General features: G+C 31.7%; 1 protein-coding gene and 1 long non-coding RNA gene across 2 annotated transcripts; both read left to right on the top strand.

Moving 5' to 3' along the window:
• Positions 1-24,035: 24,035 nt before the first annotated feature.
• On the top strand, positions 24,036-28,080 carry LOC112734764 (pyruvate dehydrogenase E1 component subunit beta-3, chloroplastic). Its single transcript, XM_025784212.3, has 4 exons — positions 24,036-25,550; positions 25,698-25,792; positions 25,905-25,939; positions 26,998-28,080. The coding sequence occupies exons 1-4, from the start codon at positions 25,442-25,444 to the stop codon at positions 27,968-27,970; spliced, it is 1,212 nt and encodes a 403-aa protein (XP_025639997.1). The 5' UTR covers positions 24,036-25,441; the 3' UTR covers positions 27,971-28,080.
• Positions 28,081-36,790: 8,710 nt separating this feature from the next.
• On the top strand, positions 36,791-51,536 carry LOC112734763 (uncharacterized). Its single transcript, XR_011880473.1, has 3 exons — positions 36,791-37,195; positions 37,271-37,429; positions 51,120-51,536. It is a non-coding gene; the product is annotated as an uncharacterized lncRNA (long non-coding RNA).
• The last annotated feature ends 20,553 nt before the right edge of the window (positions 51,537-72,089 follow it).

Raw genomic sequence — 72,089 nt, 5'->3', positions numbered from 1 at the left:
ACCAGACTTGGTGGATAAAAGTACCTTAATTCCAAATTAAATGGTTGGAAATTTATATAAATTAGTTTAATAGAAAAGTGTGATACTTAATTAATAATATATATAGAAAAATGGTTTAGGGTAATTAAAATAAAATAATTATGCTAAATATATACTAAAATTAATTATTAGTATAAAATATATATTAAAAATATGAAAAGATATAATAATAAAAAATTAATTAAAAATAATTAAAATTTATTTTATTTAATATTTATTAATTATTATTAAAATTAATAATTATTAAATAAAATAAATTTAATATTATTATTTAAAATAAATTAAATTATTTATATTTATATAAAATATATAATAATTAATTTTACTAATTAATTTTAATATTTAAATAGTATTTTTAAGAGTGAAATGGCACGCAGCACCTTAGGTTGCCGACTTGCATTGACTGTGGAAGCGGCATTCGCAGCCAAGAGAAGAGAGGTGCATGTAAAATGTAGAGCCGCAAAGCTATTTTATTGGCGTGGCTGCATTTACGCACAATGCACACGTGCTTCGTCCCACAACCATTAAATTATTCACGTGATTCGTAACAATACCATTAAATTGCTATTTTCTTGCTCCCTGCCAAACTGCCGTTGAACATACCACATTTTGAACTAAACTGCCCTCTTTTACCTTTTTTTTTTCCCTCTACGAAAAAGTACAGGGAATCAACAATAATATAAATCAATTTAATTATTTTTTTATTTTTAATTTTAAAATTTAAAAAATTAGAATAATAAAAGATTATTTTTTATTTTTTAACTAATTAACTTTAGTTAACTATACTCTTAAATTGACTTTTTAATATGATTATTTTTTTGTTCATAAAAAAAAAGGACACACAACAAAATAACCAAAAAAGAACGGATTTAGCCTGTATAAACAGGATAAGAATATTTATACATTGTTTGGATTAAAGGGGTTTGAAGGAAAAGAAAATGTAGCCAATGAGTTATAGCTCAAATGGCATAGTCTCCCCATACTCAATTAAGAGGTTGCAGATTCGAATCTCTTATTTTTAGTAAAAAAAAATGTAAAAAAAGAAAATAAAAAAAATTATTTGAATGAGAAAAAAATTGAATAGAAAAGAAAAAAATAATGTGAAACCCACATATAACTTTTCTCTTCCAAGATGAGAAAAAAACGATGAAAAAGATGTAAATAAAGATAAAATTATAAATTTATTCTTTACAATTATGTTAATCAATTATAATTTATAGTCGATGAGTTATAGCTCAAATGACATGGTCTCTCCATACTCATTTAAGAAGTTGCGAGTTCGAGTCTCATATCTTTGGTAAAAAAAATCAATTATAATTTATATATAATATAGATAAAAGTATTAATGTAATTTTATTCTGTTATAATTTTTTCTTTTCTTACTTTTTCTTTCATTCAAATAAAAGAATATTTTTTCTTCGTCCAACAACACAAATTTTATTTATTTATTTTTTTTTCTCTTATTTTCTTTTTTTTTTAATTTCCTTTTCTCTCATTTTTTATCTTATATTCAAACAATGCATATAGTGAATATACGGTTAAATAATACAATATATAAATTCAATATTTTTAAAACGATATTAAATTTTTGAATAAAGAAATATCATGATGAAATATAGTTTCCAAGTGGAATTAGTTGAATTTTTCATTTATGTATCAATAACTATCCAGAAAATAAAAAAAGTTACGTAATTAAATATATAAGTCTCTAAATTTGTTTACTAAGATTTTTTTGTAATCAAACGTTATGCTCATTATTTTTCAAATAATGATGTGAAACTCAAAACTATTAAACAACTATATAAAAGAAAAAAAAAAATCAAACTTGACATGCTTCAATCCGCTTCAATTCTCTCTTTCCATTATCCAATACATCTCTTTCCCCTGTTTTATCAAAAGCATGTATTTCGTTTTTGTTATATGTAGCATATGTCTATCAAAAAAGAAGAAGCTATTCTTCCAAGTCAATAATTTGTTAATAAAATAATAGCATTAACTAAAAACGAATGATAATTTGACGTGCCCATTAGAGTTTGAGTCTACTCCGCTAGAATTTTTGTGGAGTGAATACACATTCGTTCCTGACAATTACTTCGAAAGGATAACGAGCTTCTCAAGAAAAAAAACATCCAATTCAGTCCTTGATATTTTTTTAGGACTTATTAACCTCTGTGCCAAAAAAAATAACGTTGACTTTTTTTGGCACAGAAGCTTCGTTGTCTTTTCGAAGTAATTGTCAGGGGCTGAATTGGATATTTTTTTATCAAGAGCCTTGTTGTCTTTCGAAGTAATTGTCAGGGGTTATTTTGGATTTTTTTTTTCAATTTTTGTGTGTTTCATTGGAACATGAGCAAACTGTTCCATTCGTGATTCTAGCCATGCATTTCTCTCTCTTTCACTTAATTCTATCTGTAATGGTATCCGGAGGTGAGGTTGATCATGAGGATCGGAATAATGCAGATAGAGACAAGGAAGCTGAACATTTAGGCTGTTTTTGTTTTTGGAGACAAGACACAAACACATGAATAATAAATGTTTAAAAAGTATTTAAAAGTAGATATTGGACAAATTTTCTTTATTTTTGTGTCCACTTTTTAATAAAGGACAATGATAGATACGAAATTTAAAAAGGGAGTAATTCTCCACATCCAAGTTCATCCAAGTGATTTGAGTTAGACGTTTCTTTTTCCCATTTTCTTCCCCTGTGCTGCTTCACTCCGGATGCTACGAGTCTTCTTCTTCTCCTCTTTTTCTTATTATTTTTTCAATTTCGTTACTGTCGTCACCAACAACACCTCTTCCTCTTCTTCCTCCTCCTCCTATTGGAATTTCCTCTCCTTCTTTCTTTTTCATCATTCTCCTCCTCCATCATCATCATCATCATCATCATCATAATCATCATCGTTATTATCATTATTTTCTTCTAATATGTATCGTCGTTATCGTTATCATCGAATTCGAATTTATGTAATGGACAATTTTCGGTTCATTTGGTATTATACAATGGTTACGTTTTGAGCTAATTTTTAGTTCATTCGAGACGCAAGTGTTTCTGAATTCGAATTTATATAATGGACAATTTTTGGTTTATTTGGTATTATACAATGGTTTAGTTTTGATAATATTTTTGGTCCATTTGAGACGCAGGTGTTTCTGAATTCAAATTTATATAATGGACCATTTTTGCTTCATTTGGTATTATACAATGGTTTCGTTTTGATAATATTTTTTGTTCATTCGATCACCATAGAGAATCAGAATCAATAAAGATGTTAGGAAAATGTTAGTATTGTTGGTGATGACAATAAGGATGATGGAGGAGGAAGAAGAAAAGAAATGAGGCAATCAAATAAATTCAAATAAAAAAGAAACAGGAGGAGGAGGAGGAGATGGATGTGGTGGTATGGTGGTGGTGATCATGATGATAATGAAAAAAAGATGAAGAAAAAGGAGAAGAAGAAGAAGAAGAAGAAGAAGAAGAAGAAGCAGGAGGAGAAAGAGAAAGAAGAAGAAGAAGACAAAGCCCCGCAGCATAAACTAAATGACTTAAATGAACTTAGATGTAAAATTACTTGGATGTGTAGCGGGACTCAACAAGTGGGCACGGATTTTTTTTTTTATGAAATTTTTTTTCCTTTTTATTTTCCCTAGTTTAAGCTTTTTCTACGCATCGTTGTTCCCAGCAAGGTACTCTCTTCTCCCTGTCCTTTCAATTCTCTATCTCTCCGTTCTTTTTTCTCTCTGTTTGTCTAGGTACTCTCTTGTTCTTGCAGAATTTTTTATTTAACTTGATAATTTCTTCCTTTTCATTGTTAATTCTTTTTTCTATGACATGCTGCAGGTTACAAAATGAAAACTTAATTCACTCTTCTACTTACGTTATTTTTTTTATTCTTAATTGTTACTTTAATACCATTTTTACCTTGTTGGTTCATAGACCAATTCTTCTTATAATCTCCCTGTGTTTTCCACGTATTCTCATCTTCTATTAAATTAGTTCATATACCAATTCTTCTTATGACCCCCCCCCCCCGTGATTTCTTACCAGCTTTGCTTAGATAGAAATGAAAAGCTCGACGAGAGCTTCACGTGGTCGCAAACGGCTCGTCAATCAGAGCTCCGTAGCTCAAGTTATGGCTAGAACAAGGAGAAGGTGAATAGTGTCATCCCCCTTCTCTCTTCACCATCAGCGCCCCCCACTCTCTCTTAGGTAAAAAATGAGCTGAATGCTCATTAAATGGCTTTATATATGTTGGGCCTTGGGTTCGGTTTGGGCCTGGTCCAACCCGTTAGCGTTTTAGATCCGTTTGCACCACTTTGAGTCAAAACCTTTAAGATTAGTGCCCGGTTTTTATTCTAAATTATTTTTTGTCCTTTTAAAATAATAAATCAAGTTTCAAAATCTTATTTTTCTCAAAACACGGTACCGGACAGTTTAGAGCCGGTACTGCCGGCTTAAGCACCGATGCACATTTTTACAAAAAAATCTTTCACAGAAGATACATTTTCCAACTCATAAAAATTCATTGAAATCAAATTTCACTTTTATATTTTCAAATTAAAACTTCTAAATTTTGAATCTACTCCGGACACTTAAAAATTATTATTTTATTAAAGCGGTTAAGCCGGTTCTTACAAGCATCATTTGGCTGGAAAAGGTGGAGATATTGAGGCATGTCGAAAGGTGCCAGCTGTAGTGAGACACCAATTCAATCAAAACATTAAAGATCTTTGAACCAAGAAAAGAAAAACTCAAGAAGAATATGCAAAAAGTTATAATGCTTGTGATGAAGTTGAAATAGAATTTGATGAGATTGAACGTAATGAGATGTGACAACAACAAAATCAAGGCTTCCAGCACCTAGCTCTAGAAAAGAAAAACAACTCAAGGAATTACAATCTTTTTTTTCCATTAGCAGCAACACCTGTGAGCTCAACCAAGAACCAATTATCAAAAGTGTTCTTCAAAGCAAAAAAATTGTGGAGAAGTGTGATATTGCTATTGCGAGATGGATGATGAATGCCTCTGTGCCATTTAATGTGGTTATTTTAGCTTATTATCAGTCAATGATTGATGCTATTGCAAACATGGGTATAGGGTATAAAGGGTCAAATTATGGAAGAGTTCGTGGATATTTGTTGAGTAAATTGGTTGAAGATGTAAAGAAAATGATTGAAAATTATCGTGAGATTTGGAAACAAACTGGATGTACTATCATGGCCGATAGATGGACTAATCATTGTAGGCGTACTTTAATTAATTTTTTGGTTTATTGCCCTAAAGGAACTGTTTTTCTAAAGTCAGCTGATGCTTCTCGTGTCTCAAAAACTGATGACTCTTTGTTTAAATTACTTAGGGATGTTATATTATTTGTTGGTCCTGAGAATGTTGTACATGTAGTGATAGATAATACTGCAAATTACGTTGCTACTAGAAGGCTGTTGGAATCGGAGTTTCCTAGATTATATTGGTCTTCTTGTGCAGCACATTATGTTAATTTGATGTTTTAGGATATTAGAAAGTTAGAGGAAGTGAGTGAAACTATGTCACAAGCTTCAATGATTACGAAGTATATCTATAATCATTTCCATCCTTTGTACTTGATGATAAAGTTCACAGGTGAATAAGAAATACTTCGTCCAGCTCCAACTCGGTTTGCCACTAATTTTATTATTTTACAAAATATTTTAGCTTAAAATGATGCATTGAGAGTTATGGTGATATCCAGAGAATGGACAATCTCAGCTTACTCTAAAGAAGCCAAAGCTAAAAAGTTTGTGAATCAAGTCTTAGATTCTAAATTTTGTAATCAATGCACTGATATTGTTAAGCTTACTGAGCCACTTGTTTGTGTATTGTGTATTGTGGATAGTAAAGATAGAGCCGCAATGAGTTTCCTTTATCAAGCTATTTATAAGGTTAGGAAAGAGATAGTGAAGATGTTTCAAAAAAGAAAGAGGGTTGTTGATCCTTATTTGAAGATTTTAGATACACGTTGGGATTCACAACTTCGAAAAAATCTTCATACTGCTGGTTATTGGTTAAATCCAGATTTTCGATTTAATGTTGGAGAATTTGAAAAGAACAAGCAAACAAATTCTAGCCTACTAGATTTCATTGAGAGATATGCTTACAGATTTGAATTCTAAATTGACAAGTGAGATGAGAATCTTTAAGAATGCTGAACAAGACTTTGGAAGACAGTTTGCAATACGTGAGTGAAGCACAGTGATGCCTGGTAAATTTCTTATTAAAATTAGTCTTTTATGATTGTGATATGTTTATGATTTGATTTTTATGATTATATATATTATTTTCTTTTTATGTTAAGATCAATGGTGAGAATCTTATGGATGTGGAGCACTACACTTGCAAAATTTAGCGATTCGTGTTTTGAGTCAAATTTGTAGTTCTTTAGGTTGTGAGCGTAACTCAAGTATTTTTGAACACATTCACTCAAAGAAAAGGAATCGGTTAGAGTATCAGAAACTTAATGATCTTGTTTCTGTTCATTACAACTTAAGGCTACAACAAAGGTACTTTTTTATTATTCTTTCTTGAAGGCATTATTTTAAATTTTAGTTATAATAAGAATAATCAAGTTAATTGATAATATAGAAATCGAATGAAAATACAAAGTTATGATCCAATTTGTCTTGATGCATTTTTGGATCATTCGAAATGGATTATGGAAGATTCACCACCATTTTTAACTCTTGAAAAAGTTGATGCTTTACGGAATGATCTTGCAAATATGTCTCTTCAATCAACTTTAAATGATATGGGTATGTTTTTGTTAAGGATGATTTTGTAATGCTTTAACCAAATATTTTGCCTTATTATTGATTATGATTTGTGAAACATTATTGAAATGCTAGATCAATTGAATCTGGAAAATGATCGAGATGATGATGAAGCTAATAATAATTTTGTGAAAAATACAAATCAGAATGAAACCAATCAAGATGTAGCTCCAGATTTGTCAGATGAAGAAAGATATCCAGACTTTGAAATTACTTCTTGGATATAATCCATGGATTGTTATTTTTATTGTGTTAAATTGAGATACTAATGTAATAGTACTAACAAATTTTATATTTATTTTTGTATTACTTATTTTTAGAATTTGAGACTTAATGTTTATTAAAATGTTATTGAAGATATGTATTTTAAATTTTAATTTTTAAGTTTTTGGCTATTTTATATGCTTTACTTATGTGGGACCGGGTTAATCGATTGAACCAGTGATCCACCAGTTGAACCAGTGACCCAGTAGCCTGACCGATTCGATCATCGGTTCGGTTCTGATAACTATGAATGGGTCTGCTAGCATATACTCTGTTTTTATATGTTCTATAGAAATCTATTTTTCTTGAACTTTCTCCTTAACAACTAAGAACTTGATGTCTATATGTTTCGATTTTATCAAACTCTTATTGTTGTTGAAGTATAGTACTGCTGACTTATTGTCACAAAATATCTTTAATGGCCTTTCAATATTATCTACTATATGAAGCTTAATGACAAAATTTTCACAACCATATGCCATGTTTGGATGCCTCAAAGCAAGCAACATACTCTGCCTCCATTGTTGAGGAAGCTACAAGAGTCTGTTTGTTAGACTTTCATGTAATAGCTTCTCCAGCCAATATGAAGACATAGCCTGAAGTAGAGTGTCTACTATATTGGCATCCTGCAAAATCGGAATCAAAGTACCCAATGATCTCCAAATTTTTTTATCTCCGATAAATAAGCATGTAATCATTTGTTCTCTTCAGATAACGCATTACGCGTTTAACAACTATCCAATGATCCATGCCCGAATTGCTCAAGTATCTTCCCAACACTCCCATTATGAATGATATATCAGGACGTGTGTAGACTTAAGCATACATTAAATTCCCTAATGTTTATGCATAAGGTTTATCATGCATTGCTGTCCTTTCAAGATCATTTTTAGGAAATTGCTTGAGACTGAACTTGTCTCCTTTAGCTACCGGTGTGTCCATTGGTCTATAAAATTTCATGCCATATCTACTTAAAATCTTTTCGATATAGTTCTTTTGTGATAATCCAAGAATACCTTAAGAGCGATCTCTTAGTATCTCGATTCCTAATACAAAAGAGGCATCACCAAGATCTTTCATTTTGAATTTGTTTGATAAAATTTTTTTAGTTTCATGCAACAAACCTATGTCATTACTGGCAAGTAGAATGTCATCAACATATAAGACCAAAAATATGTATTTATTCCCATTGAACTTGCGGTATACACATTCATCTATGATATTTACCTTAAAACCATATGAGGTAATGACTTGATGAAACTTGTGATACCATTGACGGGAAGCTTTTTTAAGACCATAGATGGATTTCTTTAACTTACAAACCATAGATTTTGAATCTCCTGATATAAAATTTTCTGGTTGGACCATATACATCATTTTATCAATCTCACCATTGAAAAACACTGTCTTTATATTCATCTGATGTAGCTCTAAGTCAAAATGAGCTACTAGTGCCATTATGGTTCTAAAAGAGTCTTACTGGAGAGAAAGTCTCTTTAGCGACTAGGCGAGCTTTATATCTCTCGACATTACCCTTAGAATCCCTTTTGGTTTTAAATATCCATTTACAACGAATTGGTTTCACACCTTTAGGTAATTTTACTAGATCCCAAATGTCATTGTCTTTCATAGACTTCATCTTTTCTTTCATGGCATCGATCCACTTTTCAGAGTTAGAACTTTACATAGCTTGAAGAAAATTGATTGGGTCATTTCTGTCAAACCAATGCCATCCTCATATTCTTGGAGATAGACTATATATTCATCTGAAATTGTACTTTTCCTTTCTCTGTTGGATCTCCTTAATGGCACTTTTTGAGGTTGTTGAGCTTACTGTATGGGTTGAAATTGAAGAGGATTCTCATTATTCTCCTGTACTATAGTGGTATCTTGAGTAACAATAATATTCTCATTGTGCTCTTGTACTATAACTACATCTTGAACAATAATAGGTACAAAGACCTGATCATTATTAGTTACAGAATCCTCATCAAAAGTAACATTCCTAATATTTTCTTCCTCTAAAACTCAACATCATCAAAAAATCTCGCATTTTTCGTTTCAAAAGTAGACCTTGATGCAAGATTGTAAAACTTGTACCCCATGAATGCTCAGCGTAACCAACAAAGTAGCAACTAATTGTTCTAGAGTCCAATTTTCTTTCATGCGGCCTATAAGGTCGCGCCTCAGCTGGACATCTCCAAATGTGTAAATGCTTTATACTGGGCCTTTTTCCAGTCCAAATTTCATATGGGATTTGTTAACTATTTTTCTTGGCATCCTATTAAGGATGTACACTGCGGTCTTTAAGACTTTTTTCCAGAGTGATTCAGGTAAGGAAGAATGACTAATCATACTTCTCACAATGTCCTTAAGAATTCGATTCCTTCGCTCTGCAATACCATTCATGCTAGGTTTTCCTGACATGGTGTATTGGGGAACAATACCGTACTCCTCTAGGAAAAGAGCAAAAGGCTCGGGACATTGCTCACATGAACCGTCATATCTTATGTAGTATTCACCACCACAATTAAATTTGATAGCTTTAATTTTCTTTCCAAGTTGAAGTTCAATTTCAGCTTTGAAAGACTTGAAAACATCCAAGGTTTGTGACTTTTCATGAATTAAATATAGATACCTATAACAAGAGTAATCATCTATGAACGTAATAAAATACCGTTGTCCATTCCAAGAGACAGTAGAGAATGGGCCACTATATCAGTATGTATCAATTCTAAGACATCTTTAGCTCTCTCGGCACTTAATTTCTTTTTGTTTGACCTTTTTCCCTTTATGCTCTCAATGCAGACTTCAAAGTCCACCAAATTTAGAGGTCTAAGAATCTCATCTGACATGAGCCTCTGAATTCTCTATTTAGAGATATGACCTAGGCGTTTGTACCATAATGATGCCGAATTCTCATTTAGTTTTTGTTTTGTACATGTTTGCAGTATTTCATTATTATAAGAATTCAAATCAAGCCTATATAGATTATTCATCAAACGACCAGAGCATATATTATTCGAATTATAAAAAAAACTGACTTTATTATTTTTGAACGAATAAAAATAACCCAATTTGTCTAAACGAAAAACAAAAACTAAATTTTGCCTAAACGACAGTACATAAAATATCTCAAATAAATCCAAGTAAAATCCACTCATGAAACATAATTTAAAGATTCTTATAGCTTCGATTGCAACTATATTACTGTCTGCCACATAGATGTATCTTTCAGCATCACTTAATAGTCGGTTCCACAAGCAACCCTGCATAGTAACACTTAGATGAGTAGTAGCAGCAGAATCTACCCACCAAGTATTAACAGGTGCATAACTTAAACTAGCTTCAGAATAAATGAAAGTAAGAATCATACCCTTCTTTGTACGCCAAGTGGCATATTTGGTACAATCATTCTTCATGTATCTCACCTTCTTACAGAAAAATAAGTTGAAGCTTGGTCCTGTTTCTTAGCCTTTTTCTGCTGAGAAGGCACATCCGTAGTAGTATCACGCTTTCTTTTATACTGAGAAGATGAAACCATGTAAGCACTTTCAGTCCTATCTTGCTGTAGCATCTCTTCTTCTTACACACAGTGAGATATAAGCTCATTTAGAGACCAAGTGTCCTTTAGAATGTTATAACTCACTTTGAATTGTCGAAAATGTGCGAGAAGAGAGATCAAAATGAAATGCACGAATAAATCTTTAGACAACTCTAACTTTAGTGCTTTCAATTTAGAAGTAAGATGAGACATTTCCATAATGTACTCTATTATGTTCCTTTTACCTTTATAACTCATGGAGACAAGTTTGCTCAAAAGGTTACTTGCTTCCGCCTTTTCATTCTTAGCAAAGCATTTTTCAACTTCTTTCAATAACTGTTTGGCATCTTTATCCTCAGTAATTGAGCCCCGAAACGCCTCAGAAATTGAGCATTTCATGATCATAATGCTCATTCGATTGGATCTCTCTCAGTTCTCTATTTTAACCTCATTGGGATTTTTTGGAGTGGAAGTGGGTTTTTCCTCTCGAAGATATATATCCAGATCCATACAACTGATGACAATCTCCATGGTATCCTTCTAAAACTTAAAGTTTGAACCATTCAACATAGGAATACTGCCAATTTGTGCAGAAACATTGGTAGTTGAAGTCATAGTTTCTGGATTAGAACAAAAAAATATGCAGTAAATATTAGTTAAATAATGAAAAAAAAATCATATTGAGATATCTAGAACATTAATTTTCAATCTTTGGATAGAAAAATTAACGATAAGTGATAATCTCATTGCAATAATCAAATCTTGTAAAAAAATTTTGTCATACATTAAGCCTTTCTTTGGACCAACTAAATGTGCACATGGAAACTTAAACTTCGCAACCTATTTATTACTGCATATATTTTCTATTAATTGGCCAAACAATAATCTTCTTTTGGACTGATTAGTGACCGTATAATTAATAGAAAATAAACAAAAGTGTGTAACACTACAAGAAACGAGAGCTATTTTAACATGATTTTTTTTTACAGCCATAGTTAAGTGTAAAAATTAATATATATTTTTTACAAATATTACAAATGTCAAATTTTCTATTTTTTTTATTTATAATTTGATTGTAGAAAATTATTCCTCAATTTTGACACTTATTTGTTTTCAACATACTCCATTATTCCTTTTTTTCGTTGAGCTCCGTCAATTTTGGCATTACACTGTTCTCAATTTGGGATCATACTACTCATTCTTCATCTTCAAAATCTCAGTTTATTCTTCAGTTTCAAGATCTCATCTCATTCCTTGTTAAAAACTTTTTGTTGAGAATTTTTTATGGTCAATAGATGTAAAAATAAATAGTATTTTTGACTGTTAATAAGTATCACAAAAAATATATTCTCAAATTTTTCTAATAAATTATTTTTTTATGGCCAATATTTATCAAAATAAGATTTAAACTTTTTTTTTACAATTACTTATATGTTAAAAATACTATTTTTGACAAAATTTTTATTAACATATTTTCATAATTAAAATAGTGCCAAAATTTATTTTTTTGACAAATTTTAATTTTTTTTGACACATAATAATTCTTAAAAATAGTCTATATTATTGTAATGTAATGCTTATTATTTGGCCAAATAATAAATTTTTTTGGGCCAATTATTATTCCTATAAATAATAAACATTATTTTCTATTACTCAAATATTATTAATATGTACACATATGAAGAAGAAAAAGTAGCAGCAACTCCTTGGTATATACGAAAGTAAAGAAGTGTACAATAACTTAATTAAAAATTTGGTTTAAAAAATATTTGGACGCATAATTTATTGAGAAGTTTAAGAAAAATATTAAGTGTTATTAGAATTTATTATTTTTTGCTATTACTTAGTCATCAATTCAATTTTTTAAGTTTAGTAATTTAATAACATATTTTATCTCATACTTTTAAATATCAGTGACAAAAAATAATAAATATCGATGGTTTTTTAGTATTTTTTAAAATTTAAATTATGTGTTTTTTTAAAAAGTTATTGGTTAACTTTAATATATATTTAAAAACACATTTTAATTAAAAAATTACAACTATTAGATATTATTTAGCAAATAAAAAATGTGTATACTATATATGATGTGAGCAATGAGTTATAACTCAAATGACATAATCTCCCTATACTTAATTAAGAGGTTGCGGGTTTAAATCTCCTATCTTTGATAAAAAAAAAAAAAAACGAATGCTCAACACCTAGCCAAACGCGAGTATCTTTATTTATTTATTTATTTTTCTGATGCAACGGAGTAACAACCAGATTTTCATTTGATGTGATGCGCTTTTTTGTTCAAACCGAATCAATGGAAGGGTTTATGATGTACCTTGTTCACATGGTCTAGTCATGATCATCTTTCTTTCTACCTTTAATGGCAGTTCAAGAATCAATAATAATTTAATCCAACAGTGAGAAGAAGAAGGACCATCAGTTGTGTTTCCATGCAAAGAACACCTTAAAAACAACACGTTCACTGTTCATTTTGATGATCCTGATCCATTTCACGTGAACAACCCGATCACGATCATTGATCATTGATCACTGATCCCATCCAATTCCATGAGGATAGTGTGATGTGTAATTGTGCAATAATTAAATGGCGAAAGAATTGAAGAGAGAGAATCAAATATTGAGAACATACATACGGATAATTAAGAATATCGAGATTCGAGAAGGTAGGGTACCCTGAGTTCTACCAATTCGGTATAAATGTTTTTCAATGTACAACAAGCCTCACGTTTATTTCACATAAAAATATAAGAAAGAAACAAACTGTATACGTGTACGATACTTTCCTTTTTCTCCGCTTTAATTTTCTTTCATCTACTGTGCGCAAAGGGACTGCGAAATGCTCAAAGAGGATGTTTTAGTGAAAAAGAATAATCAGGTCTAACGGTAGGATTTGGTGTAGAGATAATGTAGACGGAAATAAATTTTAATATTCTGTTTGATATAAAGTGAAAGACAGAAATTAAAACAAGAATAAAATTCTAATTTAGTTTATACAAAGAATAATAATAAAATAATTAATTAAAATGAGGATATTTTAGGTATAAAATATTATTAAAGTTTCAGTTTTCATCTCTAAAAATTTCAGTTTCTTGTGTCTCTGTTTTTTGGAGGTACTGAAATACTGAAATTTTAAGAACAAAGTGAGAAATTTTAGTACTAGAAACAACAAACATAATTCTGAGTCTACCTAAAAAATTCAGTCTTTTCGTCTCTGTCCCAGTATCTCAAAACAAACACTCCCTAAAAGACTATATAATAAAATGCTAAATAAATGATTTAGATGGTTGTTATATTGAATTTATTAGAAATATTAGATTTGACATAAAATTAAATGTATTTGTGAATTGGTTTCAACATGATTTGGTTGAACCAACTTTGTACGTATTGATTTTTTTTGGAGGAATTGGTTCTCATTTTTTTTTGGAAGAATTGGTTTTTGTTTTTTTTTTCTTTGGACTTTGCTACATAAATTCAAATCCACAACCTATCCAAATACAACTTATAAAAATTTATACCCCAAAAATAAGGTTTAATTACTATCCAGTATCCAATAACATACATTATCCATTTTCACTCGTACTCCATCTTCTATATTGTCATATGTATGAATTCTGAGAAAGCTTTAAAACCATAAAAATATTAATAACAAAAGAGATTGATTTTTAAAGTCATTAGTTTGTGTAATTGCAAACCAATTCGATTTGATAAAGGAAAATGGAAATGGTTAAACCCAAAAAAATAAGATAGTAAAAAAAATTAGAGAAAATTCCACTTCCCTTCCCTGCGAGATGTTAAAATGACATTTTCTTTCTCTCTATTTTATAAATGTACATTCTCCTCCTTTCTAATTTTTAAAAAATCTCTTTTTTAATCTATTTTAAACTTTTTTGTGTTAACTAATGTTAACTTTATCCACTTTTTAAGAAAAAATACGCATTAGCAAAAATTTTATTTTTTATCATTAAATTTGCTTACCAAAATACCTTTTAATAAATTATTCTTTTATTGATTAAATTATATTTTTAAAAAAATTTAATAATTATATTATTTTTTTTTAAAATATCATTCAATAATTTTTTAATTATTAAATTATAATTTTACCAAAATTTTTATTAACAATTTTTTTATATTTTACTATTAATTTTTTGATATCTATATATATTATTTTAATATTAAATAAAAAAATTTAGTAAGATTATTTTTCAATATCAATATATATTAATTGTTATACATATTAACAGTAGTAAGATTTTTTATTTAATGTTAAAATAATATATATTGATATCGAAAAATTAATAGTAAAATATAAAAATAATTGTTAACAAAAGTTTTGGTAAAATCAGAATTTAATAATTAAAAAATTGTTGAAGGTAGGTATCTTAAAAAAAAATAATTTAATTATTAATTTTTTTAAAAATATTTTGGTAAAAATACAATTTAATCAATAAAAAAATTATTAAAAAATATTTTGGTAAGTAAAATTTAATGATAAAAAATAAAATTTTTGCTAATGAGTATTTTTTTCAAAAAATAATTTATTTTTTTTAAAAAATGAATAAAGTTAATATTAGTTAAATTAACACAAAAAAATTTAAAATGGATTAAAGATGATATTTTTTAAAAGTTAGAAAGAAGAAAAATGTACATTTACAAAATAGAGGAGAGAAAAGTGTCGTTTTAGCTCGCAAGAGAGAGGATTAAAATTTTCTCAAAAAATTATTTGGATCTGGAGGAGATTCGTACAGAGATCTTTGAGAAGATGGACACGGATATCACCACCGTCTATAGCAAGTTCGAGAGAGAGTGCAAGAACGAGAGGAAGAGAGGGAGCTGCAACAGGGATAGATCCAGTTTGTCGGGTCGGAACTGGGACGGGTTATAATCGGAGAAGGCAACTCTGTTGGTCCTTCAATGGCTGTTACAATTCGACGAAGGGATAAAGATAGAGCAAGTTCTTAGATTTCGGGTCGGGTTAGAATACTGGTTGTCGTCCCAAAATGTTATTTGAGATAGTTAACAAATAAATTATTATATGTTATTTTTTGGTTAAATAATAATAATAATAATAATAATAATAATAATAATAATAATAATAATAATAATAGCGACAATACTACTATTACAGTATTACTACTTATCACAAACCCGACCATTCTACTTTCAATAATTTCAATTTTCTAACTTAAGAATATTTATGAACCGACAACTCAAATATTCATTAATATCAAATGTTTTATGAATCTTAAAAATTCTAAAAATATTTTTCCTATATAAAAAACGTCCCACAAATTATTAATATTATACTCATTTGTCGAAGTTTGAATTATGGAATCTATAACATCTTTATCATTAAAATATTACACTTCTGACTGTGCTATTCTAATAACGAGAATATTATGACCACATAAATATATATAACTATAATAAATAAAAGTCTTTGTCTAAAAATTTTATTGACTTTTCTTTTAAATTTTGTATATATTTTTTTATATATTTTATTTCCTTCTAAAAACAAATCATATATATATATATATATATATATATATATATATATATATATATACATCATCATAGCATTCTTTATTTATAACCACGGTCTATACAAATAATATAAAAACTTACAAGTATATAATTTAAATTCCTATCGCTCTTTACAAAAATTTATAATAATAACAAAGACGAGAAAATATCTAAGAAAATAAATAAAGTATGTCCATTATTTGTCTTTTTTGTTTGTTCTCCTAAAAATATTAGATGTAGGAGGTGAGAACCTAATCTAAAAGTCTTCCGTAGGCGAAGAAAATGTCACAAACTTAATAGAAATAAATGCATATGGTCAACGCACATCTAAAAAAAGTTTATCTTTATAAAAGCTTGCGATCTTTATTCTTTTTATTTTAAAAACATTTTCACTTATATACAATTGCATATCTTAATATTTGGGTTAAGTACTTTTTTCATCCCTAAGATTTGGGGTTTAAAATTGTCCTCGACTTTTTTTTTGTATTAAAATCATCCTGAACGTCACAAAACGTTATAAAATCATCATTTTCACCCTAAAAAGACAAATTTACCCTTACAACAAAATAAATTTTAAAATTAAAAAACCATTTCCTAACAAAACTCTTCATTCCAGTTACATTATTGGCGACAAATCCATTGCAAAAGATGTTGGGATAAATGGAATACAAGATGTGAAAGCTTTGCCACCACCTCCAGAAATTAAAGACAATATTACATCACAAAAGTTCAAGGGGGATGTTAATTACTTCATATGCACTAGACTGGTGGCGGATTTTAAGAATATCCACAACTGAACCAGCAAGTGTATCGAGTCGTCCAAGTCATACCTCAGGTAAGTGAGAGTCGATCCCACGAGAACTGATGGATTGAGCAACAATAGTAGGCTTATTGGTTTAGTTAGGTAGACAAAAAGAATTGTTAGTGATTTCTAAAAGCATTAAACAATAATTTAAGAGTAAAGAAGGCAAATATGAGAATTAGTGAGAAATCAATGGGAGAAAATAGTTAAGGTATCATAAATGTTTACTTTTCTAGATTAAGTTTTCTTACCAACTATTTTAATCATGCAAGATTCATTTTATAGCAAATTGTAATTGACTAAACCCTTATCTCTTAGTGATTTAGTCTCCTCTAATCTTCATCAACCACCAATCTCTTGGTCACTTGACTCCGATTAGAGGGTTAAGTTCAGATCTAGTTTATGGTCACAAAAATTCTAATTACCCAAAGCTAAACGGATTGTATGTCACGTATCCAGATTTGTTCAAGCAATTAACAATTTATGAGGAATTTACTTTCAAGCTGTGTTCAAGTGAGAGACCTCTCCCAAGGGTCACAAGAATGCATCTAGAATAAGGGTCATACTCCCGTTCCACCCAGATTTATAAAATTAAGAACAAAAGTAATCATTGAAATTGAATCAGTACATTAATTAAAATAGAAAAATAATAGCCTTAATCCATTGAAATAAACAGAGCTCCTATCCTTAACCAATGAGGTTTGGTGGCTCATGACTTACAGAAAAAACAAGGGTTCTGAAAAGTATGAAAGTGTGGAAGTGCGAAGATCTCCCTAAAGGTGAATCTTTTTCCTTTTATATATAACCTAATTTGATTTGAAAATAAAATAAAAAATAAATCCTAAAACTAAAAGATATTGTTTGTAAATAAAAATTACAAAAATAAAAGATAAGATAACTAATAAAAGTTAAATCCACTTGAAGATGCTCTCTTAATGGGCTTTTACTTCAGACTGCCTAGCGCTAAACGTTGGGCGTTTCGCGCCCAGAGTGGACAGCAACAATCCTGGTTTGGAGGTTTGCTGGCGCTGAACGCCAGTTGGGCATTTAGCGCCCAGAGAGGCAGCCTCAAATCTTCTCCTTTTAACACAAAATTCTGCCAACATGCTCTGAATTTCACCTAAAATCAATAAAAATACTAAAACACTCAAAATAGCATCTAAAGAGGATTTTTGCACTAAAATAATATAAGACTTAATAAATTCTAACTAAAAATGACTAGAAAACAAGGGGAAATAGGTACAAAATGCTCACACATCACAGACCTAGGAAGGGATCCATCTTGCTTTCTGATAAAAGTCAAGCTCTTCTCACCTACCTACCATCGTTCAACCTCATCCAATACCAGTGACCCATTGAACCTCACCCACCCACTACCATACGCACCCAGTCACCCACACCTCTACCTTCATCTCTTACCACCAGACGCAACTCACAGACTCCTCACAATCCTCCATCACTACCAACAATAACAATAGAAGAAAAGATAGAAAGGAATAACAATAACTTTTTTCCTACCTACTACCATATCTCTTCTGCTAACAACAACATCACTAACAATAATTAATTTATTCATATTCGTTCTTTTCAATTAATGGTTAAAAAAAAGGAAAACAACAAACATAACACAAACAGGGGGCTCAGGGCTGATGGAGGCTGTGGTTGGGCACGAGGAAGAGATGGGATACCTTTGCGTGGTTGTTGACATCGTCTTCTACGGTGAGGAGACGCCGTCAATTGCTTCGTCGGGAGGAACGGACGACATGGGGTCGGGGGTTAAGAGCTTTGGTTGCGCAGGGTAACGACAGCGCTTGAAACTCCGTTCGTGAGGCCATGGTCGTCATCGCCAACGAAGAGGTCTGGAGAACGTGCAGCACTTGGTTGACGGCGCACGAGACTCCCTTCGTAGTGGCTGTGGTCGTCGTCGCCAGTGAGTTGACAGGCGGCAGTTTGTCGTGGATGGAAGCTCGTCGGCACCGGTTAGGAGGCTAGTGGTGCAGCTGTGTGGGTGTCTTTTTAGGGATACATGTGAGAGATGAGAGGATGTTGATGAGGGAGGGGGTAGGCTGAAGATGATGGTGGGATCTGGAATGGAGGAGGAGAATGGAGTTTATTTTTTTATTTTATAATTTTTTATTTTATAATTTATTTTTTGTATTTTTTAATTTTAAAATTTATTTGTTGTAAGGGTAAATTTGTCTTTTAAGGGTGAAAAGGACGATTTTATAACGTTTTGTGACGTCGAGGATGATTTTAATACGAAAAAAAGGTTGGGGTCGATTTTGATTTTGACCTTAAACCTTAGGGACGAAAAAAGTACTTAACCCTTAATATTTCTTAGTCATATATATATATATATATATATATATATATATATATATATATATATATTGGAAAAACTTAAAGTAAATCTTTAAACTTTTTCTTTAGGGACTAAAAATATACATAAGGGCTTTCTGCCCAACAAGCTATCATCACTCATTCTTATTCATCCAACACATAAACTAGAGTCTCATGACAATACCGAGTTCAATCCGCCTCAACCTCCATTACTTCCATGCACCAGCGAACACAATCAAATCAAACAATTCAATCACACAAAAGTAAACACATATGAAGCACATATCACATAGCACATAATCAAATAAATCACATAAACACAACACAATAATAAAATGCACACTCAAATAAATCAAACAAATGCATATGATGCATATCTGTTCTACTGGTTGTGAACTCACATGTCGGTTAAACTTCTAGACCCGACACATCTGGTAGCTATCCCAGATATCATCTCTCTGTCGTGCATTCCCAGGAGGAACATCCTAAACATATCATAAGCTGATCTTAGAGAGAGAGAGTGCCCTGTCACCTTCTCACTAAAGGAAGTGCTATCTGAAATATAGTGTCCACCACACTTTTAGAATATAGTGCCCGCCACACTTCACAATCTGAGAGAGACTATGATACAACAATAGTGAATTCTCAACCTAACTCGTTCACACCACAATCAGAAATTGAATCAAAGATAATCCTCAACCTTCTATCCAATCTCCCGATGTCAAGAGAGGGAATCCTTAACCTTAACTTGTCTACCGTGAGCAGGACAAAGCCACCATCCTCGCCGTGGGTGGGATAAAACTACCATCCCCACATTCACACCGCAACATTGAACAAGCAGGACAAAACCACCATCCTCACCAGGCACAGATGCCTCATCGATACTGCAAGCGAGACAAAACCCACATCCTTGCCAAACAATAATCACCATTAACCAAAACCATCATCATCATCATCATTATCAAATTCATCATTAACATAATCATAATCATCACGAATCATATAATCGATAACATAATCATCAACCTCAATCATAGCCTCCTGCACATTTCTCAATTTAATCATTTTCAATCTGTGAGCGGGACTATGCCACCATCCTCATCGTGACGGAACGAACCACTATCCCCACAACATCAACAATGCAAGTGGGACAGAATTCACATTCTTACCAATCAATAATCACATTAACCAAAACCATCATAATCAAATTCATCATGATCCTCATCACCAAAACTATCGTCTTAATCAAAAACATATTTCATAATCATACAAGCAGGACAAATCATCCGTCCTTACAACCAGTAATCATCATCAATCTAAACTATTATCATCATCAAATTCATTATTAATAATAATTGCTAGCATAAATCTAAATCATAATTTTCATCAATAACCTCATAAATTCTCACTTTTGTCATAAACCTCAAATAAATTCTCATTTTCTCATTAATGATCTCATAACAACATAATCTTCATTATAGCCATCCACTCAACTCCACTTTCTACTCTGCACACTTTAATATTCACTGGGTTTAATTTAGGTCGTTACATATAGCTTACGGGTACGAAGCATCTAACATAATATCCTATACTAGAAGTCAAAGTTACAAATAAACTAAATCAAATACAATAATCAATCTCAATCTTTTTCTCATTCAACTTCGTTATATCTTTCTTTAATTTATCACATTATAAGCTAGTAAACCCAACTTTCATCATCCTCAAACTCACATTTAGAACATCGCTAAATGTACTTAACACTTATCTCATGATTATTGAAAATTCTAAATTTGACTCCATATTCTTTAAATATATCATTTTTTCTCAACTATTATATTTAGTTCCATTAAAATCTCATACTCATACCTCCTAGACCCAAACCTTTGCGTTAATAATTAATTAATTTTTTAAAACTTTAATTATTCATTTTCTCTTTTTGTTATTAATCAAATGAAGTTCCCAAAATTAATTCCAACTTTATTTTTAAGTTTAAGACTTTTTCGAAAAGACTTAAAAATAATTTCAATTTAACTAAGCAAATTCAAATACTATAAATTCACTAAAACTTCTTAAAATATAATTCTTTAATCAAAATTAACTAAATAAAACTTCAAAACAAAGTCTCTAGTTTTTATTGAAAATAACACCAATTTTTTCATTATTTTTATTATTCAATTTCACTTAAACTCCTATGAAAATTTCGACAGAATCTCCTCTGAATCTCGGATTTTACCACTTTTTACGGTTCCATTCAAACCAAACATCTCTCAAACTTTTTCCAACATTTCTAATATCCAACAATTTCTTAACATAAATATTATTGATTTGTTTTCTTTAATTGTCTTTAAGTTATTAAATTTTTAAATATTAGGATAGTAAGCAATTTGTTCAAATCCTAATTCACCTACCAAGAGGCTTCAAGCATTGTTTCCAATTAATTTTATTATTATAAAATTTAATCCCTTTTTAGTCCGTTATCAATTTTATTCCTGAAGGTTATTGATGACCTAAAGAAGGGGGTTGAATCTATGGCATTATTTTAATCTTGAATAATAAATTCTCAAACCAGAAAATGAAACTTAGCTTTTGTTTAGTCTATGAGATTGATTATGTAGGAGACAATTTTATTTTGTCTCATAAATCGTGAAAAACAGAATCAGAGCAGGAAAGAAGAAGATGACACAACCATGTATCCTGGTTCAACTGCCTTATGCAATACAACCTACATCCAATCTCCATCACAACAACAGTGAAATTTTCACTATCTTTTCAAGTATTACATACACCAATTTCTAAAGATTCAATCTAATTCTATTAGGAACAAACCAAGCTTCAACATAAGTTTGACTTGGCTAGGCAACTTCCTAGACTCTCAACACACTAAGTGTTTACCCAACTTAGCAAGGGATACATCTCAGATACTAGATATAAAACAGAAATACAATCAAAGGAGATCTGAAATAAATCTTTACTTTTTTCTCCAAGTATCTCTCTTAGCCTTTTTTTCTCAATGACTTTTTCTTAATGCCTTTCTTTTATGCCTTTTACAACTGAATAGAAACAAAAAAAGATACAATATACAAATAAAATAATCAACGATAGATCATGAAGGAGATGATGTTAAATAACTCAAACTCTATATGTTGTACCCATATTCCAAGCTCTCAAATGAAGCTATTCATCTTAGCAGAATGCTCCCTTTAGTATAGGTGCAATGCTCTCAATACTTCAAACCTGATTTGTGAGGTTTCTCTCAATTTTTCTTTTGGGTTCTCTCCATGGTTGCAATCTAAAGTGATTTTTCTTTTTGTATGAGTTATGTTTCCTCAGCCTGAGCTTTCTTTCCAAAGTGATGCCGGAGCAAGTAGAGTTAGTAGGTTAATTATATTAGTTAATTGTAATAAGGAATATAAAGCCCATATTATTTAGGATAGTGAACTTTGTGTTATGTTTTAGTTCTATATCGTCTAAGTCATGAAGGCTTTTCCTTCTCCTACTAGTATAAATAACTCATATACCTTTTGTTTATGAAATAGAGTTGAAGTTTATTTGAATATGAAATAAGCTGTGTGCTTATTTTCCTCTAGGCTCTTTGAGAGTAAGAGGTGCATCCTTGGCTTGGCCGACCAAGGTGGGTTTATGGCTATTTTTACCATAGTGGAGTTGCTAACCTTGCCAAGATTGGTGAATCTAAACTATGTCACCATAGTGGGGTTGTTAACCTTGCCAAGATTGGTGGCCCAAGCGACGTCCCGGCGTCACAAAGTCAGCTCCTTGAGTCTTAAGCTAACTAAACTCTTCCTTTCTTTTCTTTAATTAGACTAGAAAATCAGGGATTTTGAATCAGAGTTAAGTCACGCAGCTTCCTTGAAAATAGATCCTCAATGAATTTGATAAATCAAAACTATTAACTTTGTGCTTTAGTCCCAAATTTTAATATTAGCCATTAATTCACAGCAGAAATAAAGTAGTCACTACTTTCTTCTATTTACTCGAAATAGTTGTGCAGAAAGAAGGAGAAATCAACAAGTAATTGACTTGCATGTTAATGGAAGCAAATTACCTTTATTCTCTGATTTAGCTTAACTTGTTTATGCTGAATTTGATTTGACATAGCCTTTCTTATTAGCTTTTTTCTTTCTTTCTCTTTTTGTGCTTAGTAAACAGGTGAGTTTCTTTTTTTTTTTTTCTCTATGCATTACCCGAACTACCATAACACTACTAGCTGAGGGCTGCTTTCCTTTTTTCTGAATGGCACTGGGCTAGTTTTTGGATTCAATTCTATTCAGCAGTCTTGGAAGCACTTAGTTTTTCTAGTTGGGCTGCTTGTCTTCTTTATTTGGGTTGCATAATGAATATGAGTCTGCAACACTAAATAATTTCATTAAATTTCAATTGGGCTTTTAACCCAATCACCAGCATGTTTGTCATAATCAAGTATTGTTATTATTTACTTATCTCAACAATTTCATTTCTCCAAAATAGTCCAATCCGATCCATAAGACTCACATGTTCACAAAAAAATATATTTTTTTACATTGATATTGATTTATAACAATACCTTAAAATAAAATAGATTTAAGAAAAAGCCCCTACCTCAATTAATCGCAATTTACAAAAATTAAAGCATTAAATCCCTTTTCTTTTGATTTGCGACAACAGCAATGACTTCGACCTCTCCCACAGCATGACTTCGATTACTCCTGTAGCAGCCATTCCATCAGACACAGCATGCGGTTACGGTAACTCAACCTTAAGACATTAACGTCACAAAATTCTCAATAACCCATAATAGAACAACAGCAATAAGAATTTCGAAACAAGAACTACTCATTGTACCAAAAAGGAGTAAAAGAATGGAGTAGCTACAGCTCTAGTGACGACATTCGGCGAGTAGAATAGTGGCAGAGAGTTCCGACGGCAACACAGCAGCTCAGTAAGAGCGTATCAGCCCCTCCTTCTTGCATGCAGCAGCGCCAACATCTACCACCGTCACCTCCTCTCTTCCGGTCAAACCAAAACGACGATGGCGGCGGCTTCTGATGAGCTCTAGTTACAGGAGCGGCTTCAACTCTCTCACACTCTGCGTTGGGCGACAGCAACGACGACGAGAATTCTCTCTCTCTCTCTCTCTCTCTCTCTGACGACGGGAGTGAGAGTAGTGAAGTAAGTATGTGGGTGTGTTAGGGATAGGATTTAATTTGGGAATTAAGATTTGACTAGTGTAAAAATTTTAATAAAATTAAAGAACAGAGTAATAATTTAAAAATCTCAATTAGTCCAATAATACTATTTTATGAACATTATTTATTTATAAACTTTCTAATTAATTTTAAGTAATCACTCTAATTTAAAAATTAAAGATAGTCAAATATAATTTTTTTTATTCATAAAATTAAATTCAAAATATCATAATTTTGATTTAATTATTTTTAATAAAAAAATAATTTTTTTAAAAATAATATAAAAATAAATATAATAAATTACAAATAACTCGTTATTTAATTTTCAAAACATAATCATTAAATCATTATTTTGGGTGCGATTTACTTATGAGACCTTGGACTCTTTTATATCAATAGTTAACTTCTTAGAGTGATTTTTCCAAGAATTTATGTTCATTAAAATTGGTAGAGTTTTGGCTTTTTGCCAAAGTTTATCCTCAGCGATGATGGTGTTCGCCTGTTCGGCATACCTAAACCAATGCACTCGTGATTGTTATTGGGCGCATTCATTTTTATATTTTCTGGGGAGAAGAGTCCAACTAGACCTAGTTTTTACATTGAGTCCAAGTTTAAAGAAACCTTAATAGGCCCATTGGGCTAGAAAATAAGCCCAATTTTGGCATGAACATCGAAAGTATCGATCACCGTCCACTGGCGGTGAACACTATGCAACTTGCTTGGTTACTGCTTAATAGCAGCAATCTGTGGTGATGCTAATTGACAAGTAAGAGAGAGAAGAAGAGATGCACAATAATGAAATGAAATAAGCTTTGTGTGGGTTTTCACAACAACACAGACACAGAACGCAACTACTACTAATTACTATAAATCTCCCTTAAATTTATTTTTTAATTTTTGTTGCATTTGGATCGTTTTTGAGGTGATCAAATGGCGACACTTTTCCAGGGAGTGGGAGCTGTGACCCCTTTCTCTGCCTCCAGTTCCTTAGACTCCAACAAGCTCCTCCTTCCTTCTCGCAAATCCCTCTCAATATCAGGTTTCCTACCCTAATTCAACTATCCTTCTTTCAGTTTCAGTTAATGTTGTTTCTTTCAAAATTAAACTCGTGTGTTAAATATTTTACTTTTTCCAGGGCTAGTACTGTGTTTATATGTTGCTTGTTTCATTTTGTGTATTGATTCAGATAGCAGAGGTAGCATATTTGTTTACAGATCTGATGCCTTGAACTTGAAGGCAGCAACTCGTAAGCAAGATTTGTTAATTCCTAATGCAGTTGCCGTGAGTTATCTTCACTTCCATTACATTCCCTTTTTCACTGAATGGCATTTTTTCTTTTCCTACTTTACATAGTTCATCCAGGTTGTAAATTTTGTTGCTTGGTTGTTTGTAGACCAAAGGAGAGACTTCCACATCAGCAAAATCTGGGTATGTCTCTCTCTTCACTCGCTTTACTCATTTTTAAATTATATGATATGAAAAAGTTAGTTGTTATACTTCTGCTGAAAGATTGTGAACAGTTATCTAATATGGTCTAGAGAATCAACTTTTAGGGTAGCTGGTTGGAGAGGAAAAGGCAATGCATTTTAGTATTCTACAATTTACGTGCATTTTATAGTGGAACTCGTGGAAAGTTAGACCTTCGGATATAATAGACCAAGTTTCAAATTACTTGCGATATAATTTTGGGATTCTCACAGTTTATAGATTTTCCAGAACAAAGGGATTGACAGCCAAAAGGCGCTTAGCTTACTGCCTTTCATACACTACAGGTCTACAGCTTTCACATAGACACCAAAGGCATAGCCCAAGAGAAGATTTGTTGCCTCATCAATCAAGAGGAAGCTTCGGGGCCTTTGGACTATATTTGCATTGCCTTAGGATAGCTTACCCCTGGTGGTGGATAGTGTCACAAGTGGGAAACTTAAAATGTATTGAAAGTGGCATGAATGCTATATAGTAGAAAGTGGAGTTAAAGGGTATTCCTGAACTATTGAATGAGTTGAATTTAGTTTTCCGGTTCCCACCTATTAAAATGCGGATAATAACATTGCATACTCGTTGATCTTATTTATCAAGGCTCTATGTTAAACTTTCAACGAAGTTGTCAACTTTTTCATAGTCACAACTCATGTTCACCAAGCCCCATGAGTTTCAAAATTTTGTGGTACTGATTACTCAAAAAGGGTTCTGGAACTGGAAGCCACATAAAGTAGTTTTTCTTGTTGATTTTTTGCATATAACAACTTATTCCTTTGGGTGTTTTCTGCTCCTGTTGTAACATAAAGAAGGGAAGGACTGGTGGCCCATGATGAAGGTTTAAAAAATGAAAAACTTTGGGACATCCTTTTGAAAATTTGGAACAACAGTCTGTACATTAGTTTAACTTGCTAAAACAAAAGTTTGCTTGCAAATTTTCCTTTTACGTCTTTTTTATGAGTTATGATCAATAATGACGGATGGCCGGATATGCTTTTTACTTTCAGGCACGAACTTCTCCTTTTCGAAGCCCTCCGTGAAGGTTTGGAAGAAGAGATGGAGAGGGATCCTCGCGTATGTGTCATGGGCGAAGATGTTGGTCATTATGGAGGATCTTACAAGGTGACTAAAGGCCTTGCTGAAAAGTATGGGGACCTGAGAGTTTTGGACACCCCTATTGCTGAGAACTCCTTCACTGGCATGGGCATTGGAGCTGCAATGACGGGTCTGAGGCCAATTGTTGAGGGTATGAACATGGGATTTTTGCTCCTGGCATTTAACCAGATCTCTAATAATTGCGGCATGCTTCATTACACATCTGGAGGTCAGTTTACAATACCAATTGTCATTCGTGGGCCTGGTGGAGTAGGGCGGCAACTTGGAGCAGAGCACTCGCAGCGACTGGAATCATATTTTCAGTCAATCCCTGGGATCCAAATGGTTGCTTGCTCAACCCCTTACAATGCTAAGGGCTTGATGAAAGCTGCTATCCGAAGCGAGAACCCTGTGATACTTTTCGAGCATGTATTGCTTTATAACCTCAAGGAGAGAATTCCAGATGAAGAGTATGTATTATCACTCGAAGAAGCCGAGATGGTTAGGCCCGGGGAGCATGTCACAATATTAACCTACTCCAGAATGAGGTATCATGTGATGCAAGCTGCCAAGACATTAGTGAACAAGGGGTATGACCCTGAAGTAATCGATATCAGGTCCTTAAAACCATTTGATCTTTACACTATTGGATGTTCAGTGAAGAAGACACATCGTGTGTTGATTGTGGAAGAGTGCATGCGAACAGGCGGCATCGGCGCCAGCTTGACAGCTGCCATTACCGAGAATTTCCATGACTACTTGGATGCTCCTATAGTATGCCTATCCTCTCAGGATGTGCCAACTCCATATGCTGGAACATTGGAGGAATGGACAGTGGTTCAACCTGCTCAGATTGTCTCAGCAGTTGAGCAGCTATGCCAGTGATACCTTCATAAATACATTACCTTCCAATTAGAAATGCTTTTGGTACAGCTATTCTGCTTGTTAAATGTTAAATGTTAAATGTTAATTCGGCTACAAAGTGTTTACCCCAAGAATATTTGCAACTGTTGAGTCAGTCCCAGCCCAGTATTCTCAATCAGTTAATCTGCATCGTTGCATTTTTTTTGGGTAGCATTTTTGTCGAATGTACGGTGTTACATGATTCATCAACAAAAATCAAACCGTTTCACATAAAAATTGCTAGAAGCGCCGGTGAATTGAATTTAGATAACTATCAAAGCTATTTTTCTTTTTTCACTATAAACCTTTTTGAAGACCATTTGATTTTGAGTTGCACTACAAAAAAAAAGGTTAAAATAATCAATGGTGAAAATGTGAACATCATATATATTGGGGTCAACACGAATTCATTTTTTTGGACAGCGCAAGGTCAAATGTTCAATTTGTTTTTGGTCGTGGCAAATGTTCAATGTAAACATGAGAGGATCAAAGTATGTTTTGTAGACTCTTGAGGGGCCTGCAGCCTATGGGCATAGATAAAAACGATGGAGCTTTTGGGCCAATTGTAATACTATTTAATTTCCGTTTTTGGGCCTAAAGCTGTTTTAGTTTCTAGATTTGCTTTGTTTTCATGGGATGCATATACTCGGGTACTTCATTTGTGCTTGATTCCCGTAAGTTTTTCTGTTGAGGCGAAAGTGAAATTATGGAGATCGTTTCATAGAACTTTTTTATTTTTATTCCCAAAGATAAAAGAGTTTTATTTATTAAAAGACATGGAACTTTATTACATAAATTTCATATATGAAAACTCCTATACTTTCGTCCCGACAAACCCACACATACCTAAGGCGTTGAATGTTGGAGATAAAATGAAGGAAATCCCGTAATAATTTCTGAAATTCACGGGATCTTTTATAATGGTCTTCAAAATTTAAATTTTTTTTTTTTGTAATAGTCTCTCAGATACATCTTCAGTCTTCAGACATCATAATAATCTTTGAGATATTTTCGATGCTGAGTCAGCTATTGGAGTGCTAACGTAGTCATTTTTTATCACACTGAAAATTTCCAATGACTAAGTAACGTGACATCATTTCAATTTATACCTAATTTAATCCTTCCTCAATATATAATTCTAATTTTTAATGTATATAGCGCTTATTGTGTTTTTCATCTCGTTCTTCTTCTTTATTTTTTTTTTTTTATCAATGATTAATGTTGATATTCAGAAACTATGATAGGAGGTGGTAGCACTAAGTCTAACACAAAAACAATGATGCACATTCGAGTTAGTGCTATCACCTCTTATTCTAGTTTTTAAACATTAACAATCATTGATAAAAAAAAAAAGAGAAGAAGAAGAAGAATGAGATGAAAAGCACAATAAGCGTTATGCACATTAGGGATTAGGACTATATATTGAGCGAGAGATCAATTTGAGTATAAATTGAAATAATGTTACGTCACTTAGCCGTTGATCGCGGCATTTGGTGTGACAAAAGATAGCTACATCAGCACTTTAACAGCTGACTCAGTAAGAAAATGACACAGAAACTATTATGATGTTTGAAATTCTATCTAAAAAAACATTATAGAAAAATTTGAATCTTAAGAAAACGTGACATCATATTTATCCTTTCTTATAGTAGAGTAACAGGACAAGTAGATGATTCGTAGAAAGAGGATGATCTTACTGTAGATATAAATAAATAAATAATTAAATACCAGCAACAGAAAAGGAGAACAAGAAAACGTTGAGGGTTAGTTATTTTTGACCCTGTATATAGGGGTGGCAAACGGGCCTAAACCCGCCGGACCGGCCCGCGTAACCCGCCAAAAAAGGCGGGCCGGGCTGGAAAATTGGGACCGCCAAATAGCAAAAGCCCGCTTAACCCGCACCGCTTAAACCGCTGGTTTTGGCGGGCTTTGGCGGGGCGGGGCGGGCTTCCCCGCCGGGCTTAGTCTTTTTTTAGCAAGGGGTATTTTTATAATTTTTTTTACCAAAACCCAACATCCCCAACCCAACTTACAAGAGAATGAAGATGAAAATTGGGTGTTTTAGATTATGTTTGTTTTGTTTGAGACAATATTGTTAATTATGTTTTGGATTATGTTTATTTTGCTTTGGAAACAATATTTATAATTACAAAGACTTTAATGTTTGTGAATACAAAAATTATAATTTGTTTATACTTTTAGAAATTATAATAGTTAAAAGTAAAAAACAAAAGAGATTTTTTTATATCTTTATATATATTATTTAATAGTTAAAAATAAAAATAAAAAAAAAGAGGATATTTGGCGGGCTTAGCCCACCGGCCCGCCAGCCCGCCGTTAGGCGGGGCGGGCTAGGATTCTGGGACCGCCTCACTAGGCGGGGCGGGGCGGGGCGGGGCGGGCTTCCCCGCTTGCCACCCCTACCTGTATATGTATGAAAGAGAACAATTATTATATTTATGTAATAACATATTGCAGGGAAAGGTGATTCGTCTGATTCCAAGTGGTCATAGCAGAGACATGCTTAAACATGTCCTCGTTGATTTTGCAAGTGTGCATGTATGCATGCTAACTGCTAGCAAAGAATCATTATTGCATGCAGGACTACTAATACTTTAATGCAACATACACTGATATGCATGCCTATTAAGATCTATCAGGTCATTCAAGATTCAACCGAAACTGAAACTGTTAGTTATATTATATTTATATGAAAAAAGCTTCATGGGCCAGATGGGCCCTTACCCTTTTCTTCCAATTTATTGGGCAAGTGTCTTTTGCTAAACTAAAGGACACTGAAATCTACCCAGCCCACCCATGTGGAAATTAAAGGCTAATGGAAGGAATAATATCATAATGTAATTGATCAGTTGTCAGTACATGTTTGGATTTGTCGGATCCATCAAGACTCGTAAATGTGTTTCATTCTTGGCCACAAATGTAGTTTTATTAATTACTTAAAATGTGTTTTCCATGTGAAAATGTTTTATGTGCAGCAGCCAGTTATATTTACACTTAATAAGCAAATGTAATTTAACTTTAACACTATTTTTTTTTATTAAGTTGTGCCTATATTGTAAGCTCTTTACGAATCATCACACTTGTAAATTTCTCCTTCCGCATTGATATAACAGAGTTGACTCTCGGTCAATGCAACTACTTGAGCTCTATAAGGATTAAGGGATAAAACTTGAAAGCTCCTCTGAAAAATTCAGTGTATATATATAATTAATTGCAGTTAGATTAATTGACAGAAGACAATGATTTGATCATGCATATTTTCCTGGATTTGGCTTCAATGATTTAAATAATTTATATATTATATTATATAAAAATGCTATTTAATTAATTTGTATAGTAAAATTAACCACTAAAATCAGCCAATTTATGTATAAATATATGTATTGTTTAATTTATTTTCAATATATATTTTATATTTCAACATGTATTTTATACTAATAATTTTGATAATTGATTTTAGTGTACATGTATGTAACGTAGTCGTTTAGACGCATTAATATATAGAATATAATTATAAATTTCTGGTAGGAATTCATCAAGTGGCGTTTTTCTTTTTGTTTAAATGAATTTCCACAACCACTAATAAGATATATTATACCAGCATACAACATTAACTACGATACTACTCCAACAAAGGTTGGGTCATATATCACATTTTAATTTCAGTGCTCAAGACACATACTTCAAGAGATCAGATGTTATATATAGGTCCATGACAACTACTCTAACCACCATGTATTGGAAGAATATAATCAGTACAGTTCCTTGTGTAGAATAACATGCAATTGATGTTGGATCCTGAAGTTGTGATGCAGCCAAATGAGGTATAGTTCTGCAGAATCAGAAGCTTAACAATTACATGCCCCAGTGGAGCCAGTACTCTCTCTGTACTTTTGTATTATTTTAATTTCCACTGATGACCCTTCATTTCATTCTTTCTTTGATTATATATAGAGTAAAAGATAAATAGGTCCTAACCTAACTTTTTTTTCGCGGACATTTTCGTTCCAAGGATTGGAAAATACATTTATGTTCCTGACTCTTTCAAAACGCGGACAAATTTATTCTTCTGTTAAAGTGACTTTGTTGGACTCAACGAAAAACGCTGACGTGACTTCCGTAGCGCTAACCTAGTCATTACGGGAGCACATGTGGCATGTAACTTTTTAAAATAGGACATATTAGTCCTCTCACACCAAAACGTGTAACTTTTCAAAATAGAACATATTAGTCCTTCTACCCAAAACGACGTCGTTTCGTCCAAACCCCCAATCTTTCACATTATGAGCCCTAATCATTTGAAGACAGCATCGTATGCAGAAAATCTTGATCCGATATGATTTGTCTCCTTGGCTTTGTGTGGCTCTAAAGTAAGTAAGTTAAAATTAAAATGTGGTTTACAATTACAACACTCACTTTGTTGACCTAAGCAGCAACACTGTCATCCCAATATTCTTCTTCTCCATCAAAAATCGCTTTGTTTTTATTTTCAATGTACCATGTGCATGTCTTTTCGAAGCTCCAATTTTCATGACTTGTCTTTTTTCATAGTACAAATTACAAAACACAATTTATCTATCATTCGAGTCATGCGAAGGCAACATCTTCTTGGCCCTTGCTACTAATAATATATAAAACAAAAGACAAATTAGCTAGATTGCCGATTTTATAGCACAACAATAATTCAGATCTAAAAAAAATAATAAGAAACTTATTACATGTGATTAATTAATTAATGCTTTCTGCCTATATATACGAATACATGAAGAGAATAAAAAATTAATTAAATCACAAGTTCATATTAGGTGTTCACAAATTCTTGGTGATTTAATTCGAATTCATGCACGCATAAAAAACCTAAGTTCATCGTTATCAACTGCTTGAAACATGCTTCATAAGCTCTTGAAAGCTTCTCACTCTGTGTCTCTCTAGAAAGTGGTACTTTTAGCTTAATTTATGTGCATGAGCATTAACACTAACTCAAAAAATTAATACTTATTATTTAATTTCTAGAGAAATTGAGATCTTTTTATGGATCAGGTGAGTTGCATGCCATAATAATTCCCTAATAATTACTAAGTGACGCCGGGACACGTCGCTTGAGTCACCAATTTTAGCGAGATTAACAACCCCACTATGGTGACATAGTTTAGATTCACCAATTTTGGCGAGGTTAACAACCTCACTATAGTGAAAATAGTCATGAACCCACCTTGGTCGGCCAAGCCAAGGATGCACCTCTTACTCTAAAAGAGCTTAAAGAAAAATAAGTACATATCTTATTTCATATTCAAAAATCAACTTCAACTCTATTTCATAAATAAAAGGTACATGAATTATTTATATTAGTGGGAGAAGGAAAAGCCTTCATAGTTTGGATGATGTGAAACTAATACATAACACAAAATTTACTATCTTAAATAATATGAAACTTGTATTCTCTTTTATAATTAACTAATGTAATTAACCTACTAACTCTACTTGCTCTTGCGTTAATAAAAGTCAGGAGGGATATGTTAATAATATAAGCTTATAATAAGAATCTTTTACTTTAATTTAAAAATATTATTTGTACATTAAAATTAGTCACTAATATGTTTGTATATAAATATATGTGTGGTTAAATTTATTTTTAATATGTATTTATACTTTAACATGTATTTTATTGGTAACTAATTTTAGTAATTAATTTTGACGTATACATATCGTAATCAATTTTAATTTCTTGATGAATAGGACAAAAATACTCATGGATCGGAAGACTCATAGATAGACTCATTTGCTGCCACCATGTATGGTGGTACTTATCTCCCTTTGTCAAACTATATAGTGCATTATGTTTTGGTTTTTGGATCAAATTTGCCGTATTATTTTGTTACTTGTGAGAAACGTAACACAAAACGGGTTATTAGTGTAAGTTGGAGGAAGCAACAAATTCATTCCGTGAAGATCTATCCTAATGTTGCAATAATTAGGACCAGTACGTCCACCACATGGAATTGCTTGCCACATCATGTTCACTTCATTCACGGGCAGATAGGGCTGTTCACATTAAAAAAAAAAAAACAAAACAAAACAAAACACAAATAAACCGATTAACCAGTTAAAAGATTTTAACCAAATTTTCAGTAACAGTTTTTTTAAATGATTAATAAATTATAATCAGTTTTAAAAAGTAGCTAACTAAATTGGTAAAATCAATTAACCAAATCAAATCTGATTTGATAATTTGGAGTTTTAAAGTTAGTTTTTTTAATATAAATGTGTTATATTTTAAATCGATTTTGTAATAGGTAAAAATTGCTAAATTGATTTTTTTGTAAAAATCGCTTTTCAAATGAAAAAAAAAAACTGATTTTTAAATAGAAAAAAATGTTTTATTTAAAACTGATTTTTATTTTTAAAATCAGTTTAAAATAATTTATTTCTTTTATAATATTTTTTAATTTAAAAATCAGTTTAGTACTTTAGTTTACTAACCAAAACAAGATTTCTGAGTAATTGAAATCAATTTTTTTTTTTAACATTAACGATGTACACCCCCTGGCAGATGGTGTATCCATGTATGCTATGCGTTGAAAAGAACCAGCTTGTGGTAAGTGGTAACTATGTTTTCAAAATTATTACGATATGCTATATAAGTGTACGTACCTTGCTTTTCATTTGTTTATTTTTTCTGCGTTAACCAGGATGATGATTATTATTGATGAGCATAAGAAGGCAATTTCATTGCTGGTAAACGACAACGCCACCTTAAAAATTAAGGTGAATTGTCCCTTCTAAAATGCTACATTTTAATCTTTACTGCTAGAATTTTAATTTAATCAACACATTATTGAAAATCTGTTTAAAACGTTAGTTTTCATATCTGATCTCTAACGCCCTTAGACTATATTATTATTTGAAATAATGGAACATAAAAGATTAGAGTAGTGGAATGGAGCTATCGACCCAAAAGAATATAATTATAATTTCACTCCACCTTAAAAACAGTACTATTTATATTCATCATTAATGACTAAAATTAAAGTGAATTTTTTTTAATATTTGCCAAAAAAAAACTTATACTCTAAAATATTTAAAGAATAATAGCAAGAACCATAAATTAGAGTAGTTAAATAATGTTAACAAAAGAGAAAGATACATGTGATGATCACATATCAATGTAAGTTGTTTTTTGTTGGGAATGGTGTTAGACTGTTAGTGTTGTTGTGTTGTGTATGGTTGTTACTTGGATTATATGGTCGATGCATGGGATGCAGTGATGATATGTATTTGTGGTTAGGTACGTGTTGGTGTTGGTGTTGGTGGAAGCTTAGCTTATTTTATTTATATAAACATTTTCTAATAAGTTTTGGACATAATCATATATATCATCATTGTGTTCTTTTCTTCATGTTTATGAAGATGAATGTCCTTCATTCAGGAGTCACCACTGACTTTGATGGCGTAAATAAGTTATTGATGATGTTATGCATGCATGCACCAGCCAACGTGTATATATGTGATTTAGTAAACATTGTATTGTTTTCTTTGTTCTTTTTATTTTTTTTTTTAAAATTAGCACACAACTGCATTCGTACGTAAATTCTTATATTTAATTGTAATTATTTAACATTGGCTACTTAAAAACTGTTTACCTATATTTTTTCATATAATATTTATCGTCATTAGCTCTCTATGATTCATTATCGTTCCTCTGTTGACTACATCGAATAAAATTAAATGCGTCGTATTAGGCTGTATTTAAAACATGATAAAATTGAAATTAATTTAATTTTAAAATTATTTTTTTAAATTGATAAGGAAAAATATTGCGGCTAACATTTTTAACTAACAATTATTAGACTGTCAAAAAATTTAATAAAATAAAATAAAAAAGCATTTTTTAAAATTATCTTTTTATCTATTTTTATTTTTTTCTATACCTTTTCAGCACCACAGTTTCATCCAATTACCATTAGTCTCTAGCCACTGCTGGCCACTCGCCGCCACCTCTGATTACTTTAAATAATCTTAAATTCTTAAATAATAAATATCTAAATTATAAATATTAAATTTTAAAATTTATCAATAAATTATATCTCAAATGATATAATTTTTTTATATTTATCTATAGGCACCTAGAGTTTACGAATACGAGTCTTACTCTTAATTTAAAAAAAAAAAGTTTAACTCTAAAATTTAAATTTTATATTCTATATTTGTTTTATTTTCAAATGTTTTTTTAACTTGAATTTCGGGTGATAGCTTCTAAGGTTTTCTCGATTTGTAAATTACATAACTTTATATTATTACGAATATTTAAGATGAAATAATTTCTTAATTTTTATTCTTTGTTTTTGTTTTTTTGACAATATAAAGAGGTAGCATTCTTTTATGAATAGGACCCATGATATTTAAATAAGCCAAATTATATAAACGGAGATGTATCTTTCATCTATACTGTATTTAAATTAGTATGAACTATTTAAGTTAATTCATAAACTATTCTATTACTATTTTTTATATGAGAGTACTCTACTGATCTAAGACTATTAGCTAAATTTAAACAATCACTAATAAATGAATTAAAATAAGTTTTATGGACTTTTTTTTTGTTTTAAAAATTTGAATGACTTCAACATTGTCACTCAATAATTACATTAAAAAAACAACATTTATGGGCCTTCTCTAAGCCCATAAGGCATGCAAGTGCTTCAGATTTATGGAATTGAATGGATAAAAAAGATTTGCATGTGATGCCATAAGAGAGTCTCTATTAGTGTCTCTAAGTGCTACACCAATACCCACTATTACTCCATCATCAATATTGATGGCATCAATATTAAATTTTACCTTTGTGGTGGGTGGTCTCTTCCAACTTTCAGTGCTTATAGTTTCAGGAGGTGATTCTATGATTCCATCAAAATTAAAGGTATGAGTTTTGATGTAATTTTCATGATTTTTTCTTGCCAATTTCACTGCTTCAATTGGGGATCAGTTCTCCTCATTGAACATGTGCCTGTTTTGAGCTTGCCAAAAAGTTAGCATGCTTGTGCAAAGAAGATCCTGCGAGAGTGAATCTAAATTTTTCATCAATTCCTCAATCCATTCACAAGCTTGGACTCTAGGTGGCTCTGATGATCGTATGGCTAAGGGGCTATGATACCAAAAAATTCTAACAAACTCGCAATCTTTAATGAGGTGAGTCTCGGTTTCCTCTTTCTTCCAACATCTTGGACACAGGGATGTGCAATTGACTCCTTTTTTTTTTTACAGATTCAATCGAGTTGGCAGTGAGTTGTTCATCAGCCTCCATGCACAGTTGATTGCTCTGAGGTGTACCTTCGCTTTCCAAAGCCTTTTCTATTTGGATTCTTTTAGGTCTAATGAGATTTCGCTCCTATATCTATTGCTCTGCTCTTTCATAATTCTATGGTATGCATCCCTAACCTTGAACTCTCCATTTCTTATAAATCTCCAATAAAATTCATCTGGTTATGTTATAATTGATAGAAGAATCTGTAGGATTTGTTGAGCTTCAAATTCTATGAATGTGTTTTTAATTTTTCTTAAATCCCATCTGTTCCCTTCATCATTCATCACTTTTCTCACTGTAGTCTCTTTACCTAAGAAATTTATTGGGCTCCAAATTTTGAATCTGTTTTGATTTGGTAGCCATGGCGTTTTCCAAATTTTAATAGATCGGCCATCTCCAATTTTTCATATTCCTCCCATCTGTAGCACTTTCTTTGCATTCCATATACTTCTCCAAGTATAGATTGGTGTGTGTTGATAACTTCAGGAAGTTAGTTCTTGAGTTATATCTGGCTTTGATTAGTCTTACTGCTAGGGAGTTTGATTTTCTCATGAGCCTCCACCCTTGTTTGGCTAGAAGAGCTGAATTGAATGCTTCAAAAATTCTAAATCCTAGGCCTCCCTCCATTTTACTGGTGCACAGTTGGGAATGGATCCTCTTAATTGTTAAAAAAATTTGAGAGAGTAAAGTGTGATCTCTAACCCTTCATTGTTCTCTCTCTCATATTTTTTCTTGGTCCCACTTATAAAATTAATGATGAGAGATCACACTTTACTCCCTCAATTGTTAAAAAAATTGAAAAAATCCATTCCCTGCACACTTTATCCCATTTGATCCAATGAATTTTCCTCTTTTCTTCTTTGCTTCCCCAATAGAATTTTCTAATCGTACCATCTATATGTTGACATATGCTCTTGGGTAATTGAAAACAACCCATTATATATGTTGGAATGGATTGTGCTACTGCTTTAATAAGAGTTTCTTTTTCGACTATTGAAAGGTATATTTCTTTCCAACCCTTAAGTTTCTTCCAAATCCTCTCTTGAATAAAATAAAAAATGTAGGGAGGCCCAAATACTTAGAGTGTTGCTCTACCGCCTTTATCCCTAGACACTCTTAGATGAGATTTTATCTAGTAGTTGGTACGTTTTGGCTAAAGGAGATTTTTAATTTATCAAGGTTGATTCTTTGGCTTGAAACTGTCTGGTACTGGATAAGGACTTCCTTTATTTATTTGTGGTACTTGTCTTGCTACTTTGATCTCTCGTATTATCTTGCCATTTTGAGCCTTGATTAGTAGTCTTGAGAGAACTTCAGCACATAAAACAAATAAGTATGGGGAGAGTAGGTCTTCCTGCCTTAGTCCTCTAGAATGTTTGAAGTTCTTGCTTGGTATACCATTGATTAAGATTGAGAATGACACTGATGAGATACAGTTCCATATGAGATTAACCCATCTTGATGAGAAACCCAAAGAAACCATAACTTCCTTTAGGAAAGGCCATTCAATCTTGTCGTAAGCCTTTGCCATGTCTAATTTTAGCCCAATGTATCCTTTTTGACTTGTTGTTTTCTTCTTTATGTAGTGAAAAATCTCAAATGCTATCAAACCATTATCTATAATTAGCCTATCTTGCACGAAAGCATTTTGGAATTCTCCAATAATATCCGAAAGGATTTGTTTGAGTCTATTCGCAATTGTTTTGGTAACAAGTTTAAAAATTACATTACATAAAGAAATATATCTAAAATCTTTAGTATGACTAGGGTTTTTAATTTTGGAGATCATACAAATATCTGTTGCATTTATGGGTGTGGGATCATCATTATGGTTTAGAATTCTAAGAATTTGATAAGTAACATCGTTACTAACCGTTTTTCATATTTTCTGGTAAAAGAGAGCCGACATTCCATCTAGTTCTAGGGCTTTGGTAGGGTGCATCTGTTTAAGTGCTTGTAGGACTTCCTCAGTTGTGAATTCTTGGTCCAAGAGTTTTCTCTTGGCTGAATCTATCCTCCCTTTTACCATATCAGCCGCTTCATGTATTCCTTTCTCCCTACTCCGACATGAAGAGCTTGTCAAAATACTCCACCATCACCTCCTCCATCTTCTCATCCTCAAAGCTTACCCCCATATCATCTTTGATTGATTTCACATAATTTTTTTTCTTTCTTTGTGATGCTTTCTAGTAGAAGAATTTGGAGTTTCTATCCCCATGTTTGAGCTAATTGATTCTTGATCATTGAGCCCACCAAATTTCTTCTTTAAGTGCTTCATCAAGTTCTACTTCTACCTCTTTGATTTCAAAAGTGTTCCTTTCTCCTGTTTCAGTGTTTAGATGTTGGAGCTTATTTTGTAGAATTCTAATCCTTTTTGGAATGTCTCCGAAATTAGTCTCTCCCCATTTGTCCAATCGGCTGCCACAATTTTTTATCTTAGTCTCAATTGTTCCCTCGCTGCTGTCCCATGCTTCTTTGACCACCTTTTCGCATTCTTCATTACCTAGCCAACATTCCTCAAATATGAACTTGTGGGTAGTCTTCCTTCTTCTTCTTCTTTGTTCACCCATCATATCCACCAAAATAGGGTTGTGGTTGGATTTATAACGGCTCAAATGTTGTATAATGATCTTCATGTATGCTTCTTTCCACTCCATAGTTGCCATTGCTCGATCCAGTCTCTCTTGGATATTGTCCTCTCCCGCTTGTCCATTTGTCCAAGTGAAAGAGTTTCCCACAAAGCCAAGATTCAATAGTTCGTTCATTTGGACCACCTCTTTGAATCCTTGGACTTGTGAAAATGTTATCGAGTTTTCCCTTGCTTCTTACGTTGTCCCATTACTTAGTTGAAGTCTCCAAATATCATCCAAAGCATGTTTGATTCTCTTTCTAACAACCTGAGGAGTTCCCAACTAAGTTGCTTATTCTCCTGCTCTGGCCAGCCATAAAATCCTGTTGCTCTCCATCTCTGTTATATGGAAGTAGAGATAATTCTTATTCTTTGTTGTACCTTAACGTTTGCAGAAAATCAGCTTTTAAGTACTAGTACCAAAATCTATATATGCACGTTATGTCTCCCCTAGTTTTTACATGCACCTATTACTTGTATGTTTGCACATTGCTCTTATTAAACACTTTTTATTATATAACTCCAAATTTTACACATTATAACATCACAAATTCACATATATTATACATTCACACAAACAACATTTTTTGTGAAATGATATTAGACTTGTAATTCAAGTAACTGGTACGAGAAAATTTAAAGAGAGGAAAACTCGTGATATAGCCTTGAACAGAGAAAATAGAAGAGAGTAGAATAAGATTCAAATGAAGAGAGAAAGGAATTTTGATGAGTGATGAACCACTATTATTGAGAATGATTCAATTGATACACTGTATCAAATGTATCAAATGTTATATACAGTATATATAGTTGTACAAAATAGAAAAAGATAAATAACTAATAACTAGTGGAACTAACTAGTGATGTAGTAATTGGATCCAACAGACTTACTAACCTGCCAATTATGTAAATTAACTCTACAACTATACAAAAGAAACTCTAATTGATTGCTACATCATGTTGAGATGTGCATTTAATTTGTTGTATTTTAGTTTCATTTGGCAATGCAAAGTATGCAGTTGTATTATGTTACATCCCTCTGCAAGCTGGTATTACTTGGTTTGTGCAAATCAAGTAAGCCTAGCTTGGAAAGTAAGTGAGAAAATGGTCTAGGAGCAAGAGGTTTAGTAAAAAGATCCACAGATTGCTCACTAGAGACTATGTGCCTCAGATTAAAAACTTTTTTTTTAAATTGTTTTAAGCCACATGACAATCTACCTCAATATGCTTGGTTCTTTAATGGAAGACAAGATTTGATTCATTGTAGATAGCATATTTATTGTCACAAAAAAATGTCAACTGGAAGAGGAGGGTGAATGTTGATTTTTTTTAACAGCTTGAGTAACCAAATGAGCTCACAAGTACCATTAGTTGTGGCTTGCTTTTTACTCTTTCAAGAAATGAGAGTGTGGTCAAGAAAGAAGCAATAGCCACTAATAAATTTTCTAGTGTCTTTACAAGCTCTTTAATCAGAATCTGTGTAACCAGAGAGTTTAAAGAAATTGTTGAGTGAAAAAAATAGGCTTGTTGCTAGGGATTGCTTTACCGAAGAACCCTATAAGCAGCCGTTAAGTGAATATCAGTGGGTGAATCCATGAACTGAGATAAGCACCCAACCGAATAGCTAAGGTCTGGTCTTGTATTTGTAAGATATAGAAGTCTGTCCACCAATCTACAATACATGGTTACATCAGAGAGAGGAGAACTTGAGTCCTTAGATAGGGAAGTAGTATACTCCATAGGCGTAGAAGCTGGCTTGGCACTAAGTAAGCCATAATATGTGCTTAAGTCTAATGCATACTTCCTCTGATATAATGCGATTCTAGTTCTGTTGCGTGTCACCTCCATACCAATAAAGAACTTGAGGATGCCAAGATCTTTAATCTTGAATTTATCATCTAAGAAAATATTAATAGCTTGAATTTCATCCAAATCGTCCTCTATCAATACTAGATCATCCACATAAACAAGGATGGTTGTAAATTTGGTACTGTTAGATTTAGTAAATAATGAATGATCATTTTTAGATTGAGTGAATCTCAACTCAACAAGAGCAGTAAAGAGTTTGTTGTTCCACTTGCGACTAGCTTGCTTCAAGCCATACAAAGACCTTGTCAACTTGCAAACTAATTTGGGATTTGAACACTACAGTTCCTTTGGGAGCTTCATGTAAACATCTTCATGGAGGTCACCATGAAGAAAAGTCATATTCACATCAAGCTGATGAAGGTGCCAGTTCTTTGTTGCTGCAATGGCAAGGAGAACTCTCACAGTGCTCATTTTCACAATGGGACTAAAGGTGTCAATGTAATCTACTCCGAAAATTTGAGTGAAGTCTTGGGCAACAAGTCGCACTTTGTGCCTTTCAATAGTGCCATCCGAATTGAATTTCGTATGAAAAATCCATTTATAACTAACTGCATTCTTCCCAGGAAGAAGAAAAGCGATGATCCAGGTCTTGTTTTGCTCGAGAGCAATGTGTTCTGCCTCCATGGCCTTCCGTCAGCAATCATGCATGATAGCCTCAACATAGTAGTGTTTTGGGGTCTGAGTTATTTATGAAGAAAAAGTAAAGGCTAGGTGTTTGGGAAAGAATAATGCATATGACAAATGATGAGAAAGAGGATGCTTACAAGTTAAAGATAATTGGGCAACATTCATTGGATCTCTGGGTGATGAAATGTGAAAACAATGAAAATCTTTAAGATAAGATAGTTATTTTCTTTCTCGTTCAGACCTTCTCAAAATCGGTACAACAGGTGGAGGTACAATATTAGTGGATGTATGTTCTAATAGTGCTTGTGCTGATGTTGGTTCTAATGCTAAGGATGATGCAAAGTCAATTATGTCATGAAAAGATGCCATTGGTGATGCACAGTTAATATATGAATCTAATACAGTGTTTATAGTGTGAAGTGCTAGTGTGCTATGATTATGATGAGATGTAGAAGTATTATGTGTGAAACTATCATAGTAAAATGCAAAAGGGTCAAAATTTGATAACTCTGATAGATGTTGATGCATGAAAGAGAGATCGCTTGTCACTTGTTTAAAAGGGAAATAGTGCTCATAAAATTTAGTGTTCCTTGATATGAAAATCTCTTTTGTTTTTGAGTCAAACAGAATGGATCCTTTTGTGCATGATTGATATCCAAGAAAAATACATTTTCGAGCTCTTGGATCTATTTTTCTTCTACCAACACTTAAAGTAGTGGCAAAATAAGACAATTAAACACCTTGAGGTAAATTAAATCTGGTTTAGCTTTGAAAAGAGCTTCATAAGGAGTTTGATGATTTAAGAAAGTGTTTGACAATCTATTGATTAAATGTACTGAATATTGCATAGCTGATGCGTGAGCATCTTTTCTATCTTTTTCTAGTAAATTTGTATTCAAATTTTTTATTTTAATCAATATTTAAATATCTTTTAGCCACTATGGATGCTACTTTGATGGAGTTTCTGTAGAAAAAGAGAAGAAAGTGAATGATGCTGTCAATCCTGACCTCCCTGCACTCCAATAGGAATAACTCAAGCTACAGAGGTCCAATCGATGTTATTCTAGTGGCATTAGAAAGCTAACTTTCAGAGCTTTCCAACGATGTATAATAGTATACACTTCTCCCCCATTTGGTACGGTCAAGGTGGCGCCTAACTTGGAATTTCTCAAGTTAGGCACCAGAACCACAAACTCCACAATTGCGTTCAGCCAAGGTGGCGCCTAACTTGGAATTTCCTAAGTTAGGCGCCATATGAAGGGAGAAGCCTCAAGTTTCAGCCCTTCGGGGGCTTCTCTTCTCTCTTACCTGATTTCGCACTTTACAGTTTCACAAAATCCTTGTTTTCTCTCTGAACCATGAGCAACTAAACCTCCACTTTAAGGTTAGGAGCTCTGTTTATTCTATGAATTAATACTATTACTTTTCTATTTTAATTCATGTATTGATTTTAATTTCAAGAATTGTTTTCGTTCTTTATCTTATGAATCTAGCTGGAACAGAAGTATGACCCTTATTCTATTTGAGTTCTTGTAAAACTTGGAAAAGCTCTTTACCTGAACAATAGCTTGAAAACATATTCTCCTAAATCACTAATTTTCTGGACTTAACGGGATACGTGACATATAATCCTCTTATATTTGGGTAATTAGGATTTCTGTGGCATATAAACTAGAATTGAACTTAACCCTCTAATTAGAATCAAGTGACCAAGGAATTGGCGGTTGATGAAGGTTAGAGGAGACTAAAAAGGTCTAAGGAATTAGGGTTTAGTCACATATAGTTTGCCATGAATTGAATCTTGCATGATTAAAGTAGTTGGTAAGAAAAGTTAATCCGGAAAATAAACATCTCTGAAACCTTAACTGTTTTACTCATATATTCTTCACACCAGTTTAGTGCTTGCTTTATTAATTTTCTGAGTTTACTGTTTGATGCAATTGAGACCCAAATACTCTTTTCTGTTTGTCTAACTAAGTAAATCATTCAATCATTGTTGCTTAGTCCATCAATCCTCGTGGGATCGATCCTCATTCACTTGAGGTACTAGTTGGTACGACCCGGTGTGCTTGCTGATTAGTTTGTGGGTTATAAATTTCGCACCAATATCATAGTGCCAAAATATTTTCGAACATTAGCATGAAACAAAAGTACTCTTGCAACACTCAATATGTGTTAATGCTTCCTCTCAACAATTCTATTTTATTGAGGAGTCTCACCACAAGATGTTTGATGCAATATTTCTTTTGAGTTGTAGAAAGAATCCATTTAGATTTCATTCCATTATCTGTTCTAATTTATTTCAAAGTTTTATGAAATTCGTGCATCAGTTAAACAAAATTTTGCACAAATTTTGCAACTTTTGATTTCAATTTCATGCAATAAATCCAAGTGAACTTTGTTTTATTTTCTACAATAGTGAGAAAGTATTTATGACCACAAGTTGATAAAATTGAGTCTCATCCCCAAATATCTATGTGTAACAAGTCAAAAACACTTGCTGATGAGTGTGTTACTAATAGAAAATGACAATTTTTTTTGTCTAGTAAAGTGACAAGAATCACAAACATGAGATGATGAGATTCACTCGATGAATGAAAATATATATTTCATTGTTAACATTCTGTTGTATGGTAAATGACCTAGTCTAGCATGCTATAAGGCTCCTAGATTCTGGTGCACTATCAGATTTATTGAGAGTATATGAACTGCTGGTGTAATTAGTCTTCAGGGTTGAGCATTCATCACATCGAGGTCATCAATGACGTTAGCTTGCCCAACCATCTTCAATGATGGGAGTACATATATCTCACAAGAAGAATTAGTGAATTTTAATTCACAATGCAATGATTTCGTGAGTTTAGACACTAAAATCAAATTATATTTAAAGTGAGATATGAATAAAAATTGGTGAGAATCAAATGGTTGAAAGCTACACAATGCCACAAATATTTGTAGTGGTAGTAGAGCCACCTGGTGGATTTACTAATACCGGCTTCATGTAAAAGAAAATTTTAGAAGATACTTGAACGTAAGATGCATGATCAGTGGCTCCACTATCAAGTATCCAAGAGGTTTTATTAAAATTTGATGACATACTAAAGAAATGTCTACCTTTTGGTTGAGTAAGGGTTGCTAAAGAAGTGATGTGGTTAACACTAATGGAAGCTGGTATGAGTAGTTATTGGAGGAGAGTCAGTAAGGTTTTCTTCTGATCTAGAGTTAACACAAGCACTGTATTATTACTCTTTTCATCCGAGCCAGAATTAGTGATCTTAGCATTGGAATTCTCAATTGTCCCTTTAGTGCTGATTTAATTAGCTACTCACTGCTTTAAGTGAGCAGGAAAGCCATTTTTATTGTAGCAAGTTTCTTCTAAATGACCAATTTAATTACAGTTGCTACAAAGCTTGGAAGTGTAGCCTCGACCATAGGATTTATGAGTACCTCCTCTACCGGTATTTCTCCTACAGTCTCGGTCTCTCATTAGAAATGAACCACTTCTTGAGGCTTGCACTTCCAAGGAATTAGTTATAATTTTGCTATCTGACAAATCACAATCTAATTGTCATTCCTGTTGAGTCAGCATAGCTAGCACATTGTTGATTTTAGGTAATAATAGATTCAGAAGCATAATTTGTGATTTAATAGTGGAGTATTTTTCATTCAAACCTCTAAAAAGATTAACAACATATTCTTCAAATGTATGATCTCGAACGACTTTTAATCCACAAGAGCAACCACTCATACAAGCAACACAACTAGGAATGACACGTAAATTTTCTATATCTTCCCAAACAGCCTTCAATGTTGTAAAATAAGAAGTGACCAAGAGATCACCTTGTTTGAGTGCATAGAATTCTTTTTTCAACTCACCTACCTGAAAAACATCTCCATGTGAATAACGATGCCTTAAATTGTTCCATAAATTCAGAGATGAACTAATCCATATCACGCTTTTAGAGATCTTATGACTGAGAGAGAGGTTGATCCAAGAGAGAAGAAAATTGTTGCACTTGTCCCATGCTTCGAAAGTAGGATCACTTTCGACTGGTTTCAGAATCGATCCATCAAGGAACTTCACCTTGTTCTTCGATCTCAGTACTCTCCACATGTCATGCAACCACTAGACACTAGTAACAATTCTGAGGTGTTAGCTAGAGTGAAATCAGAGGAGTTCCAGGACTTTCTCCTGGATAAAAAAAATAAGGACTTATCAGATCAAAAATGGAAGAAGAGGAGTTGAATCTGCTGATGTGTGCTTGAAACTAAGAGAATTGACGCATGAAAGTAGTGAATCTCTCAAAATCTGCAGCGGAGTTAATGAATTGTTTGCATTCGAATTTGGTGAGTAATCTGCTATTTTTGAACTTAGAGGCTCTGATACCACGTGAATAGTATTAGACTTGTAATTCAAGTAACTAGCACAAACAAACTTGAAGAAAAGAAAGCTCGTGATATAGCTTTGAGCAGAAAAAATAGAAGAGAGTAGAACAAGATTGAGATGAATAGAAAAAGAAATTTTGATGAGTGCTGAATCACTATTACTAAAAATGATTCAATCGATACAATGTATATCAAATGTTATATGTAGTATATATAGTTGTACAAAATAAGAAAGATAAATAACTAACTAGTGGTGTAGTAATTGGATCTAACAAACTAACTAACTAACCTGCTAGCATGCAAAACTAACTCTACAACTATACAAAGGAAACTCTAACTGATTGTTGTATCAGATTGAGATGTGCATTTTGCTTCATTTAAGTTTTATTTTGCAATACAAAGCATGCATCTATATTATGTTACATTTAAAAAAATTTCTATCCACTCTTGATCTTAACTAAGTTTTAAACCCGAATATAATTACTCACAAGACAAATAAATTACTGCTATGGTAACACCTTGACCACGTCCTCCCGTCTCTTTCACACAGCGTTTTTGGCTTCTATCTTCTTTGGAATGAATTTATACATGTGTGGGCACTTTTGGACTTCACTTCTGCCCTCTGTTTTGCCAATAATACGTTGGGCCCCATACTTTGATCAAGGATTAATGACTATATGGGTAAAATGGTAATAAATTTATGGAAAAAAGATAATAAGTTCTTTCCGACCAAAAAAAGGGTAATAAATTCTTGAAAATAATGCACACATCTTTATCCAACATAGAAGTCATCTAGGTATACGTTTTCTTTTTCTCGTTTTCTTACTTTACTCTTTTTTATTTATTGCCTGCTTAATGAATAATTAATATGTATTGATACGATAAAAAATAAACTAATAAAAAATTATCACATAAATTATATTAATTTCCATTATCATTTATTTTCTTACTTATTTTTTAAAAAATATTATATTATTATATATACTAAAATATTCTTATAAATAATTATAAAAGAATAAATATATCATTTTGATTATTCTTGTTAAAAGACTAAATAACTTTTTTTATTATTGTGATAAAAATATTTTTTTATAATAAAAAATTAAAATTAAATACTTTCAAACTAATAATCACAAAATATAATTTTTGAAATCAAAGAATCAAAACAAAACCCTAATTATTTATATGAAAAGACAAATTCCTAATTATACATTTTGAAAAAACAAATCTCAATTCTTCATTTTTTTTCACTATGATAAAAGTACGTTTGCCATTTTAATCTTCAATCAAACAATTTTTTTTTTTAATTCATCGGCAGAAGAACAAATCAAGTGGTGTTGTGGTGTTTCTCATGGAAAGGAGAAGCTTGTTGGAGAAGTGCGGTTCATAGTATTCAAAACTCGTCAAAACTATGGTTGCCTTTGGCTATGCAATTAGAGCGCTTTAGAGAATTGGGCTACGCAGTGACCCTAGCAACGCGTTACACAAACGAGTATCGATCGTGATGAACAAATTGGATTTTTTTTCATATTTTGAACAATTGGAATTTTTATTGTGTATTTGACTTTGAATTTTTTTTTTTTTTGAGATTATTAGTTTAGAAGTATTTGATTTTAATTTTTACTGTAAAAAAATATTTTTGTTATAATAAAAAGTGGTTATTTAATTTTTTAACAAAAATAATTAAAATAATATATTTATTTTATAATTATTTATAAAGATATTTTAGTATATATAATAATATAATAATTTTTTAAAAAATAAATAAAAAATAAATGATGTTAAGAATAAACGTAATTCATGTGACAATTTTTTATTGATTTATTTTTTACTATATTGATATGTATTAATTAGCAATCCCGCTGTGTTATCAACATCGTTTCTGCCAACTCTTATTTATGACTGTGTTTAACGGAAGTGTCTTTGTGGATGTGTCTAACAAAAATGTCTTTTTTATAGCTGTGTCTAATGAAAGTGTGTTTATATATATATATTTTTTGGATGTGTCTCCTTATACGTGTGTTTAAAATATAATAATTAATTATTGTTGACAATAAGTTGACAGATAATATATTGGTACCCTATACTTTTCCATTAATTAATGATTGTACTCAAACAAGCACCTTTTTATTTTATGGATAAATTGTTAAAGTTGTCCGTGATATTTTTTTATGGTACGACTATATGTACAAGTATTTTTGTAATAAAGTATAATCAAGTTGGTACAAACTAAGGCTGATGAAAAAAAGTTCACATATGTCATCATTTTTTCGTTTTTTGCACATAACACATAAATATTTATAGATAGTACAAAAATTTTTGTACATAACAAATTTTTAAATATTTTGAATATGTAGTCTTCTAAAAATTTTAGTACACCAAAATTTTTATGATATATATACTAAGATTTTTATGTTGTTCAACAAAATTTGTGTTGTGCCTATTTTTTTGATTAGGTGTTAATATTTTGAATATGTGGTTCTTAAAAAATTTTTATACTGTACACCAAAATTTATGTGTTGTGCATTAAAATTTCCGTGCTCTAATTTTCTAACATATATAGAAAAAGAAGTAAATAAAGACGATGAAAATAATAACGATGATAACAACAAAGGAGGATGAAGAAAAAAAAAAAAAAAGAATAAATGAAACAACAACATGACAATAATGATTTTGACCGTGATGGCAACTACAACGGCAGCGGCTGACATTAGGAGAATGTTTTAGTGATTTTCGAAAGAATGCATATGCAGAACTATTTTTTACTAGACTGATATATTAGAGCTATCTTTTCTTATTAATTTTTGTTGTTTCTATTTTCTCTTTTTGTTTATGCAGTGAGAGAGATCTTGCTACTAAGAGGTGTTTTATTAAGAAGAGTAGAGATAGAAAACAAAAAATTTTTGCTGAGAAGAGCTTCTCCACAAGCTCAAATTTTTTAGATTAATTTGTTTCAAAAAAATTTGTGCAGAAACTAATATTCAAACAAATAAAGAAGTTGTGATTAAGCTTGGTGAGTACTCTGACGTACCTAAGGTAATGTTGAAAAAAGAAATAGTAATAATGAAATTGGTATTTGTGAAGTTGTAATAATTTTGTTGCGCTGAGTAAATTCTAAAGAGCTGTTGACATTGGGAGAATGTTTTAGTGATTTTTGAAAGAATGCATATGCAGAACTATTTTTTTTTTCTAGACTGATATATTAGAGCTATCTTTTCTTATTAATTTTTGTTGTAGTCCATGAACATTTAACATCAATGAGTCAATGGTTTAATTTATGCATATTTCTGTTGCAAAATTGAATTTATTGAAGGACAAGTCACATGTGTCTAATAGAGCATGATAAAATTGTTTTGTTTTTTTCTTTATTAAAAAAAAAAGTCAAAACCAAGCACCCTCAGTTGATGTATAATCAAAGTTATATAAAATACTGCAAGGAGGAAGTAATCTTCTATCATGCTGAAATTTTATTTTTTCTTTGGATCTCTTTGCTTTTCATTGACTTCATGTTAATCACTCAGCTTAAACTACTTTTGGTTTGTTGGCAATGATCCCAAGTATGAAATGATAACTTCATCATTAGTGTCTATAACTTGATCCGAAGTAATGCTCATGATCAAGCATAGTGTGTTAGATTTTACTCCCAAAACTCTAATGGCACTAAGAGAACAGTGGATTCTTCATGACTGACATGGATTGATGAGATTCTTCCCTATTTCCTGTGCTAGTTCTCTAGTTGTTTATTAAGTTGGATATATATGTACCTTTAGTGCTAACTGCTAACTCCATGCAATTTTTACTAGGGTATAGAAGTCAAATTCGATGTTATGGCTTTTAATTTTCTTTGCTTCTTCATCTTTGGTTCGTTCCAAGGCATCTAAATCGGTTTTGATCTGCATTATTAGGGTATATATTATTACGTACAAACAATTAAGATCTAATTCTAATAACAAATTTAGTCAAGTTAGATATATTTCGAGCAATGTTTGATGGTGGTTACAGGGTAGGCCTTGAGTATCCTTGAAAATTTTTTTAAGTCATCATTTTCGTTTTCATTTTAGTTATGTATGAAGTTAGCAAATTAACTATGATAAAGCTCCTTTTTTCCTGTAAATATTCAAATATTAACTAATGATTTATGATGTTTTTGGTCAAAGCTCTTGTTCGTTTCGGTGGTATTTGTTCATATCAAAATCCTTGGCTATTATCAAAAGAGTTGGCTATTTTGCCCTGTATCTAAATGCTTTTACCTGTGCCTCTTATACAATTGCTTTTGACTTGTGTTTTCTCTAAAACAGGAACCTATATTGACAATAAATGCCCCTTTACTGGAACTGTTTCCATTTGTGGCCGAATCTTAGCTGGAACTTGTCACAGTGCTAAGATGAATAGGACTATCATTGTTAGGAGAAATTATCCTTTTGTACTTTTAGGTGGCTAGTTTTTTCACATTATTTGTTGTTGTTGTTTCGTATGTGGACACCTGAAGAGATGTAAGTAATGATCTGATTTTGCTTTGTTTGCTTATTTATTTATTTATTTATGAGAAGAGACATTCGAATATTCCTGCACATATATCATCGTGCACCTGTGTGAAGAAAGGAGATCATGTTATTGTTGGCCAATGCAGGTAAGGTTTTAGGGTTTAATGTATTAACCTGAAGATCTTGTCTTTGCCTATTGTATAGATGTGTTGAATGCTGAAATTTGAGATTTGATTCTGTTTTTTGTTGAAAGATAATGTTACTTTATTAGTTAGTGAAATTGATTTCTGGAAGATTATCATATATCTATGATCCCAGGAACACTATTGAGCAAAGAGATGAACTGATTTATAGCTAGTATAATATTATCTTGCTTTACGAGATAAGCCCATAAAAAGACAGATAACCTAAATTCATAGCGGATGCTAAGCTAAGCTATTAAGCTACGGTGCAAAGTGATAGAGACACGTGGAATAAAATCCGCTTTTTAATGAAAATGGCTGCATTCTAAGAATGGTTATATACATCGATCGGCATTCGGCACTCTTTGTTTTCTTTCACAACGTCCTCCCTCTATCTATTATCAATTTATCATATGCAATCGTGTACTGGATGCCTTTATTCATTCATCCATGATTTTTTATGGTAACGCGAAACAAACATTTTATTAGTGACATGACATTATCATTGGATTAATCCGATGTAAAATTCGATGGTAATTCAAATTCTATATTCGGCTTCGTCACCACTATAAAAAAAATGAAGCATTTATAATAAATATTTTGTATGAAAATATTAAACTGTTATAAATTAAATTGTTATTTTTTTGCAACAAAAGTTAGTTATTGTTACAAAATAAAGATCTTTTGATATTAAATGTGGTTGCATTTGGATCGGATCCGAGAAATTTAACAGTAATTAATTTTTTTTGAAGTTTTTTTTGTCCGATGTGATCTAATAATAAATTTTTTTGTCAAATTTTAATTTAAAATTCGTCAAAAAATAAGACAATAAGGAATGATTTTCGAAATCGATCCATCAAAAAACTTCACTTTATTCTTTGATCTAGTGCTCTCCACATATCATGTCATGCGACCACTTGTTAATAATTCTGAGGTGTTAGCTAGAGTAGAACTAGAGGAGTTCCAAGACTTTCTTCTGAATGAAAAAAATAAAGACTGATCGGATTGAAAATGGAAGAAGAGGAGTTGGATTTCTGATGTGTGCTTGAAACTACGAGAATTGACGCATGAAAGTAGTGAATTTTTCAAAATTTGCAGCATAATTCGATGAATAGTTTGCATTTGGATCTGGTGAGTGATCTGCTATTTCTGAACTTGAAGGCTCTGACACCATGTGAAATGGTATCAGACTTGTAATTCAAGTAACTGACACCAACAAACTTGAAGAGAGGAAGGCTTGTGATGTAGTTTTGATCAGAGAAAATAAAAGAGAGTAGAACGAGATTGAGATGAAGAAAGAAAGGAATTTTAGTGAATACTAAATCACTATTACTGATAATGATTCAATCCATACATTGTATCAAATGTTATATATAGTACATATAGTTATACAAAATAAAAAAGATAAATAATTAACTAGTGATGTAGTAATTGAATCTAACAAACTAACTAACCTGCCAGCTATGCAAAACTAACTCTACAACTATACAAAAGAAATTCTAACTGATTGTTTCATCAGCAGGTTGATATGTGTATTTTACTGCAATGCAAAGCATGCAGCTATATTATGTTACATTTTTTAAAATTTCTATCCATTCTTGATCTCTACTAAATTTTAAATCCGAATGTAATTACTCATAAGACAAATGAATTACCACTGTGGTAACACTTCGACCACGTCCTCCCGTCTCTTCCACTCGACGATTTTGGCTTCATACCTTCTTTGGAATGGACTTATACTTGGGCTTCTCCTCTGCCATCTGTTTTGCCAATAATACGTTAGGCCCCATACTTTGATCAAAGATTAATGAGCAATATGAGTAAAATGGTAATAAATTTATGAAAAAAAAGATAATAATTTTTTTTGACAAAAAAAAAGGATAATAAATTCATGAAAATAATGCACACATCTTTATCCAAAATAAAAGTCATCTAGGTATACTTTTTCTTTTTCTCGTTTTCTTACTTTTCTCCTTTTTATTTATTTCCTGCTTAATGACTAATTAATATGTATTAATACGATAAAAAAAATAAACTAATAAAAAATTATCACATGAATTATATTTATTCCCATTAACATTTATTTTCTTATTTATTTTTTTTAAAATATTATATGTTTATATATGATATTATAAATAGTTATAAAAGAATAAATATATCATTTTTATTATTCTTGTTAAAAAACTAAATAACTTTTTTTTATTATTGTGATAAAAATATCTTTTTATAATAAAAAATTAAAACTAAATACTTTTGAACTAATAATCACAAAATATAATTTTTAATATTAAAGAATCAAAACAAAACCTTAATTATTTGTATAAAAAGACAAATTCTTAATTATACATTTTGAAAAAAAAAACTCAATTCTTCATTTTTCTTCGCCACGATAAAAGCACATTTGCCATTTTATTCAATCAAACGTTTTTTTTCAATTTATTAGCAGAAGAACCAATCGAATGGTGTGGTTTTTATGAAAAAGAGAAGCTTGTTGAAAAAATAGTACGGTTCATAATATTCAGAACTTGTGAGAACTGTGGTTGTATTTAGCTATGCAATTAGGGGGCTTCAGAGAATTGGGCTACGCAGTAACACTAACAACGCATTATACAAACGAATATCGATCGTGATGAATAAATTGAATTTTTTTTTTCATATTTTGAACAATTAAAATTTTTTCTGTGTATTTGACTTTGATTTTTTTTTAGATTATTAGTTTAGAAGTATTTGATTTTAATTTTTACGGTAAAAGAATATTTTTGTCATAATAAAAAGAGGTTATTTGGTCTTTTAACAAAAATAATTAAAATAATATATTTATTTTATAATTATTTATAAAGATATTTTAGTATGTATAATAATATAATATTTTTTATAAAATAAATAAAAAAGAAGTGATGTTAAGAATAAACGTAATTCATGTGATAATTTTTTATTGATTTATATTTTTTACTATATCAATATGTATTAATTAGTGATTATACCGAAGCAAGCAACCTTTTTATTTTGTGGGTAAATTGCCAAAGTTGCCAGTGATATTTTTCTTCCCCCTCATCTTTACTTTAGAATTTTTTTACTAAGAGTTTAAATTAATTAAAGTTTTTATATAATTTTTATAATATTGAGTATTTTTATATTTAAAATATAAATTTTCAAAAAATTAAAAAATAATAAAAATTTAGTAAATTAATTTAAATAATTGAGATTTAGCATTTAATTTTATGAATAAAAAAATTAATGAGGTTATTTTTAATTTTGAATTTTTAAGTAATTTTTTAAAATTAATTAGTAAATTTAAAAAAAATATATTTATATATTCCAAATTAATTTGATGAGTGAAACGGCGCGATTCAGGCACTACAAGAAATTATCAGAATAGCGACGATTTAGTGATTGATATAGAATTTCTAAGACTAAAAAAATCTTGGTCGCTAAATTATATTCAGCGACTGATTTTAGCGACCCACAAAATCAGTCGCTAATAGCAATCGAATTAGCGACCGATAAGTTTTAATACAACCAGAATGAAGTTGGTCACTAAAATCGGTCGCTATTTTTTAATTTAGCAACCGAATTAACAACCAAAACAAAAAGTAACCTCTTTGGGACTGTTGGTCACAAAATTTATTGCTATTTTTTATTTTAGCGACCGATTTTGCAACTGATAGTAAAATAGGTTGAATAATTGTTTGGTCACTAATTCGATCGCTAATGTCCTAGTCACTAAATTAGTTGCTAACTGTTAAGATAGCGACCAATAAAATCTGTCACTAATAGCAACCGAATTAGCAACCGATAAATTTATATACAGCCAAAATAAAGTTGGTCACTAAAATCGGTCGCTATTTTAATTTAGCAACCGAATTAGTAACCAAAATAAAAAAGTAATGTCATTGGAATTTTTTGTCACAAAATCGGTTGCTATTTACTAACCCTAACTCACCCACACCCCCCCCGATTACGGAGTTACCATCGTCGTCTTCTCAGATAGAGCTATTCTTCTCACCATCGCCTCCTCTGGTCGCGCCGCCTCCTTTAATTGTGGATCCCGGTCCAGATCCGCTTTCAGATCCGCCATTACTCATCGTCGCGCATTCTTTTCTCACTGTTGCCTCCTCTGGTCTCGCCGGCTCCTCTACTCACACCTTTGTCACAGATCGTCACATCGCCGCCCAAATCCGCCGTTGCTGGTCATCGCGTCGTTCTTTTCTCAACGACACCTCCACTGGTAACTTCTCCGACAACAACAACAACAATAGTCTTCCAGTGAAGCTGACATGTATATTATTATTGACTTTTTACTCTTTTCGTTGTTCTTCGCTTTTGGCTCTGTTCGTTTTCGTCTAGTAGCAAAACTTGAGAAATTGAATCTCTGTATTTGTGTTGAGGTTTTTTATTAGAGCACCATGTTGTAATGAGATTTTTTATTGTAGGCATTGCCTAAGGTGTGTTAATTTATTTATTTATTTTTTAATTCATGATTCTTTTGTTGCAGAAAATGTGGCATATTGTTTTGTTTCTGTTTTTATTTTCACAAAACTCTGAGAATATTAATGTTAAGGATCTTCATGATATCCCACGCCATGAAATTAACAAGGTCTGCTATTCAATTTTATTAGAAAATTGTTTTGTTAATTAGAGATGGTTGTTATAACATGTTAATGATTATTTGGTTACATTTCAAGTCATTTGCCAAGAAATCTATATAGAAAATATTTGTTCTATGTAGAACAATCACCTGAGGTAAGCACCTTCATTCTTCACTGTTCAGATGAGTTCAACTTGATTAATTTTAGCTTGATTCTAAGTTAGTTTCATAGTTGGATCCAATTTAAAATGGAATTTGTTCATGACCTAGATTAGTTTTATGTCTCAAATATTTCTCAAATTAACTAATTAATGCATTTCATAGAGTTTTCTTAATTGATACTCTGCTTGTGATTGTTGCACTTGTTGAGTTTGTCAGGTAATATTGAAGCTAATATAAACTTGGATGAAGTGGTGGCTCTTGCTAAACTGAGTTCAGGTATAGTGTTGGGTGTTTTTCTGATTTACATTTCTTTTATTTTTTTGTTTCAGTTCTGGTTTTAAATGTGAGTTTGTAATTTCCTTTGTTCTTCAATGGATTATTTCAGTGTCTGAATATGCTTGATCCTGAATACAGACTTTTGCTGATATATTCACAAAGGTTCCAAGTTGTGACAACTTAAACAATGAAGTCCACTCATCATCTGTCCAAAATGATCTCATAACGATCTGCGAGACAAAACACTGAACTAGAGCATTAGAAAGATCAAGAAAAATTAGAAGAATCAATAATCCCCAAAGCATCATGCAATTCGTAGAATCTCTCTTCAACCAATGATTTGGTGAAAATATCAGCTAGTATTGATCTTCTGATTTAACAAATTGAATGTCTAAATTTTTATTTTGCACATGTTCTCTAATAGAGTAAAATCTAACTTCAATGTGCTTAGTTCTAGAGTGCAAAACATAATTTTTTAAAATGTTTATAGCATTCATATTGTCACAAAATAATGGAATATTAAATGCATTCAACTTGGAATCAGCCAACTGAGTTTTCAACCACAATAATTGAGAGCAACATGAAGAGTCTCCAATGTACTCAGCTTCGGCAATGGACAAGGCGACAATTGCTTGCTTCTTTCTTGACAACATATTGAGAGATTTTCCAAGAAAGCAACAAATACCACTTGTGCTTCTTCTATCAACTTGATCCCCAACAAAATTTGCATCACAATAACCCACTAATTGAAAGGAATCAATTTTTGAATACCATAAACCATAATTACTAGTACCAAGCACATATCGAATGATTCTTTTCATGGCTGAGAGATGAGATTCCTTAGGCTTAGATTGAAATCTTGAGCATACACCAACACTTTGATTACATTAAGGAACCAATTATTTCTCTATATCTTGTCTCATCTACATCTCTAGCATGTTCATGTTTGTCTAGCTTGATGTTTGGATACATAGGAGTTCCCATTGGTTTAGCACTGTCCACCCCAAACTTCTTGACAAGTTTCTTGGCATACTTTTCTTGATGAACAAAGATGCCTTATGTAGTTTGTTTAATTTGCAAGCCTAGAAAAAAAGTGAGCTCTTCCATCGTACTCATGTCAAATTCACTAGCCATAAGTTTAGCAAAATCTGCACACAAATTTTCATTAGCAAAACCATAAATGACATCATCAACATAAACTTGCACTAGAATGAAATGATTATTGGAATTTTTAATAAATAAAGTGGTGTGAGTGGCTCTTCTTTAAAAATTAATTTTCAACAAAAATGAGCTAAGCCTCTCATACTAAGCTCTGGGAACTTGTTTCAAACCATACAAGGCTTTAGCAAGTTTGAAAACATAATTTTGAAAGGTTTTATTTTTAAATCCAGGAGGTTGAGCCACATAGATCTCTCTATCTATTATTCCATTTAGGAAGGCACACTTTACATCCATTTGGAATAACTTGAAGCCATAATGAGCCGCATAGGCTTAGAGCAATCCGATGGCCTCCATTCGAGCTATAGGTGCGAATGATTCATCAAAATCAATTTTTTCCTCTTAATCATAATCTTGATCAACTAATCTTGCTTTATTTCAAACAATGGTCCCATCTTCACCCAATTTATTTCTGACAATTCATTTTGTATCCGTGACCTTCTTTCCATTCGAATAAGGTACTAGGGTCTGGACTTGATTCTTTTCAAACCATTGTACTTCTTCCTCCATAACCAATACCCAAGATGGATCAACAAGAATTTCTTGAATATTTTGAGGTTCAATCTTTGAGATGAGAGCTATATTGTTTGATTTGGCTCTTTTGAAAGATGATCTTGTAGCCACACTTTTGGAGGGATCACCAATTATGAATTCTTCTGGATAACTTTTTGGAAACTTCTATTCTCTTCGCCTTTTGGTTTGGGTAGATGATTCAGGTTCATCTTGACCAACAATTGCCTCAACTTCAAAATTTTTTACTGCGACAGGAGATCATTTCAGATTGTCTCCTATAGAATTGACATTCTCCATGTTTGCATGTGCAGTATCTTGTGAACTTAAATTTGATTGATCTGTCTCATCAGTCTTGGTAATTTCAACCCTAATTTCTGGACTTTTATCAATACGAACACTAGGAATATTGTTAGATTCACAGAATGTGACATGCATAGCCTCCTCAACAGTCTTAAAATTTTTGTTATAAACTCTATAGGTCTTGCTATTTGTGGAGTAACCAAGAAAAATATCTTCATGTATTTTTGGATCAAACTTTTTCAAATTTTCTTTTATGTTTACTATAAAACACTTGCAACCAAACACACGAAAATATTTGAGATTAGAAGGGTGTCCTTTCCAAAGTTCATAGGGGTGTTTTCTTCAAAAACTTTCTTATGAGTGTTTAATTTAAAATGTAACAAGCTGTATTTACAACTTCAACCCATAAGAATTTAGGAACATTATATTTACACAACACAGCTTTAGCCATTTCTTATAAATTTCTATTTCTTATTTCTACAACACTATTTTATTGTGGTGTTCTAGGACAAGAGAAGTTGTGTGATATGCCTAGTTTATCACAAAAAGATTCAAAATATTGGTTTCAAATTTTTTATCTTTTTCACTTCTAATTGAAACAATTTTTAGATGTTTTTCATTTTGAATCTTCTTGCTGAATTTTTCAAAAATAGAAAATGCTTCACATTTACGAGCTAGGAAGAACACCCAACCGAATTTAATATAGTCGTCCACAATAACCGTGCCATAGTTTTTTCTTCCAAGACTTTGAATCCTAGTTGGTCTAAACAGGTCAAAATGTAACAATTCCAATGATTTCTTAGTAGAAACATCTTTTTTGGGTTTAAAAAATTTTTTGTTTGTTTATCCATTTGACAAGCATCACATGTGATGTCTTTGTCAAACTTAATGTTAGGAAGACCTCTAACTAAGTCTCTTTTAACAAGTCTAGAAATTTGGAACATACTCGCATGTCCTAATCTCTTGTGCCACATCCATTTTTCAAATTCCATTGAAGAAAAACAAGTTACATTTTGAACCTTAAAATCATCTAGAGTAAGATCATAAACATCGTCACATCTTTTTGCAATAAACAAATCAGTCCTTGCTACTTCATTTGCGACCCTACAATCTAATTTTCTAAAAGTTATTGCATGACCAATGTCACATAATTGACTTATGCTCAAGAGATTATACTTTAACCCATTTACTAGAAAAATACTATCTATGCAAGTTGAGAAATCTTTGCCAAGCTTATCAATGGCAATTATTTTACCTTTTTCATTATCTTCGAAAGTTACAGACCATCCATCATACTTGTTAAGTTTGATGAAAAAGGTAGATTTTTTGGTCATATACCTTGAACATCTACTATCAAGATACCACATGTCATTTTTCTTTTTGGATGTAAGGCAAACTTACATGTTCTTCAACTAACTTTAGGTATCCAAATCCATTTGGATATTCTATGTGAAATTTTCTTGGTTGCCCAAAAATATTATAATCATGAATAACTTTATACAATTTGTTATCACAAAAAGACCTTAGAAAAATGAAGCATTATTGAGGAATATGACCATTCCTATTACATTTATAGCAATGGTTCTTATTTGCTGAATTTTGAAGCTTGCTGAAAATTTTAGGTTTAACATTCTTAGAAGAGGAAGTTTCAGATTTTTTAAATATGTATTTAAAAACAGATTTGTTTTCATCTTTAAATCCAAATCAAGATTTTTTAAAATTAGATCTTTGACAGTAATTTGTCAAGATTTTGTGAACTTTGAACAAATTTTGCTAGGTCTCCATTAAAATTCTTAATTTTTACATTCAACCTTTTATTTTCAACAATTAAATCAGTAGAGGTTGAGACAAAAAACTTGAATTTGAATTTATTTAATTCAACTCTTAAAGTATTATTTTCTTCTTTGAAAGATTCTTCATCACAAGCTTCAGGTGTCTTTACCTTTTCTAATAAAAATTCATTTTCAGCTCTCAATGCCTTATTATCTTTCTTGCATTTAAAATATTTATAAAAAAGTTTCTTTGAGTTCATAGTGAAATTTTTTATAATAGAGTGCAGTTCATTAATGGATAAATCAAAGAGATATACCTCATCCATGTCCATGTGATCAGCCATCAAGCACATTTGAGCTTCATGATTAGAATCTTCTTCGTTTTCTGAATTATTTTTCAAATCTTTCTATATTGTCATCGTCACCTTATTTTTGTCCTACCTTAATTTTTTGTCTTTCTTCAATTGAGAATAGTCAGACTTAAAGTGACCTGGCTCTCTACATTGGTGACAAATAAACTTGGATTAATTCTTTTTTAAATCTTTGGATGAAGTAGTTCCTTTGTCTTTGTTTTTGAATCTCATTAATCTCTTCATTTTTCTTGCAAAGAGCACCATCTCTTCATCTAAGATGTTGTCATCAGATTTTTCTTTTTTGGCTATCATTCTTGACTTTAGTGCTACACTTTTTTTGTCATCTCTGTCTTGAGACATGTGGGTAGTTTCATAGGCCAGCAGTTAAGTGATTTTTATCAAATTATTTCTTTTGGAGATGGCTATACTTTTTACTTCCTATTTTCTTAGTGAGACTCCCCAAGATCTTCCTCACTAAAGTTTCTATGGAATAGCTTTTTCTCATGGCATCTAGGTTGTTGATGATTATTGAGAACCTCTCGAACATCTGATCAATGCTTTCATCCTCCTTTATGAGGAACGTCTCTTACTCCTTCATCTGTCAATTCTTGTCTCCCTTACTAGTTTTGTTTCTTCATGGGTGAGTTTCAACTTGTCCCATATTTCTTTTGCAGTTTTGTACCTTAAATTTTTTTTGTACTCTTCAAAATTTATCGCACAATGCATTAGGTTGATTGTCTTGGCATTGAGTTCAGCCTTCTTCTCTTCTTCTGTCCACTCATTATCTTTCTTTGGCACCACATCTCCATCAGTATTTGTTTTGCTAGAATATCAGGTTCATTGACAATAATTTCTAGATGTTTTAGTTGATTGACTACACAAAGATTCTCATTCTCTCTTTCCACTTTGAGTAATTGCTGCCGTTGAAGTAGGGTGGTATATTGTTAGATTGTCCTTCAGTGAGTGTGAACGCCATGATGTTAGTACCCATGGTGTTGGTCGTCGATCTTTGCTCCAAGCTGTGAAGCTTAACTCCATGATACCTGGCTCTCTTGATACCAATTGATGGTAATGTTAGAACTTGAGAAGGGAGGTTGAATCAACTTCAATTTAGAAAAGAAGTTCTTTTTCCAGATTTTTGCTGAAGCAGATTATGCAGGAGATTTTTTTTGTTTTGTCTCTAAAACCATAACTGAACAGAGAAAGGAAGAGAATCAGGCAAGCATGTATCTTAGTTAGGTTTTCTTGTGCTATGAAACCTACATCTAGTCTCCACCACAACTATGATGAAATTTCTACTATAATCAAACTAATTACATACACAATACCAATGAATTACAACCTAATTCATCTAGTATCAACCACTAAGTAGGGGTGGCAAAACAGGTTGAAGCCGTTGGGGCGACCTACCGAACCCACTAAAAAAGACGGGTCGGACAAGGATTTAGAACCCGTCAAATAAAAAAAAATCCGCCAAACTCGCATTGCCAAATTTGTGGGTTTTGGCGCCCACTAGGCCAAATATTTTTATTTTTCTTTTTTTTTATTAAATAAAAGAGTGATTAGTGCTATAAAATTAATAATTATATAATTTTTAAATATTTTTTTATTTTTATTTTTATGCTTCTTTTAGTTATTAACTTTATTTATTTTATTATACAATTTCGTATATATGCTTAAATTATGTGACTTGTTTTTTAAAAGAAAGATGATTTTATTGACAAATATTATTTTGAACAATTTTATTGAAGTTAAAAATAAAAAAAAAACATAATAAAAAATTATATTATAATTTGACTTTCTTTTTTTATTTGTATTTAATTTTTTAGTTATTATTTTTATTATTTTTAATGAATTTTATTTTTCGAAAAAAAAAAGAGTCAAGCGGGCTAGACCCCGACCCGCCAATTTGTCATAAAATGGGGCAGGCTAGCATTTTGAACCCACCTTAGTTGGCAGGGCGGGCCAACCCGCCCTATTTTATAGCGCGCGCCTAGGCGAGACGGGTTGGACGGGTCGACCCACTTTGCCACCCCTACCACTAAACTTCTACCCAAGCCTAGCCACCACCAAGTGTTGTCCCATCTTGACAATCCCATCTTGACAAAGGAGAATCCTAACTGGTTCAACAACCACCAAGTGCTATCCTAATTTAGTAAGGGGAACCAAACTGATTCAATGACCACCAAGTGCTATTCTAACTTGGCAAGGAAAACTAATACTAATTCATCACTAACCAAATACAAAGAAAATTTCTTTTGGCTTTTTCAATATATATCTCTTGTCTCTTTTCTCTTATGGCTTTTTTATTTTTCTTCACCTCACCATGATATGTCTTTTTCTCAATTACAGAAAGATAAACATTAGAAAGTCATAACACTAAAATTTTAAATAAAGCACAAAATTAAAGAAAAATATTTCAGCTCAAGTGTGTTGAGATGATGCTCTAGTGTTACTCTATTTTGCTCTAATGTTACTCTATTTTTCTTATCTTCAAATGTTGTTGAGAGTTCAACTTTATAGTATGAAGTTTACTGTGTAAATTCCATCACTGCCTTTTTATTTTTCAAGCTGATTCTGCCCGCTGTCCTTGTATTTCTTGGCATGCATTCCTTTTTCATTTTACTCCACTACCTCTGCTGTTCTTAGAGCTTCTCCATTACCTCTGCTGTACTTGTATTTTATTTTTGATCATCTATTGTTCTTGGAGCTGCTATCTTTCTTGACATACATTTCTTTTTTATTTTGCAACATTACAATTGCTGTCCATTATTCTGCATTTTCATTTTGCTCTATCCAACTTTACTAATGATCTTCTACATTTTGATCTTCTGATGTTCTTGTGTTCTTGCTGTTTCTTATTTCTTTTCTAACGTTGTCAATTGTTCCATTTGCTTTTTCTTCTTCAGTTAACTATGATTTATTGAGCCCTTTTTCTTAGCTTCATGAAATTGATATATTGCTAATCATTACATGTAAGCTGAAGTTTGGTATCAGCAATGTGGGCTAAAGCTTGCTAACCATCTATTTAGTTTTGGGCCTGCAATACTCACAAATCCATTAGCACAAATTTATATTTTTAACGATCCAATGAAAATATTTGCCATGATATCTTAATATTAAAATTAATTCTAACTCAATAAATAATAAAGAGAAAATATAGAATTAAAAATGTTGGGTAATCATTACATACAAGCTGAAGTTTGGTATCAGCAATGTGGGCTAAAGTTTGCTAACCATCTATTTAGTTTTGGGCCTGTAACACTCACAAATCCATTAGCACAAATTTAAATTTTTAACGATCCAATAAAAATATTTGTCATCATATCATAATATTAAAATATCTTTCTTAGCATGCATTTCTTTTTTATTTTGCAACATTATAATTGTTGTCCATTACTCTGTATTTTTGTTTTCCTATATCCAACTTTACTAATGATCTTCTACATTTTGATCTTTTGATGTCCTTGTGTTCTTGTTGTTTCTTATTTCTTTTCTAACGTTGTTAGTTGTTCCATTTGCTTTTTCTTCTCTAGTTAACTATGATTTGTTGAACCTTTTTTCTTAACTTCATGAAATTGATATATTACTAATCATTACAGGTAAGCTGAAGTTTGGTATCAGCAATGTGAGCTAAAGCTTGCAAACTATCTATTTGGTTTTGGGCCTGCAACACTCACAAATTTATTAGCACAAATTTAAATTTTTAACGATCCAAAAAAAAATGTTTGTCATCATATCTTAATATTAAAATAAACTCTAACTCAATAAATAATAAAATAGAAAATATATAATTAAAAATGTTGGCTAATCATTACATGTAAATTAAATTTGGTATCAGCAATGTGGACTAAAACTTGCTAACCATCTATTTAATTTTGGCCTGTAACACTCATACATTTATTAGCACAAATTTAGATTTTAACGATCCAATGAAAATGTTTGTCATCATATGTTAACATTAAAATGTCTTTCTTGGCATGCATTTTTTTTTCATTTTGCAACATTACAAGCACTACCGTCTGGCTCCAGTGGCTCCTTCTCCACCTTCCCTCAGTTCCATTCGTACCATCCATTGCAGAATCCACTGCTAGCTGCGGCAACCCGTCGCTGTCTTGTGCTCCATCGCAATTCCTTGGAAACGCCACCGCCACCTGCTTCTTTGTCGTTCTAGCCTCCTCTTCGAGATCCCAAGGGAGACTGCCGCAAGGAGTGGAGCTGGTCTTGCCAATATCGGAGAAACGCGCCGGAACCCTCCGCCACACCTTCGAGGATCTCCGGTGCCGGTCGCTGCTGCCACTCCGTCAACCCAGGGTGTCGCAAGAATCTGCTCCCCCTTCACAGAGGTGCCGTCCTCGGTGCCGCTACCTATTGTTAGATCTGTCGCTGCTTCATCCTCGACCGGATTTGTTCCCCGCCACGGACGACCACCGGCATCCAAATGTTGCGTTCCGGCATACAGCTAAGCTGGTACCTGAATCTGAAAATCTGATTGCAGAATTAAAATTCGGGTTGCTTGTGTGTTCAACTCGGTTGAACTTGTTCCTGAAAAAAGATATTTCTGATACGATTTTGTTTGGATGTGGAATTGAAAATATGGATCTAAAATTGTTGATACATTCTGCAAATTTGTTGTGGAATTATTTGTTGAATCTGAGTTTGCATCGAGTTCTTCTTCCATGATTTTTGAAGTTTGGCATGAATTTTGTCGTTGCTGCTAAAATTGTGGCACCGCATATTTGTAACTATAACTTGACAATGAGGATTGCTGAATTGTTGTTTGAACTGTCATTTCTATTGATTTTGCTTGTTGCTGTTGTGGTTGGACTAGGAAACAAAAATCGGATTCTTCTTCTGTGTCTTCTTCGTCTTCTTCATCTTCTTCTGTGTGAACTGAAATTTCTATTTGTATTGCATAATCTGAGTTTGTTGTGAGATTTTTTGCTTGTAGATTTGTTGCTGAATTGTTGTGTGATGAGTAACTGAATTTTCTGCTTGGTGATGATTCTTCAGATGAATTCGGTTCTAGCACTGGACCTTGGTCCGAGAGCTGATTTTTCTTCAGCTTCTGAATTTTTTGCTGCTGAATTTGGATTGAATTTTCTGCTTTTGATTTGGCTTGAATCTGGCATATTAGAGGCTGCTGGAGTCATTGATGATCGTTCAAGGTAGCACAAATTTTGGTGTAAGTTGCCTGAATTTCTGCAAGTATCTTGGATCGTTTTTCATAATCTGAATTCAAGCGTTGTAAACTAATTTCAAGCTGGTCCCAAATTGAATCCGGTGAATCATCATGGGGATTTGGCATAGTGTTCAATGAAAGCACCATTTGATACAAATTTGTATCAAGAATTAGAGAGAATTAGAGATAATAAGAGAGAATAGAAGAAAAATCTCTAGAATTAGGGCCAAAGGGAGAAAGTAGAGTTTCCAATTACACCATACATATCCTGCATTATTACATCATACTCCTATTTATAGTATAGTTCTCTAATTGGGCTAGCCCAATACTAATTGTATCATTGAAGTGAAAATATAAGCAGTAAAAATTTAAAATTAAATAAAAAAAATAAAAAAAGTATACATATAATAATAATATATTTTTTATATCAATAATATTATAAAATTATTTTTTATTATATTTAATTATAAATTTAATATATTTTTTATAATTTTATAAATTTATTTGAATTATAGTTTTATTTTTTATAGAATAAATGATAAAGAGAAATAGAAAATGAGAGAAAAAAAGAGAAAGATAATAAAGAAAAAAAGAAGAGAGGAAGTTTGTTAATTTTAGAGGAAAATATTTTATTTAAATTATAATAAATTAATATTTCGTGACACATTTTGGTTTGTCAAATTAGTAATATAAAATATAAAATATAAATTATATATAGAGTGGGAATGATAGAGAGAAATAAAGAAGGGAAGAGAGATAAATAAGAGGACATAGAAAGAGAGTTTATTAATTTTGAAAAAACATATCTCTTCTCAATTTTAATGAGAGCGTATTATTATGTAACATATTTTAGTTGTTAAATTAGTAATATATTATATTTTAATTTTAAAATTTTTAATTTTAATTTTAATTGCAATTAGAAAATATCATATTGTGCATTTTAGTATTTAAATTTATACTTAGTCATTGATAATGATATATAAAAGAGATAGAATAGATGAAAAATGAGAGAAATAAAAAAATAAAAAAAAATTCTTTAATTTTAAAAAATTAATTAATTATAATAAAAAAATAACATATAACATATTTTAATTATAAATCTAATAATATATAATAAATTTATTACACTTAAATACGTTCGATTGGTGTAAAGATAATGTCTACGACGCCCTAAATATTAGAAACAAAAAATATAGGATCATAAACACAGTTTTTAAATCGATCGATCCCATATTTTTTCTTCTGATCTCTAGGGCATAGCACAGTTATATATATCATGCGTGATGCACCCATTTTTATCCAAAAGAAAAATGATGAGGCACCCATTTGGTGAGGTGTGTGAGTGCAAAAATCTTAGCTTGAAAATATTAAAAATTAAAGGTAAAATATTAAATTGGTTCTTTATGTTGGGTGTAATTTTATTTTGGTTTTTAACGTTTAAAGTGTTCTATTTAAATTTTAAAAAGTTTTATTTAGCTTTAATGTAGTTTAACCATAAGGTCAAAGTTAAATAATTAACGAAATGTCCTACATGACAGTAGTACAAGAACAAGGTCGATAATCTGGAGAATAAGTACAAACTCCAGAAGTACAAAATCAACCGTGGATGCATCAATACATTTATTTATCATTTTTTTTACAATTTAAATGAAATTTTTTTTATAGAACTAAGGAGAATGATGATAAATAAATATATTGATACATTCACGGTTGATTTTGTGTCTTTGAAGCTTGTACTTGTTCTCCAAATTATCGACCTTATTCTTGTACAACTGTCATATAGGACATTTCGTTAATTATTTAACTTTGACCTCATGGTAGAACTACATTGAAAGTTAAATGAAACTTTTTTGGATTTAATTAGGTCACTTTAAACTTTAAGAACCAAAATAGAATTATATTCAAATGTAAAAGACTAATTTAGTACTTTATCCAAAAATTAATATTCAAAAACTAATGAACATTAATTTTTTAAATGCAAGTCCAAAAACTGGCCCAAAAAAATTAATGTGAAAAGAAGCATTTTAAATGCAAGTCCAAAAATTAGCCCAACAAAATCAGACACATATGACCCATATAAAAATAGAGAAACAAATACAAGGAGTTCACAATATCTGATATGTTCACAAAGGTTCCAAGTTGTGGTAACTTAAATAATGAAGCTCACTCATTATCTCTCCAAAATTATCTCATAACGATCTGCGAGACAAAACATTAAACTAGAGTATTAGAAAGATCAAGAAAAATTAGAAGAATTAATAATTCTCAAAGTAGCACGCAATTTGCAAAATCTTTTTTTAATTAATGGTTTGGTAAAAATATCAACTAGTTAATTTTCTGATTTAACAAAATGAATGTTTAAATTTTTATTTTGCACATATTCTCTAATATAGTAAAATCTAATTTTAATGTGCTTAGTTCTAGAGTATAAAACAGAATTTTTTAAAATATTTATAGCACTCATATTGTCACAAAATAATAAAATATTAGATATATTCAACTTGTAATTAACCAACTAAGTTTTCAACCACAATAATTGAGAGCAACATAAAAAGGCTGCAATGCACTCAGTTTCGATAGTGAACAAGGCGACAGTTGTTTGCTTCTTGCTTGACCACACATTGAGAGATTTTCCAAGAAAGCAATAAATGTCACTTGTGCTTCTTCTATCAACTTGATTCCTAGCAAAATCTGTATCACAATAATCCACTAATTGAAAAAAATCAATTTTTGGATACTATAAACCATAATTAGTGGTACCAAACACATATCGGATGATTCTTTTCACGGCTGAGAGATGAGATTCTTTAGGGTTAGATTGAGCATACACTAACACTTTGAATGATATCAGGCCTTGAGGAAGTAAGATACATGAAAGAACTAATTATTTCTCTATATCTTGTCTCATCTACATTTCTAGCATGTTCATCTCTGTCTAGCTTCATGTTTGGATACATAGGAGTTTCCATTGGTTTAGCACTGTCTAACCCAAATTTCTTGACAAGTTTTTTGACATACTTTTTCTTATGAACAAAGATGCCGTATGCAGTTTGCTTAATTTGCAAGTCTAGAAAAAAAAGTAAGCTATTCCATCATATTCATGTCAAATTCACTAGTCATAAGCTTAGCAAAATCTGCACACAAATCTTCATTAGCAGAACCATAAATGACATCATCAACATAAACTTGCACTAGAATGAAATGATTATTGGAATTTTTAATAAATAAAGTGGTGTGAGTGACTCTTCTTTAAAAATTATTTTTCAACAAAAATGATCTAATTAAGTCTCTCATACTAAGCTCTAGGAGCTTGTTTCAAACTATACAAGGCTTTAACAAGTTTGAAAATATAACTTTGAAAGGTTTTATTTTCAAATCTAGGAGGTTGAGTCACATAGATCTCTCTATCTATTATTCCATTTAGGAAGGCACACTTTACATCTATTTGGAATAACTTGAAGCCATAATGAGTCGCATAGGTTTAGAGCAATCTGATGGCCTCCATTCAAATTACAGGTGCAAACGATTCATCAAAATCAATTTTCTCCTCTTAATCATAACTTTGAGCAAATAATCTTACTTTATTTTAGACAATGGTGCCATATTCACCCAATTTATTTTTGAAAATTCATTTTGTATCCGTGACCTTCTTTCTATTCGAATTAGGTACTAGGGTCTGGACTTGATTCTTTTAAACTGTTGTAATTCTTCTTCCATAGTCAATACCCAAGATGGATCAGCAAGAGCTTCTTGAACATTTTGAAGTTCAATCTTTGAGATGATAGCTATATTGTTTGATTTGGCTCTTTTTAAAGATGATGATGTAGCCACACCTTTGAAAGGATCACCAGTTATTAATTCTTCTAGATAATTTTTTCGAAATTTCTATTCTCTTCAACTTTTGGTTTGGGTAGATGATTCAGGTCATCTTGACCAACAATTGTCTCAGCTTCAGAATTTTCTGCTGCGACAGGAGATAATTGCCATCAAGCATATTTGAGCCTCATGATTAGAATCTTTTGTTTTCAGAATATTTTTCAAATCTTTTCATGTTGTCAACATCACCTTCTTTTTGTCCTTCTTTAATCTTTTGTCTTTCTTCAATTGAGAATAGTCAGATTTGAAGTGACCTGGCTCCTTGCGGTGATGACAAGTAAACTTGGATTGATTCTTTTTGAAATTTTTGTATGAAGTAGTTCCTTTGCCTTTGCTTTTGAATTTCATTAATCTCCTCATTTTTCTTGCAAAGAGCACCATCTCTTCATTTGAGATGCTGTCATCAATTCCTCTTCTTTAGTTATCATTCTTGACTTCAATGCTATACTTTTTTTTGTCATCTATATTTTGAGACATGTGGGTAGTTTCATAGGCCAGTAGCTTGTTTCTTAACTCATCATAGGTGATTTTTATCAAATCATTTCTTTTAGAGATGACTGTACTTTTTACTTTTTATTTTTTTGTGAGACTCCTCAAGATCTTCCTCACTAAAGTTTCTTTGGAATAGTTTTTTTTCTCATTGCATCCAGGTTGTTGATGATTATTGAGAACCTCTCAAACATCTTATAAATGCTTTCATCCTCCTTTATGAGGAACATCTCGTACTTTTTCATCTGTCAATTCTTGTCTCCCTTACTTGTTTTGTTCCTTCATGGGTAAGTTTCAGCTTGTCCCAGATTTCTTTCGTAGTTTTGTACCTTAAAATTTTTCTGTACTCTTCAAAATTTATCGCACAATCCATTAGGTTGATTGTCTTGGTATTGAGTTCAACCTTCTTCTCTTCCTCTGTCCACTCATTATCTTTCTTTGGCACCACATCTCCATTAGCATTTTGCTTTGTTGGAATATCATCAGGTCCATTGATAATAATCTTCCAGATGTTGTGGTCGATTGACTGCACAAAGATTCTCATTCTCTCTTTCCAGTATGAGCAGTTGTTGCCGTTGAAGTAGGGTGGTATAATGTTAGACTATCCTTCAGTGAGTGTGAATGCCATGATGTTAGTACCCATGTTATTGGCCGTGAATTTTTACTTCAAGCTGTGAAACTTGACTCCTTGAGACCTGGCTCTTGATACTAATTAATGGTAATGCTAGAACTTGAGAAGGGGGTTAAATCAAGTTCAATTTAGAAAAAAAAGTTTTTTTTTCATATTTTCATGGAAGTAGATTATGCAAGAGATTTTTTCATTTTGTCTCTAAAACCATAACTAAACAGAGAAGGGAAGAACAGAATCAGGCAACATATATCTTGGTTTGGTTTCCTTGTGCAATAAAATCTACATCCAATCTCCACCGCAACAATGATGAGATTTCTACTATAATCAAACTAATTACATACACCAATACCAATAAATTACAACCTAATTCATCTAGTATCAATGGTGTGCAAAATTAGAACTCGCACAAATTTACCGGCAAGTGCACCGGGTCGTCCAAATAATACCTCAGGTGAGTGAGGGTCGATCCCACGAGGATTGTTGGATTGAGCAAGTAATAGATATCTCGTTGGACTTAGTCAGGCAAATAGTAAAAGATGATGGTTGTTTGAAAATGCATAAAACAATTTAAATAGGAAAAGCAATAAAAGGTTGGTGTAGATTCAGTATAAAGAAAACAGTTAAGGTCTCGGAGATGTTTATATTTTCAAATTAATACCTCTTACTCACTACTTTAACAATGAATAATTCATTCTATGGAAAACTGTAAGTGATTAAACCCTAATTGCTTAGCAATTTAATCTCCTCCAATCTTACTAAAACGCCACAGACAATGTCAATTGTTTCAGATCAAATGATGAAGTTCAGAAAACTAGTTTAGCGCCACAAAAACCCCAATTACCCAAGACTAACCGGATTATATGTCACATATCCAAATTAGTCCAGATAATTCGCAATTTAGGAGGAGTATTTTCAAGCTGTAGCTCAAGCGACCTTGGTCAGAGTATCACAGGAACTCATGTAGAAAAAAGGTCATACTTCCATTCCACCCTCTTTCATTTAGATTAAGAACAAAAATACACCTTAGAATTGAATCAAACATATATTAAAATAGAAAAGTAATAATGTTAATCCATAGAAATAAACAGAGTCTCTAACCTTAACCAAGAGGTTTAGTTGCTCATGACTTACAGAGAAAATAGAGTTAAAAGTAAAAAAGAAGATCTAATTATGAATTTCCATAAACCTAAGTGATCTCCTCTTTAAATAGTAAATACTAACTCTAAAAGATGTTAATTTAAA

The sequence above is a fragment of the Arachis hypogaea genome, chromosome 3, assembly GCF_003086295.3.
Source record: "Arachis hypogaea cultivar Tifrunner chromosome 3, arahy.Tifrunner.gnm2.J5K5, whole genome shotgun sequence".
Lineage (NCBI taxonomy): Eukaryota > Viridiplantae > Streptophyta > Magnoliopsida > Fabales > Fabaceae > Arachis > Arachis hypogaea.
This window is presented reverse-complemented; position numbering and strand designations above follow the sequence as displayed.

Coding starts and splice junctions, on each gene's coding strand:
- LOC112734764 (XM_025784212.3), top strand. CDS start 25,442: ATGGCGACACTTTTCCAGGGAGTGGGAGCTGTGACCCCTTTCTCTGCC. Junction 25,551..25,697: donor CAAATCCCTCTCAATATCAG/GTTTCCTACCCT, acceptor GTATTGATTCAG/ATAGCAGAGGTAGCATATTT. Junction 25,793..25,904: donor TAATTCCTAATGCAGTTGCC/GTGAGTTATCTT, acceptor GGTTGTTTGTAG/ACCAAAGGAGAGACTTCCAC.